Consider the following 72,089-nt stretch of genomic DNA (forward strand, 5'->3'; position numbering starts at 1 on the left):
TTTCTCAGAGGGAATGCCACAGCTGTTGCCTATTGATAATTCATAATCTTGTTCAAGAGACAGACATGCGGTACATGGGTACATTTTTTTATGGAGCTGCTTTTATAAATATAATTTCTGCATTAATCCTACTGATTTATCCGTGCGTAGCCTGCTCCCAGTGAAACACCTGCAGTGAAAGAATTATATATGTGTATGTTGTTTATATATGTTGGACTGTGGGGATGAGGCCATGAATGCATGAAATAATGTTGCCTGAGAGCTCACCACAGTGCAGTCTTTGAGCTCATCACACACACAGTCCGTTCACACATTTCTTCATTCCATTCCAACATACATATTTTTTATTATACATTATATCAGAGGGCATGCAGACACCTTTGCAGAAGCTCGTCATTCTTCAAGACCTTTTGCGGTGTGCGAAATAAAATTTGCCTCATCTATTTTCGCTCGCCATTGAGTGCGAGTGCTTATCTCTCATCTCCACAAAGACGCCGTTATCTCCCTTCACTGCAGGAAGCTTCAGATATTATTACATCCATTTAGTGTAGAACACAGAGTTTCATTAACCTCGGGACTGTTACATTGCTATTGATTTTTTTTTTCCTTTTTCACCTCTCTATTTTCATAACGTCTCACTGGAGCTGTATTGCTCTGGAGAAAGGGAGAGAGAAAGAGAGAGAGAGAGAAGGAGGTAGAGACAGCAAAAATTCATTCGCTCTTGACCGAGCATTAGAAATAAATGACGCCTCAGCCACTTGATACAGCCATCTCTTTGAAGGAGAGGAACAAAGACCCATCTCTCCTCTTTATCTTTTCCCACTCCATTCACGTCACTGATGATGAAAGTGTGGTCTGATCAGGAGATCAGCTGATCGTGATCACCGGAGTGGTTCCCTCTCTATCCAGAATTGACGATTTCAATATGAAATTAAATAATAAAATGCTTTTAGATGTTCTACTGGCTACAGCTATTTGAAAATTGCCAGGAAATATGTTTTTGCGTTGACTCTTCCCTTTAACTGCTGTGTTTCTGTCATCTGGAGGCACTTTACTTCTCTTTTAATTACATATGTTTTTCCCTTTATTGACTTATTCTAAAGCTGAAGATGTTAACATAAAGGGAAAATTAATCCATAAAGTGTATGTCTTTATTTTCAAAGGCAACACTTGTCAATGGCTCTATCTCCGTTTTTCAAGATATGGAATGGATGCCATAGAAAGCTTCTATTCTTACATACATTTGCTCATGTTGGCTTTGCTCATTTAAAATAACACAGAACCTCGTTAATGCTAGCATTTTTACATTTTACTTTTCCAGATATTCTAAAGTGCATGGTTAGGTATAAAGTTTACACTTGTTATAGTAAATGAATGGCAATAGATAAACAACTGCCAAGAATGTAAATAAAGGTAACACAGGCGGAGTATAATTTTTTAAATAAATTTTCTTACTGATCTTAACCTGACTCTACTTTTCTGTGGATCACAGCCTCAATTAACAAGCAGCAGTCAGGTGGTTGACTGACGTGTCAATCAGAGCTCCTTCACATGGACATTTGATGTAACCTTAGGAAAACAAAGCATTGAAATCCATTCATCTGATGTGGCTTAAGTGTTTGTCACCATCTGACTAATTACAAAAAAGACCTCTCGGAGTACTCACGTGATCTCCTCTTGCATTGTACAAAGCTTTTGGCATATAATGGAGAACTTCTCTGTGTACTGTGGAAATAGCAGGGTTTTTTTACACCACCCTTTCAAAGAAGCACAGGTGCGCATCTGTTTGGTTTGTGTTACTGTGCTGCTTGTGTAATAGGGGCCCATGAGTCTTGGATGGGAAATTCCCACTTGAAAACATTGAAAACGTGTTCCAATTGTACAGTGGAACTTGGGTTAAAATACACTTTGTCATTGCACCATTTTACATTAGGGCCACAATCCAGCCAATATAACAAGTCATATACTTTGTTTGTATATGCTAACACACAGTTGCAAGGACCTGACCATGCACAACAGCTCTCAGCATCCACTGTGTTTTCATACTCCCACTAAATTCACTGTAGTGGGATGAAAGGAAAGGAAAGAACTATTTCTAGGTGTGGGCGAACACACTGTACGGATGCCCAACTTCTTTAAGTAATGGTGAATCTCTGTTACATTGTTGGTCTAAATGGCTCACCCCATCCAAATATAAACATTTGACCGAGAACTACCCAGAATGCCCTACGTATACACTTGAACTTGGTTACCAGGCAACCAACACACTCTACAGTATTAGTCTACAAATCGTAAGTCAACCAAAGCAAAAACAAATCTGGAAACAGCAAATGTTTAGTGCCTCGTTCTGAAGGGATGGCATCTATATTTGTAACACATTACGTAAAAATACATTTCAAATGACCCCCCCCCCCCCCCCCCCCCCCCCGTATCAATTAGCAATACAGCCACACATACAACCAACATAAATGATGACAGCCATTGCAGCTCGTGGAAAATCTCATCCCATCTGATTTCATTAATATTAAATGGGAGTGGTGTCATTCACTCCTGTAGAGGTTGCCTTTCCTTGCCATTCCTGCAATGTTGCCTCTCTCAGAGATTGAAACATTGTATCATGCACAATATGAAAAAATAGTACGAATTAGAGTGAAAGAACAAGGTACTGTATGAGGGGGAGACCAGCATGTTGATATGAACAAGAAAGAGCCACAAAGTTTATAGCCTCACTACTCCCTTAGGCTAACTTAATCTGTTAATAAATACTCCATGGTGAAACCAATGTTTCAGATCCCCTGTGCCATTGTCAGTATGCAAATTTCCATGGTGTACCTTTTCTAAACAAAGTAATGATGTAGGTGTTCAGTCTAGGAGGAAAAAAAAAAAAAAAAAAACTGTCAATTCACAGTTTACATGCAAACACATACCCTGATGTTATGTATACAGTATGCTTCATATTATGCAGATGCAAATTAGGCATGTCTGTTCATTGGAAAACCATGGAAAATTGTGAATTTCAGCTCAGTGGAGTGCACAGAGCGCATGGCGACAGTGTGAGTTAATGCATGCCCCAGGGCCATTTCTCACTGCAGAGCGCAGCCAGGAGGAACACGCCTACAGTTCACATAGTGCACCCGCCACTGTTTGGTAAATAGCTTCCACACAGCACAATACCCCACATAACACCCGGGCCAGCACCCCAGCACCCCACATATTGCCATCCAGCGTCTGCATAAATTTAAACAAGAACAAAGAAAAGAGGAGGTTATGGAAGTGCAAAGTAAATCATAGAGCCAGTCAGTCAAGGAGTGGTCAAGTGGGAAATGGGGCTTTGCTTGCTGTTATCTGTGTTATTTCAATAATAAATTATGGATGAGAACTAAAACCGCTGTGGCAAATGACACCATTAACATAACATTGGAAATCCATAGATCTGCGCAGTTATTCAAGCATATCCTCTGTAAATTTCCCCATTACTACATAATGCATTTCTGCAGCCTACTGGTTCCCTCACACTGCAGATGCTCAGACAAATTGGTCTAATAGCAACTCTGATCTATCAAACGCGATAACCCTGCAAAGGCATTGGATGGGTTTGCACACAGCACATTAGTGTTTGGGGATTGAAAGGCTTAATAGAGAGGCCCACTTCAAATGACCATGCATTTTATATAACAAATACATATTCAAATTGATACCAATGCTCCTGCATTAAGGGTGTAATTTAACAAAGGAAGCTAAAATGTATGCTTTCATAAAGCGAAGTCCACCTACTGAGTAAATGACAAAACGGCTTGCATGTGCTCATGTGTGTGGATAGTTGGCGGACAAACATGACATGGGCACGCTACATCAGGATTGATGGAAAATGGTGAAAACCCTAGAGTGTCCTTCAATTCAGTCCCTCTGCCCACTGAAATGCACTGATTAGTCAACAAAAACAGAAAGACAAACAGAGACTGATTGCCAACGTAAGCTAAGCTGCAGACCTCAAACCGGCAGCCAAAACAAGGCCTAAAAAATCTGAAATTGAAGGCTGACTTTCACCCATCTTTGTGGGTCAGTACAAACCCTCTCTATTCTCTGTTTGCTTTCTAGGGTTTAAACAGTGGCAATCAGCAAACATCCGCTCATGAAAGAGCGTAGAAGAACTCTGTATTTCTTTGTTTCAGGCTTTGTTTTCTTTCCCTGTTATGAGTTAACTCCTTAAGATTAACAAGGGGTAGTTTAGCTCCCTTCCATGTTATACACAATTAAGTAATTTGGAGTGGGTATTAAAAATAAATGCATGAAAGGATCATTTAATCCTTAATGGATAATCCCATAGCTGTAATGAAGCATACAAACAGTCTTGACCCCATTCTATTTTTAGTGAAGACCCTTTATTCATATCTTTGTTTACACTGTTCTCCTAATGTTTCTTGTTTCCATTCCAGGGGCATACATTATTGTTCTCCAATCAATCATTTTAATTTCTTGCACTTTTAATTCTCAGTTTCTACAATTACTTTCTTCAAATTCCATATTCATAACCAGGAGGAATGTCCACAGCATCCATCAATAACTATTACTCACAGGAAAAGAAATCTTTTACGCTTAAGATGTCCTAGAAGGACCTATAGTATTGTAGTTAAAAGGAATTGATTTAATGTGAAACTGCTTGGCAGCAAACCATCATATTTACCCCTGTGATATGACATAGCATGTCAGACTTCAAGTACTAATAGTGTCATATTTTGGTAAGCTTTGTCAAAGTTATCCTTCCTCAGCTCCCTCCCATTTTGCACAAAATCATTGCCTAAATAATATATAGTGTATAAAATGATTGAATTATAGTTATGGCTGTAATAATGATACTAATACTGCTATGAAAAAGTGCAGTTATGGAATAAAAATATATAACTAAAAGAGTAATGTTAATACTATATATCCTCAGGCACCACATGCAGAAGTGATGTCACAAGCTTGTAAGCTCTTGACTTTGCTAAAGAGTCTGGATCCTTTACCCTCATACCTTCTCGTGATATGAAGTTCTAGTTATTGCTTTCATAATATCATCTTCATACACTAATAAACAATGTCACCCTTAAAAAGAAGGACTCCCTCTTGTATCATCACCTACAACATCCAAAATGTGCAGCTACAGCTACAATGTAATTACATGGGTATTACATTATAATGACAAATATGTACAGTTTTATTTCTTTATGTCACTTCAAAGCCAGTACATACAATGGAACACAATGGAAATTAATTTGGTTTGTGATCACAGCTATATATAGTCTGTCTTTATGTATATAAAAACCCCTCCCAGTCTTTGAAATGGGAGATAAATTTTTGTGTCCCTCTCGGCAAAAAAGTAGCAATTTTATTGAACTCATTACAGGGCAAACCTCTTATCTGTCTAATCCAGAAATAAAGCATTCAGTTGAATTACTGCTTGGAGTGACAATAAGACAGTATTGGTCAATCAACATTAAAAATCATTCTGGCAACCATTCACTGTTTCTATGGATCTAAAAAGTTGTCAGTCAGTATTTTCAATAATCCCTTGTTGCAATTTAAAGCACTCATCCTGCTGGTCTCTTGCTTTTCTGAGCAAAGTTTAACAGGATTAAATGCAAAGTCTAACAGGATTAAATACTAAATTCATTGCATCAAGCCAGCATTTTAGAGAATTTGACCTCTGTATTCATTCAACATTTGTCCTTAACTTTAACTAACAAATTACTAACAAATGCAAATGTTAATTTGTTACAAGCACAGTCTGGCATGTTAAGTGATCACCAAAATTAATAATAATAAAAAATAAACATTGAACAAATTACACAGCAGTATTCAAAGGCTACATAAACACAAATTTTCCTAATTTTTTTCCATGCTCTGTCTTTTTTTTATTATCTATTTTCCCATTGGAAGGTGGGGGTGGCAGGGATAGGGAGAGGAAGAAGAAGAAACAGAAAACGATAAGGAAGGAAGAGTAAAATGGTTCAAGTTAGGGCATTCAATCTATGGGCATACCGTATTACATTGTATCCAAGTTCGGTGTTTAAATGTGCTGAGATGAAAACAATGAAAAGGGCCTCTAGATGCTGTGTAGGGCTATGTAATTTGTCAGATGGCGTACCTTCCCTCCAAATTTCAGCATATCAGAACAATCCTCAGCTGTACTGTAGAGGGAATGTTTATGGAGTCTTGCCTCACAAAATCATATAAATGTCTTTATATTGTATTTACTGACAGTGCTTATTGGAATAGGAGTAACCTGAATAATGTATATGTCTACAGCGGTTACATTTCTTTCCATGTCTACTTGATGCAGTACATTGTTGTTGGCAAATAATTTACAGATGACAAAGAATTTAAACCAGTATCCATAACATTGCCTGGTTTTACTAACATACTAATCTAAGATCCATTGCTGGACAGACTTCTGGGTTTTTATTTTTCATTTCTCTGGCACAAGTCAGCCATCATGGACCAAGAAAACACTTGGAATTTCATGTCAAATGAATTTTTAGATAAGAGCCCTTCTGGCTTGTACATGCCAGATAATACTTATGACCTTGTTTGAGGTAGTGATTGATATTTTGGTTAAAAAAAAAACAGACCATCTAAAAAAATCACTTTTAGAGACATATGGCTATCCTGACTCATTTTGGGCCCCACATGTACACCAGCAAGTCTGCCTTGATCCCCTGCCCCACAGGGATAAGCCAAAATAGGATTTCATTAGAACATTTCAAACACCACACATTCACCTTAGTGAGCAAGATTCACCCACGGAGCAAAGCGGTAATCCTGGATTATCACATGTATACTGGTGTCTAATACCACAATTCAAATTCATTTACAAATACTGTAACCTTAATCTGTGCTTTTGAAAAATTTTTTGGTGCTAATTATTCTTAACTGGTCCTTGATAATTTTCTTTAAGCCCCGGGTTTATTTATAATAATGCTACCATTTTTGTTGTTTGTGTGCAATGTAGTGATAAAAATATAATTTGAACAGTGTTGTACAATTCAACTGAGAAATGTTTCTCAGATGTTGTTGGAAGCAAAATTGTATTTTGTTTTTTTGCCTGTTGAAAAATAATTCATATTAGGAATTCAATTTCTTGCTGTATCTGTAGCAGCAAGGGTCTTTGTCCTGAAATATTTGCTATAATATTCAGAAAATGCACAACATATTACTAAAGATGTCTGTTATGTCATACCACTTATGTCTCACAGTGTTCCATCCAGACAGTAATAGTAGCCATTAACAATTAGTTTGGCACATCAATACATTGTTGTCCATTTTAAAATCACGGAACTGCAGGGTAGGTACAAAACACTTAAGTAAAGAATAATAGTTAGTTCGGTTTGCTTCATCAAAGGTAAAAAAAAAAGTGCAAGGACATAAAATGCTTCAAGGGCTATCAGTGAAAAATGTACAAAATGGTTCTGACAAAATATTAAATGATTTGACCTAAACTGTTCATTGTATGTTATTGCCCGGGGTGACATGTTTTGTGGTTCCTGTACTCACTGCTTTAAAATGAACAACTAGACAGAAATGGCATTTTTATTTCCATAAAAACTCTTCACCTTTGCCCAGGACCTGTAACTATAGGAAACATATGACAGTGGTCATAATTTACTGGTGGTCCACCAGTAAAGCTACAGGATGTAGTAACACCTGGAAAGGGGATATTCTTTGGGAAACTCTGCTCGTAACACCAGATATTCTTTTATTTATATAGTATTTCCTTATTAATGATAGTAGAAGCGCTGCTCTCAGCCATCATAAAAAATAAAGGTGTTTATTAATTCATTAAAACTGATGCAGGGCACAAAGAGATATTGCCAATATCTCAGCCATTCTCTCCCTCCCTCTGCTCAAGGAAGTTTCTGTGGGTGTATGCTTACCTCCTTTTCAAATGTAGCGAGGCTCTGAAACAATAACAGAAGACAATCAAATGGAACTAAACACAAATGAAGCATTTGTACTCCTCTTATGATCAAAGTGAATGTTTGAAGGTAATTGCCTGCTTTTGATAATCCACCGCACAAAATTATATTGCCTAATACAGTACAACCTCCTGTTGAGAATGAGCTAATGTAACTTGGAAAGCTGACAAGAAAGCTGAATCGCAAGGATTGCAAACTCTTCCACAAACTGAAATAATTAAAAATTACGCTATAACTAAACAGTTGTAGATTGCTTGATGACATTTCAGTTATAAATGAGACAACTTTAGGGGCATTTATTAACTGAACAAGAAATAATATACTCCCATTTGTAAGTGATCATTAATCATGGCATTACATGTATTTATCCTTGTGTTAAGAAAATATATTGTTACACTGCATTATTGTCATTTAGCAGATAATCTTACCCAGAACACCTTATAAAGTGTGAGTGCAAAGTCTATCTAGTGACATTGCCTGAAAAGCTGTACAAACAGAACACCACTGCTCACATACAAACATGTGTCAGGACCACACACAGTGCTGGTATGACTACACCATTCCGAAATGAAAGCTACCACATACTTTGTAGCAAAACTATTACATGCAAGGGGAATGAAAGATCACACTTTGGTAGGGGGCTAACGTGCTGTCTGAAGAGCTGAACATGTTAACATGTCCTCGAAAATCTTTTCAGATTCATAAAAATGTATAAAATCTTAGACGCCGACACACAGATTCAAGTGTGCACGATACCTTCTTTGCTGCATATACACTTGAATGGTCCCTTGAGTGGGTGTCAAGGAGTGCCAATTGTTGCAGTTTTTATTCAATAGTAAGAATATATTCATACATGTATTGAATTATGTCACATTTTGTAGTACAATCAAATGAATATTACTGATTTTTAACCCCTGCATGATCAAGTACCACGGTTCTCTGATTTTGTTTTAAAAGGCCATGGCATAGCAGTGGTTGGTGTGGCAGGAAACAGCACATTTGACTTTAGGATCAAAATGGCAGGGGCTTAAGTTTCCTAGTAAGATTGATCACATTTATTCAGCTTTATGTAACACAATTTTAAATGCTCTGTGGGGATAAGTTAAGTATTTACACTCAGAAACAGCATATATGCTATATGAATCATTTATCATTGAACATATTTGAGAGCCAGTGCTAAGTGTGCATGACATGTATATTTTATGTACTTTAACTTCTGTTGTTCAGTTTGTCTTTGCATTCATGTTAGCTTTTTAGTCATCTGCTGACACCAGCAATATGATGAAATGTATCTAATGGTACTGTTCTAAAACCTCAGCTGGTGTGTTGTTTGGGTAGCATATACTGATGAATGAATGGAGGTAGTCATAAATAAAAGTAGTACAGTAGTTTGCTCGGTGTGTACGTGCAATTCAGACCTTGAAAGTAGGTTAAAATTTGGTATTAAAAATGAAGTACCTAAAATAAAATAGTGTCTCCCTTTGGTTCAAACTACATGGTGGGTTAACTTCTTCTGTTCCTATTCTTAACCAACTTTTATTCAAAGAATAATGGGCAATTTATTAAGGGGGTCATCAAAAGCCACAACAAGTGAAAACAACCGCAATCTATTAATTTAAATGCCACTAGTGACTATAAGTGGCTTACTTTGTGGTGAGGGTATCTGGATCTGTTGGTGTAAGTGGTTGGGATGGTTAGCTTTAACAAAATGAGCAATGTATGTAGAGGTAAGTTAAACATGGTTCACTGTTACAGCAGCAAGAACACACCTTTTTAAAGTGAAATCGTACATGGATTGACCTCTGTAATGACTTCTTGTCAAACAGCAAGGCTTCCTAGACCTTGTTGCTTATTTTTGCAAGTTAGCAGCAGTTCCTGAAGATGTGAGAAATGTGTACGGATCCTGGCTACTTCGAACATAATGTTTCTTTTGACTGTCTTGGATTCAATCTTCGCATTCTTAAAACATGCTTTCGATCTCTGCACATGTTTGTTGAATGATGGGGGATCAATAGAACACGTGTAGGGTAAATTTCATGGAGTACAGCAATCATGGAAGCTAGTAATCATGTAAAACCCATGTTTTAGCTTGTACAGTGCTTCACTGGTATTGATGTGGATGTGTCAGTGTAGTAAGCAGCCCTGATTGCTCTACACAAGCCCAAGTTTATAGCTGCTTCCATCAGACGTGGACAGTAACCTCTCCTGCAATTGCTGCCAAACTCAATAAATGCCATTTGGCATTTCTTCCAAAATTATTAAGACACATTTTTTTTTTTTGTATGTAAGTTTGATTGAAACCTGTACAGTAACAAATTTTCCTTAAGTCTTGGACTTCATTCAATGCTATGCAGTTGATAAATTAATGGGTTGGAAAACACGGGGCAGCACAGGAGTGGTAGGGGTTACGTTGCTGGGCTTGTGACCTAGAAGCTGCAGTTGCATTCCTGGGAGTGAGCTGCCATTTCAAATAACTTAATCTAACATTTCAGTAAATGTCCAGATGTATGGATGTGTCAGCTAAAATAAATTGCATGCTAAAGAGTTTTCATTGTATGCAGAATCAAGATTTATGCAGCAATATGATAAATTATTTTGATAACCTTTTGAAATTGGTAGATGCTCTTATGTAGAGTGACACACAGGGTGTGAGTGCTGAAAAAGTGTCATAAAAATTTGTAAATACACACACACACACACACACACACACACACACACACACACACACACACACACACAAGCAAGGTTCATTGAGTTAGTTGGTGCATACTCATTGAGAGTAAAGGCCTGAAGTAGGCTCTATTGCAGAGGCAGCCATTATCACTACCTTTGATGCTTTGTTTTTCTATAGCAATTATGCAGCATCTGCTTAATCTCAATGACCATGTGGTAACTAACTCTAGCACCCTAAGAAATGTTTGCTAGTATATACTGCTGTTCCTCTACTTTTTTAATTGTATGTTTTCATGGCCCCTTTGAGTGCCCTTTTCTCTGCTGTGTGTTTTCTCTTTCCCATTAAAAGCATATCCCAGACAATCCAACTACACTGAGAGAATGTGCAGAAATATTGTTGCATGTACAGCATATTTCCATGCAGTACCATACTGTATTAACAAGCCTCTAAGGAAATCTAACATCTGCTTGGCACTGAATGTAAATAATACTTCTGGTTATTTAAATTATGAATTACCTTGTGCTTGGAACACAATGTGGCGGACTGAGATATCTACTTAATAAAACATTGCAAAAAATCCCAATGCTAAATAAATGATGGGTGAAAAGATCTGTTGTTTCCTATTGAAATTGTGACTGGACTGATAACCATGAATGCTATCTAATTCCTATCTTCATTAATTCTTTCCAAACTTTTTAAAATAATATTCTAAAAATCCATCTTTGTAAATATAACAGTCACAATTATTGGAAAGTCTGCACAGTGTTCAGTGGCTAAATCAAATTCTTAAACTATCTACACCAATTTTTTTTTAATCCACTCATTGAGATAATGTGTCCAAAAACCACAAGAGAAAACAGATTAGTGGTTAAAAGCTGATAGGCGTCTCATTCCACCTCTCACCAAGGTATTGCTGATGTTGCTGTTGTATGGGTTTTCAAAGGGTGTTTAAGCCTCTTAACACAGAGCCTTGTCCATACAATACTTAGCGATGCCGTCTGGAAGTAAATCAAGTAGCAGCTGAAATCTTTGCCCACTCAGAAGAGGCCCTTTTGTCTGAATCTATTTCCCTGGTATCACGGCAAAGATGAACTCAAACGGCATGATTTATTTGCGAGATCAGATCAAGAAGACACTGACCAAAAACCCCCAACAGATACACCAGTCTCATGAGAGATGTTGAATGAATTACTAATGGCATCTGAAAGTACCCTTCAACTGGGGTTAGATCTGGCCTGAGAGTTCCTGCATCTTGAGATAGTGAAGCAAGTGCAGACTTCCGTGAAGGAGAAGTTCTCAGGACATCCTGATCCCAGTTCAGCATAGCACAATGACAGCACACGAGGCTTTAAAGCTCATAGCTTTGTCATCGCTAGAATTCCAATCTGAAATGTAAGCTCCACATCACTGGTTAAGGCAGTGATGTAACTTTCATTTCAGACATGTTCTTACAAAGCAATTTAAAAGCTAATGAAATCACTCAACTGTCTTGCTAACTTTGTATGTAAGTAAACAGACCTCCGCGTAGATACATAAAGCAGGGTTATTGATTTGAAATTGTGGACAGTGTATTGCTTCTCAGTTAGATTTTGAAAATAAACTGCAAAGCACAGGTTCAGTTCCATTGCTATTCTGTTAAGCCTTTATTGCCTATTGTGTACACACACACACACACATATATATATATATATATATATATATATATATATACACACATATATATCACATCTGTTTCAATGAAATCAATTTAAACACACAATTTGATTGTTTTATATTAATAGATGATACACAGCTATCTACATATACAGTAATATATTAGGGGAGCATTCATCATAATAGTACCATAGTACTGTATCTACAGCACACAATTGTAGCACCTGCAGATACCTCCCGTTTTTCAGTTTCGATACAATCCTTCTGCTTGCAAAGTCAGACAACTGAATTTACATCAGAACAACTGCAATATAATATTATCTCCATATTTCAAAATGAATGTGTGTGTGTGCGCGTGTGTATGTGTGTATGCATGGTGAGGTCAGGAATTGACTGAATTATGACTTCATAATGATAATGATTTGTGGCACAATAAAACCATTGGTGAGGATGACAGAAAAAGCAGTAGAAGAGCTGTGCAATTAAGGGCCACAGCCAACAATGGTTGGGTGCATATATCCTCCATAGATCCTCTCTTTTCTTTATTGCTCACAGACGGGTCATTGCTCCATGGACCAGGTCATAGTAACCCTTACTCACAATAGTGAGGGTTGTAACTAAATCTGACTCTGTATCATTTCTGCAGCTGAAATACAGTGGCTCTGCGAGAATGCGAGGAGGCACAAAAACTACTGTTATTATACCCAGTTGATATACACTATAGTCAGTGTCTTAATGCAATACCAAGGCCTTAGTAGGTCACCCCAATATTTAATATCAGGTTGATGTTTCGCTCTGAGAGACAATGCCCTGAGCAACAACGGATAGCTCCAAATTCTATTTATGCCCCAGGGAGCTCTACACAGCCAACAAAGGTCAAACAACACATACAATACAGCTCCATGAGTGCGCACTGCTCTTGGGCCTTAGTGATTCTTTCCTGACCTTCTGTTTCTAAAACAGCGGAGTATCAGGTCACTTGTGGCCAAAATATAAAATTAAACCCATGGAGACTTGTGGTGATTTCATGTATCCTCCCATTCAAAGTTAAGCAAACTAATCAAACACTGCTCTGTGCCAGTAATCCTTTCACATGTAATTACCGTGTTGCACACTGTGTTAATAAAGCAACCAATTTATAAACCAGCATGTTCTGTATCTAAGTCTAGCAGTGGGAATTCTGTTGATGTTTTAGGGTCTCTATGTTGAAAACAGAAAATGATGTATAAGTTATTTTAGTAACAACTTAAAAAGCATTTGACTTATTTGGAGATATTAGAACACCACTGGTAATGCTGTAAATTTGTTAATACAAAATCAAAGCAAGGCAACTTTAAGAGCAGACAGTTCCAGAATTTTAGAAAATCATGAGTTTTTTTTTTTTTTTTTTTTGCAATTTTAAGAATAAAATAGATTAGTGGGGTTTCACTACATTACATGAAAGAAATTCATACACAGGCATCAACTTCATGATTTATATTTGTCTCAGAAACAAATTTCAAGAATTTAAGCATAAGTCCTTGGATCAAAATGTCTTTGAATGCATGTTTCCCAGTATCTTAATCATGTGTGTCCAAAGTTTTGACTGGTACTGTACTCTGTCTGATATGAGTATGTGACTTCTGTGTAGATCAGAGCTTGAGTGAAATGTAACTCTACTCGTTCTAATTCTGCTTTCATAGCTGTCAAAATCTGAGAACTGTGTTTTTTTCTGACTAAAATAAGTGGAAGAGACAGCTCATTTTACCATACTGTTATTACAAGCTGTGTGTTAATGTCCACACCTAGGTGCTGCTAAAAAGCAGTTTTTAATAGTTCTGAGTAATCCAAAACCAAGAAACTCATGCAAAGGAACTCAAAAGCATTAAGATCTTCAAAATGTTTGAGAGTGGATGATAATTGGGATCAGAACGGGCACACTGCAAGACAGCAATAATACGTAACCTTTGTCCAAATAAATGGCCTACATCTTTTATCACCAGTGCATTTAATGTGGTTAAGTGGGTGACATCTGTGTGTGGATAATGGATCTCAAGTCTTCTTGTATGATGACCTTCAAATACTGTATATTAAAATCTCATACCAATTGCCAGTATGGACAAAGGCATAATAACATATCTTTCCCTGATTGAAAGTTGGAGCATAGAGTTAAATAAATTGGAGATAAATAAGTAGAATATTGCATAAGTCTTTCTTATGAAGTTTGCTTGGAGGACTTTTTTGTTTGTTAGGCGTAAGGTTCTAACATGGTTCTAATCATACTTATCAACCATTGTTTGCCGCAGTGTTACGCTATTATACTGATTTGTAATGCAGAGTGTCTCTCTTTTACTGCACTCTTTGTCCTGAACAATTTATTGTTTTTTTTCCCCAGTGGTAATAACAAATTGAAAAAAAAAAAACTTTTTTCCATTTAAATGCATTAACTGTTTCAGAATTTGCACCTCTTGCTTTAGGACATCAATATTGTCTTGTAGGCCAACTCATAACTTTATTATATTTTCAAGTATGAGAGGACTAACGAGTCGACTCAAAGCAGTACTTCCTGAAATTGAAATCATTCTTTGCCAGAAGTAACAGCAATTACGTGATCTAATGCATAAAGTGAGAAAAACATCAGTTCTGTATTAATAAACAAATTCATAAAAAATAGTTCTGCATGGTATATCTAATACATGTAAATTTTGCATATGTGTTGCATAGTAATATGGCGTATAATGTTGAACTAGAAACATGCATGTAGTGTTGGAGTTAAATTTGTTGATTATGCTTGTGTCATTTATTTTAATGAGAAAAAAATGGATCTCTCATTTATGAATCAAACAAATGTGAATTCTTTCTCTTAAAATCCATATTGGTGCAATACAGAAATAAACAACTGAGAAAACAAAATGAGATGCTGGGGAAACAAATTACATGTGGCACATGTGAGGTGTGTGAGAAAACCAAGACTGATATTAGGAAAACAAAATGAGTTGTCTGTGAAACACATAACAATGATATAAGGAAACCAAAATTAGATCTCTGTGACAAAAATAAGACTTATAACTACAAAAAACACAAATAGTTTACTTACAAGAATCATGACAAGCATTTTACAGGATGGATCTACTGGCACTGTAAAGAAGTTCTTTGCCAGTTTAAAAGTATCACTTTCAGAGATTGTCATTGCAAAAATGGAATGCTCTGCACCAACATATCATCACACACTATTGTCCTGATGTATATTTTTTTCTTTGTTTATTATTTTTTCTTCTACACTGGATGTGTGTCTTTGAAAAATGAAATAGCAAAACTTAAATGAACAAATCAGTCAACTTCTAGCAATAAATCCACTCCAGGTCAACACTGTTTTTTTTTCTGTGGTAGTTATCCAGTCATAGCAATAATAATTTCTCTTGCAAGCATGCAAGCATTCACACACCTTGTCTGCAAACCAAAAAGCATGCATTCTGTAAATATTTTCCAGAAAAGACACTGGGAAAATGATTTGTTTCTGAAACGGAAACATCCACCGTCAGATCTCACTTCATCAGATGAGCAGACCTCCCTCAAGACCAAGTAAAATCAAGGACTTTCCTGTACAATGTGGGAAACCAGGCAGTCGCTAGACACGTGGCACACACTTGCCGTCCCTGCAGAATTCTGTGATGATGCCCTTAGCAATTTCAGCCACTTTGGGGAAAAATACAGCAAGAAGTAATTTGCAAACTCATAAAAGCAGCCGCTCCACTGAGTCCTGTTTGCTGGGAGACATATTTAGATGGCAGTAAAAGAGAAAGCAGCCAAATCAATTAAGACATTATCTAGTTCACGTTTATGCAAGGGTCCTCACTACTGACATACTGTATATAAAGTTGAAGCTCCCATTACCTTTTATTCATACAGATATGTGTCTATAAAATGGGTACGCACTTCTCTTAGTCTGTTACTGCTCTGTACACCTCATTACAAAACCTTTCAATTTACTTGACTCTTACATCTTTCTAATGCCCCAAGTCATTTCACCTCAGACAACCTGTGATTTTTTGTCCTATGCATTTCTTGTTACCAGGCTTCTCTTTCAATCTGATCTCACTGAAAATAGGATATGACTTACATATTACTTCTGTTTCATTTTATCATTTGTTACATATTCTTGAAATTTCTGTAAAAGTATTTTGCTTTTGTAGTTTTGCTTTTTATGTTGTATTTTTGTGGAACTATTCTGCACTTGCATTTTAAGTTTCCATTCAAGGTAAATCAATCAATCAAGTCTATTACTACTAATAATCATGATACTAATTATATTGTTTTCAATAATCAGTACATCATGCAAAAATGTGATGGATTGTTCAGTAAGTGCCTTTGAAGGTGTTGGATATAGCATGCTTTAAGCCTGAGGGCTGCTGATTTGAATCCAGGCTTTGTCTCAGGCTCATGACTGAACTCCCACAGGGTAGCACAAAACTGTCCTCGCTTTGCCAGGGTGGTGTGAGGAGGCTTGCTGGGATTGGGCAGAACTCAGCAGCCTTTGCCCCCGGCTGGCCTGCACCGGGAGCTTGGTGTGAATTTCACCTGGCACCTGTGCCCTGGGTTCAGAGAGCCAGAAAGCTGCGGATAGCACAACAGAGTACAATTGAAAGCATCACAAAAGCCTGGTTTGCCTTCATCTCTCCAGGGGACCGTGGCTGCATGCTTTAGAAGAGAGAGGGGAAAAAAAATAAATGCTGATTGAAGAGGAAAGCCTTAAATAGATATGCTGAACACAAGGATTTGAAAAAAAAAAGGTAGATCCTGTTCATGAGGTGATCAGTATTGTGAGGGTGCATTGCAAAGCCCACCTGGTCAAAGGCTTAGCAAGTGTCCTCTTTGTAAAAGGGGGTGTGATGTCACGGAAAAATTTCTCAGTGAAAAAAATAGAGGAACTTAGTTTTATTTATAGTTTAAGGAAAGTAAGCATGGAATACTGGGACAGCAGTGTGGTGTAATGGTAAGGTGCAGAGCTCATAACCAAAAAAGGCTGCTGGTTTGATTCCCTGCTAGGGCACTGCTGTTGTACCCTTGGGCAAGGTGCTTAACCCCAAACTGACTCAGTAAATATCTATCTGGATAAATGGAAAGATTTGTAACCCACTGTATGTCAATCTGGATAAGAGCATTTGATAAATGACATAAATGTAATGTAAATACTGTCCTGTTTTTTGGCAAATGGGGCTCGGGAAGGTGATAAGGATGGATCACATGGAGAATCGTGGAGACAGACAATGTACATATTTAAATCAGAGTCATTCATTCAGTGGACACTAACTAACTTCTCACCATGAGGGGCAGGACCAAAGAAGCTGTGAGAACTCTGTGGAAAAAAGGCAGATCCTGAGAATTGGGCTGTGTGGCAATGGGCAGGTGACTGACATCTCTGCAGATGTGATTGTCCAACTGATTGGCTTTCACATCATACTGGCTGCATGGCCAAGTACTCTACTCTCCCTTTTTCTCAGTGATATTAAAGTTAAGAAACACCATTACAAAATGTTCCAATGAGAAAGCATTTATTTTTCCATTGCATCCAAGGGTGGGAAATGATCTGTCTTGTGGTCGACGTGTACAGTAAGGCATCGATCCTAAGTGGGTGTGAGGTGCTGTGCTATAAGAACCCTATCAGATATCCTGTACATCACCCCCACGCCAAATGACTCAGAGCCATTTTACTGTTCCGTCCATTTGGGAGGGGGAGAAAAAAAAATCAATGCCCATTAAAAGCCATTACACTTATCTGTCACAGCCTATTTCAATCTGTCATCAATTTCTGTTTCCTCAGCCTATAACAATAATGTTAATATTGATGCCCATACCTGTGAGATGTGATAATGTTCAGTGCAAGTGAATATCTAGCGTTTCCCCACATATTGGTGAAGTTCAAATATTATAGAGCCTGAATTATTGCCTGTGCATGCTGCTCAATTATTTTTCTCTTTATGACTGCAAATTTGAGCATGCTTTTTTGCTTAACCTGCTACTTACTATCTTTAGTCCAGGGCTATTGTAAGCAACTGTAGGATGAGAAAGCAGGGAGGAAGGGCAGGTAGACAGGGCTGGGGGATTACTCACCTTAATGTGATGCACCTGCTGCTAGTTACACAGCGGGGAGGGTGATGAAGGAATTCCCTGTATTTAAACAGACTGCAGCCAAAAGAAAGATGGGAAGGAACACAGGGTGGTGAGAGGTGGCTGGCTTGCTTCAGTTGTGTATTGACTTTCTTTCTTCAGCCGGTTGTACATGTTGTAGAATGTGTCTGCGTGTTTGCGCGTGGTGTTTATTGAACGATTGAGCGGGGAAGCCGGCTGATGGATGGACACTGGCATGGGGTGTCTTCCCTACCAAGCCTGGCAGAGCAGTGCTGGACACTGGATGTGGAGGACAGCTAAAGTGCATATTACAAGCTAAAATGTAATTCTGTTATCCATCCAGATAAGGGGCAAGCTATTACCTGTGCTGGTTCGGTGTGTGTGCGTGTGTGTGTGTGTGTGTGTGTGTGTGTGTGTGTGTGTGTGTGTGATGACTGGGGTTGTCAGTGTGGCGGCTCAATGTCCTCGCATGTTCACGGGGCCGTGGTGTTGGGGGGCGAGGAGGAGGAGGAGGAGGAAAAGAGGAGGAGTGATGGGGAGGCAGTGATGGTGGCTGTGGGATCATTTATTTTATTTTGATGGTGTTCTCATCCTGATTGGAAGTTTCCCAGTGCAAGATGCCATCCTGAGCTTTTACTTTGTGTTCACTGTGTTGTGTCTGTGTGGCTGGTGATGCTCTGTCTCTCCAAAGGTATGTTTGCGCTAGCTATGTTTCATTTGTTAACAAAATTATATCTAAAATGCAAAAGACTCACACTTTTGGCTCATAAGGAACAGACAAATTTCTCATCTTAAAAACACTGCCACAATTAGGGTATTTATCTTCTATAAAAGACAGCAAAAAACGAGTGCATGGTTTTGTTGCATTGGATTGCAATGCAATTGTTGCATTGACTGATGCATTGCCTCTCTATCAGGCTGCTTCAACACTGGCCTAAAATCTCTGACACTTGTACAGCAGGGAAACCCTCCCTTATTTGGTATGATATATTCTTGTTTGTCTCAGTTGGTAGGGAAATCTACTACTGCACACAATTTCGCCTTGGAATATAAAAAAGGTAGAATATGTCTCTTACATGCCTACATAGATGCTTCGGATTGCAAGGTATCAAGCAAATCTGCATAGGCAGGGGTATAGCTAGAGCTTCTCTCAGGCAGTTGTCCAGGTGCAAGTTTGTCAAGGTACTCCTGTGTTTGGATTTTATTATTTACCTGTCCGAAGCGGCTTACATGTACAGATAAGTAAAGCCAAAGAATGTATTTATGTGCATTGTACATTTCCTTGTGCTACGGTACTTACTCTGATCCAGCAGAGTCCAGAACTGTACTTCCACAGCCCTGGCTGTGAGTTGAAGGTCAGACTGCAGATTTTGTTTTCCACAACTGATGTGTCCATATGAAAGAGTCTGGCCATTTTACTAGTAGCATTCCCATCCAAGTCCTTGGCCAATGGAAATGGAGTTTGTGGCACTATAGTTGACAGAAAAGCATTTGTAGATTTTGTTTGAAACCATTGAAGCTGAATCTCAGTGTTCAGCTCATTCAGGTTTGCAGTGATATCTGATAAACAAGCTAAAACCAAAAGCCATGTAGAATCCTCCGGGTGCCTGTATTGTGTATCTCTCACAGCTTTAAAAGTCTTGGTTTCATGTGTTAAATCCTTGAATCTGTAGGAATTTACCCCTACTTAGTCACCTCATGTTATGGTGTAAAAGTAGCTCCATGTGTTCAGGATAATTTCACTCAAACTGGGAGCTTACCAGATGCCTTTAGAAACCTCCTGCATGAACTGAAGTACCTGCTGATGCATACTGCAGTGATAACTGAAGAAATCTGCAAATTCCGTGTCTTGATGGCAGAGCTCAACAAAGCTCTTTATATGGGGGTGGTAAGGAGCAGGGCTCGTAACCAAAAGGTTGCCGGTTTGATCTCCCCACTGGGGCCCTGCTGCTGAACCCTTGGGCAAGGTACTTCACCCAGAATTGCCTCAGTAAATATCTAGCTGTATAAATGGATAACATGTAAAAATTGTAACCTAAGTTTCTCTGGATAAAAGTGTCTGCTAAATGACAATGCAATGATTGGCCTGTCAGGTGCATATTCTGCATTCTGCACAATCTTAAAAGATGGGCAGATTGGAGCAAATAAAGTCTTTGAAAACTCAGCAAATACATGTACACTTGCCTGCACATTTTGCCTTTTGTGGGACTGATTTTAAGTAACTGCTCTTTTGTTCTTTTGTTTAAACTGCTCAAATGAAAATACATATTTGGAATTTATCAATTGCATCTGTGGATTTGTCAAACTGAGGCAAAAATATGCACTAATCAATGTCTGTTTTAACGTCAAGTCCACAGACTGTCTCCCATCCTTTCAGAACACCTTGTGAATGTGTTACTTGATAACTGGATGTCTTCAATTGCAGCAGTTATTCCTCTTTGTTTTTGAAATTGTTAAAGATCAAGTGCGAATGCTCCAGGGAAAGCCTTTTTCACTAACTCCCCACCTTCGTGTGGGTTTTTGTGCTTTGCAAGTATATTGCTCACCTTGAAAGATGCAATGGTAGCTGCCTTTGACTGGCCTTGTAAAGATCCCCTGTTGACCAGCAAGTTGTGATTTAAGACCCTTATTCCTTTTCTTCCTCAGTACATGTTTTGTTGGGAAATCTGTCATACGTCTTGTGGATGGTTTTGAAGTATCTCTCAACTTTGTTTGCTATTGATATGTTTGCCTGGCATATAATAAGACACAACGCTTTTGAATGAATTAATATATAAAAAGACCTCATTTTCCCACTGACTTTGAAAACGATACATTTTTGACCCTGTAAAGCCCGGCCTGCACTCATTTTAGCTGAAAAATAACATGAATAAAAAAGCAAAACTTAATTTACTGGTAGCTCGCATTCTTCTCTCACTCGCCTGTGAATTTGCAATGATGCAAGAAGAGGGAAGTATGGGCACTGTTAAGGCAATGTGATACGAACGCTGTACCTGTCGGGTTGCACGGAATGCACTGGGAGGCGCTAATAAACTTAGAAAATGAAGAGTTTCAGCTGTAACTGCAGAGTAACTGAAATGATTATTAAGATGTATATGAAGAAAAAAATAAATAAATTGCAGTATGTGAAGACTGTCAGTCAATCACAGTCAAAAACATTGGCACTCCTGTACAACATGCTGCTGAAGCAAAAGCACAAAAAAAAATCACTTCTATGGTTAACAATAAACTAATAAGTTGCTTTCAGTTGCTTTCAGTTGGCAGCTCTTGAACTTGTAAGGCTTTAAATGGGATTGCACCTGCTTGTTTATGAGATCTTCTAATGCCCTATAACCCCAACAGATTGCATCATTTACAAGAGGCTGGCAATTTGGAGGTTTCAAAAATAGAAAAATCTATATCTGGTAGAGCCTTCTCAGAAAAAGCCTGTCTATTATGGAATAACCTATCACATTTTGTCTCAGAATCAAATTATTTCAGCCTTCAGGTTTTGGCTTAAATATGTAACTATTCCACATGTGCTATATTCAGACTTGGTGCTGAGGAGGAGAGTAGATTGTGGCTACAAGAGATTCAGATTTTATGAACTGTCTCCTCACTGTTAGTAGATCTGCCACCTGTTTCAGTAGTATCCTATACCTTCTCTTAATATAACAGGGCTGTCTCTGATCACCTTCATGGCCACAGCTCCTAGCCTTCCTCCTCCCCTTGTTTGTGCGCTGCCATAATGCAGCTCTGTTGGGGGTACAGAGTGCTGCACTCGATTACCTTGGTCTCTTATTCCAACCGCTCCCTTCTTTCATCTCTCTTATCTCTACTTCCCATTCCATCAACAAGTGCAGCAGCAGTCCAGCCTCAGCGGTCCAGGGCCACCAAGAGTCAACATAAACAGTAATCTTTGTGTCATCATATATAACTCTGCATCACTCGATAGGAGACCTGGGCTGTCATTGGACAGGAAGTTCCCAACATTGGAGAGGAGACTCTAACCTGTGATGTGCCACAATCAACCAATGGCCATCACTCCATGGACCAATACCTTCTGAATTTACAGTATGTGGTGAATGGTGATACTTGCTTTTACAAGCCTTCACTTCTGTTTTCTTTCCACTTTTTTTTCCTGAAATGTTGGTCCACCTCCTGGGGTCAGGGTATTATTTTCCAGTTTGTATCCAACTGGCCTAGGTTTTCCATTTATTTTTAGCTCTCACTGGAAATGCTCACAGTGCCTTGTGGCAATATGCTATTAAAGATACACTATAACAAATAAATTTGATTGATTTGATTGAACACTTAACAGTAAGCAGTAAAAACATGGAAAAGACATACATTCACATCAAGTTTCATAGCAACACGAATTACATTGTCTAGTTGGGAAGCCATTACAACATAGTGTTTTTCTTATTTAACAAGCTCACCTGATAATACACAGTGTTACTCTGTGTCCTATTAATTCGGTCTGCTTTAGACAAGGGAAAAGGCCCTTCTAATAACGTCCTGCAGGACTACTGAAATTCCAAGAACAAACTGAACTGAAACCCACAGTACATTTGTCTGTCCTATAGGGCATCATTGTATGGAGTACTCTACATTAATGTTTCACAGTTTGTCTTTCCTGTGGGTGTATCTGCTTGCATCTCTGTCAGGAGGATGTGATAGAATTTCCAAGCCACTATTCCATGCTCTGTGTACACAACGTTATGTACCATGACACTGCTCTCTTGGGTTTGACCTCTAATGTATCTCTATGAATAAACCCTCAGTGGTTACTGGGATAATGCATGAGGGGAGCGAGAAGGAAGAAACACAGACAGATAAAGAAATATAATGCAGGAAAAAAAATGCAAAAGCAACACAAATATTCATAATCCAGTCATCCCATCCTGCAAACCCTCCACCTGGCCTCAGTCTCCAGTGCAATTGTGTGCACTCCACAACTGCAACAACCCCTTTGATAAGTGGACTTATTTTCAAAATGTGGCGAAACAAAAGTTTGAACAGCAAATTATTAATCAGTCAACCAGCTGTATGCACACTGGGTTGGGCTGTAATCACTCAGATGGCAGCTGAAAAATGCGCTCAGGGACAAGAAGCGTATTGGTATTCGTAGTGTGTAACAGTAAAGCTAAGCCTAAGAGATTGAATTACCCTGTAATGTGGGAGTTCTATAGCTAACATCATTCCAAAAACAAGAGGAGGAAAGGAAAACAAAAAGAATATCAATGAGTAATGGATTTCTCTTGGATTCCCCGCTCTCTTCCGCTACAGCAATAAATCACAGCCATAGACCTTCAATCCAAGAACTCAGTGAGTGAGAAGTCTCTCACCTGGTGGTTTAGTATTGGGATTAGGCAACTTGACATGGTAAAACACACAGGGAATTTCCTAACACAGTCAATTCATACAGAACACGTTGTCTCAGAACTTAAAAACTCTAAATAACGTAACCAAGAAAACAAAACACAATATCTCCTTCGAGGTCAGCACCATTAACACTGGAACAGAATGGCAAAATAGAAAGAGCCTACCTTATTTGAACTTCTTTGGTGAACAATGCTTCGCCACACAAACAAGTAATTGCCCAAAGAAGTGCCATTTATATTCATTATACACTTATGAATGTGGATATGATTTGCCAATATAAGTATGTAAGTATTTTATTGGGATGTAAGGCAGAATCAATGTGATGTCTGTGCACAAAATGAAATGGAAAAGTGAGTGTGCTTTCTGTTTAAATCATCTGACTCTTTTGCTTCAAGCCCTCCTTTCTCAGTAGACGCAAGACACAAAAAGGACAATTGTGTAGTTTCTTCAGACCTGTGCTTATTGTTAGAGATACCATGCTACAAGTAATCAAATGACATCAATTCATCCATTGCAAAGTTACAATATTATTGCAGCCTTGAGTCTTTCAAATGGAGGAAACAAGAGAAAGCATAATAAATGTCTTTATGGAGCACAATATCTCTATTTTTTGTTTTAAATTAGAGCAGCATAAAATGCAAATTGCTATAATCAAAGAGCAACAAAAACAAACATTTATTTATATATTGGATATATACATTTTGCCTTTTCCTGACAGACAAATGGAGGACATCTCTCCAGAAATGGCCCTCTCTCTCATTTCAAATAATTCTCCGTTGCTATGGCTACCTACAGCCTCTCACTGGTTAGCTCACATGTACAAGCTTTTCAATGCTTAAAAATTATTGCATTGAACTGATTTAAAAAGAAAACACAAAAGGTTAATCTTTACAAGACAATTTCAGTAACTCTGCTCTAAAAACGTGGGCAGGCAAAGGTTTATCCTGAGACCTCATATCTTACAAAAAATAATATAAAATGTGAATAAATAAAAATGCAAAATTGCAAAAAAAAAAAAAAAAAAGTTCTGAACTTAAAGTCTAACAGGCCTCCCACATGTAACATTCCCTTGGACTTGCAACATTTCATTGTAAGGTTATTTACTTTGATATCATTAGTGACATATGTTATTCAGTCAGAACAGTGAAAAAAATTATTATTTCATGTCCTATACTTCTCATGTTAGAATTTAAAGTGTACTCTTATTAGAGTAAGTGCGTGCATAATTAGGGGTGTTTCAGATGCTTTGCCATCAAATAGCATTGAAACCTCTTACAATGTTTAAACATCTTAAAAACAAAATATATCTGCTACTCATTAAATCCACATGCTGTTCCTTAGCTTAAATGGACTGTTAAGCAACCCACCTCAGACAGCTTTTGAAAAAACTTTATTGTCCCCCACCTGCTTCCATGACAGTTTCATCTGGATCCCAGGAAGCATTTTGCAAGGTTGGACTCTTCTTAAGACTGAAGTCTCACTCTAGAGGATTTACTGGGCGTGGTCAAGGAGAAGTGAGTTGGTTAAATATGATATTAAAAGATTGTGAAAGATTGGCTTTAACCCAAACTGCTTCCCACACCTTCATTGGCTAACTCCCCCCCACTGGAGAGCGTGCCACCTCCTATAATGAATGTTGCCGGAGTTACTAGGTGAGCAGAAGGGGCTTGTCATGCCCTCTGCTGCCCCCTGTAGAAAAGTACCAGCTTTGCAGCAAGGGGGCAAAGTTGACAAGCCATAACTCTTTGCATAATAGGCAGAGGCAGCTCAAACCATGAACTGTGGTCAGTAATAATAATTGTTAATATTTTCTGTCACTGTTATAAATTTGAATGTATGACACATAATATATACTAATACATTTTCTATATATGTCATGGAAATAAAGTAGCTACTAGGCTGGACTAGCTTGCTAGCTACAGAAGCACATAAATACCAACTATTATAGTAAGTTTACTGGTAATTTATTCAGCTGCCTTGCTGTATATTAGTTATTTGGACAAAATTACTTGCTAGCTACAATACACAGCAAACTAATGCTAGATATCTGACTATTTATCTAGCTGCTGTGCAATATAATAGTCACCTATCTGCCAATAATCACCAGGTAATTAACTTACAAAAAGGAACTAGCTATATTAGCTAGTTAACTAACCAGATCACTATGCCTGTGGAACATTGCGCTCTAGCAATAGATTGTAACTACCTGTTGGCTTGTAATCTAATGATTGCCTGTTATTGATTGCTTAGTTGAATATTTACCTCTAAAAAAAGTTTTGTCATGTAAAACCATTCTTTCTGCATTGAATGGAATCCTGCTGCAATGAATGAAACCAGCAAACAGTCTGCCCAGAACATTCTCTGAAGTTTGCTAGCTACATTTAATGCTACCTGCAAAATAATGTACACAATCATTCAGTTCTCAAGTGTTATCCTTGCCAGAACATCCTCTGCAAGAGTCCATTTGTAGAAAGCCTACATAAATTTACAGCATAAATTTTCTGTGGACATAAATTGACAGTTGCCACACAAACACATTACTGCTTGTTCATGGTTGCACAGCTTGCCTTGGTTCGCTGCTCTTGGTTTCACTTGAGGAAGCTAAGTGAAATTTTCTCTGCCTCTCCTTTTCACTTGTTTGTTCCTCCGAATATGCTAGAGTGAACATGCAGGGTTGGATTTCATCCTCCAGTAAATCTTGTTTGAAAAGATTGTCAATGACCTGTGACATGAAACTCATAGGAGCAACTGCCATGTTGAATACCTGGAGTGTCAGGCACCTGGAAAACTGAAAACCTCCCCTTATTTGAATTTTTGTGGGTAAGGACAGATATGAGACCTATCTTACTGTGATGGGGACTCAAGGAGAAGAAGCAAAATTTAACGAATCACTGTCATCTGATTCTACCTGTACAACCTTTGAAGGCTCAGATTTTGACTGTAATAATAATTGCTTGTTTCAATGCATCCAAAGTATTTGATAAAATCTCACTCTCTGGAGTGGGTAAATGTTGCATGCCAGCACTTTGTGAGTAGATCTAAAAAGATCCAATTTTGGTGTTCTTAACAAAAATTATAACATATTATTGTGCTTCCTAAAACTGGTCAAACACATGCCGTAGGGTAGAAATTTCAGATTTGTCTGCCTTGAACTGTCAACCATTGAATCAAGAGCACTCGTATGTTTTTACCACAGGCATTGATTTCAATTAAATAGTTTGATCTTCTTTCAGTTGCCTGGCTCCTATGACATGGCTTTAGGATTTGTAAAAGATTGTTGGACCATGCAGGGCATGAGGGAAAAAAATCCATTATAAAATGGATTAACACTATCATTAAATATTTTATTTTCTGGTCCTGTCAAATACATAAAATGCTATTACTGCATAGACATGAGGGTGCTCTTGAGCAAGAAGTGTCCTCGTTTTCACTGTCATGACACCAGAAGCATAAAACCACTGGAACAGAAAAATAACCTTCCTCTCTCCTCTCCCTCAACTGAAATGTACAGCAAAACATATTTTACATGCAAATGAATACATAGATGGATAATAATAATAATAAACAAAAACATTTGACAGATCTCAGGAAAATAAATAATGAATCTATTTTTTTTTCTACTGAGGCCCTGACAATAACAGTGATGAATCCTGGCTCCTTCTCTAGGTCAGGTCAGCTCCTCCTGTTAGATCGCCATTAGGAGAGATGCTTTGAGAAGGGAGATATCATCTCTTCGCAGACAAGGGCTGTGTCCCAAAGTAGAGCTGTGGACACCTACAAAATAAAGGCATGCCAAAACTCACTGTACAAACGATAAAAGAAAAAGGAAAGCAAATCTAGAATTAATGTGACACTGTAGGATTTGGGGAAAAAAATGACATTTTACAGTAATCTTCATTTGTGTTTTCATTGTACATTGTGACTCAGTTGACTATATTTCTTTGACTTGAAAACAAAAATACTGTCAGGAAAGGTCAGAGTCAAATATCATGAATCTCAGTGCAGGACTCATTCTGCATGGTGAATATCCTCAAACAGCATAACAGTCATAGCATTCAAGGTTCATTGCTAATTCATGCTTTGCTTTTTGTAGACAATAAATGATGTAAAAAAAAAGCAAACATCCAGACACGATGCTGTCGTGGAACTGTGACAACAGAGAATCCTCCACGATTGTAAATTTCCTGTTTGAAGAGTGTTCCCAGTAGTGAATCATGTGATGGAGGCTCGGGGCGTCTCTGCACGACCGAAGACAGATCATGAATAAGGAAACAAGCTATCTGACAGATACGCCTTTGCTCTCTTTTGCTTTACGAATGCCAAGCAAAAAAAAAAAGTTCTAACAGGAAACCCCTCCATGGCATCACGTCAATGGTGATGTAACATTAGCTGGATCATTATCCAATGGAGGAAAACGTGCATAAAATGTACAGTGATTACATCCTTTTCCACTTACCCTACTGTGCCACTTTGGTTCTGTGTTGTCAGATCTGCTGATACTCTTTAATAGAGGTGGGAAGCTGTCTTCTAGAACTGTTAGGATGTGCTACAGCAGCCTCTTCTACTTGCCTCCGCAATCACTGTTCAGCTCTACAGAGCTGCTATGAGATCATTGCTGTTGTTTACTAGCGCATGGAGTTAACCCAAGTGCCAGGGTTTCTTCTCTCCACTGTTGATGCTGTGTTTTCAGAGCACAAATCATTTTTTAAAAATTGGTTTCATAGTGGGGTTTCATAATGAAACAGCTGAAATATACCAAAACTCCTGAGAAGTTAAAAATAATGTAAGCAGTAAAGTCCTTATCTTTATGGACCTAGATAATAGCTTGTCAAATAGGTTGTTTATGGAATTACTAAGCTTTGAGCTCAGTGTGAAATTGTCAGCATCTCTGTCATCTTGTGTTGTTAATGTGAAAATAACTATGAATAAAGATTGGTTGTTGAGCCATACCCACATACCCCTACAGCACCGAAACCCTTTTTGGATGTTCCACAGAAGTAACCACAATGACCCTTATGTCTCTTTAAAAACATTTACCTCTGTACCATCCAGTCTTATTTGAACAGTGAGAAGTGATATACAGCTTCATATAGCCTGTAACCAGGCCAATGAGGAATCAGTTCTTGAATACTCTTGGATTGATTTTAAACATGTTAAATTCAGTGCAACATAAATTATTCTGTAGTGAAAATGGTTATTAAAAATGGAACATTTCTTACTGTTTTTAAAATGTTTTGCTAAAATGAAAATCCTGCTCAACACTAGTCTGTCCTTTGGATAGCCTAAATTCCATTGCCATTTGTTATTCCAACTTCTACTGTACACTGAAAAAATTCTGTTTCAGATATCAAAACTTTGAAAGACAGACCTATATTTACACACCTGTATGTGTTGATTTCACCTTGGGAGCAACCTGGGCTTTTTGTAGGCATTTTTTATTACATCTCTATATATACAAACATACATACATTCATTGTAAAGAGAATATGTTGATATAACTATTTAAAAAACAGCGTGTTTCTCATTTTTATAAAATCAACATACTATGTAAACACAGTATTGCAACAATATATTTTTATACTTAAATTAAGTTGCAACACAATGTAATTTCACCATATTTAGCATTTAAGTGTGCAGACTATTGCCAGCATGCAAAATTCCAATATTGTCCCAAATAAAATTTTGATAGGCCTAAACAATGATTGGCCTCAATTTGACAGAAAAAATACACTCTTGTAACATGTTGCAGAGTCCCATAATAACAGGTGGAGCAGGGTATTGTGAAAATGTACTTGTATCTGTAGCTAAGCCTACCGCTGAGGTGGAAGTTTCAAAGCTGCTAATGTTATATCCATTGCTCAAGGTCAATAGTTCTTACTGGAATGAAATGATATATTTCATTCCTGGGAATATGGGTCCTCTCACAATTTTTCTTTCTAGTGATGCCCTTGTAGAATAAAAAGTGTGAAGCGTGCTCTGTATATCTACAATCCATATCAATTTAATTTTAGGGCTCAAACATGCAGAGTAACCTGTTCGAGGTGCCTACAGGGGTTTGACAGACAATTAACTGAGAAATGTACTTTGACTATGTCCTCTCTGGCTATCTCGTCTTGGGTGGCAAAACTAATTGCCTGTGAAGTTGTTTTTGTATCTGGTGCTCCCAGTGGAGATAGTGCTGCTCTGATCCACGCCTGTGTTGTCTTTTTATTAGACCGTTATGTGATTATTCAATATACAAATAGCAAATCCTACGGGCACTGGTTTAACTTTTTTGCCAAATTGGATGAGGCTTGCCGGTCGGATAACGGGCTCCTAACTGCCAAGCAGACAATCGAAAAAACGGGGTGACATTAAAATAAAGGTTAATTGATGTAAATGGCTTGTCAGACAGAACAGAACAAGCTATCTGGACGCACAGGACGGAGATAACAAGGGTTTTTGTCCTGCACCACATGGAGCCCTTTTTCACAGATCCTTTGCTAATCAGATATCAGTGTCTTTTGCTATTCTCCCACCCTCAGCAGTTAATAGGTAAATTATGGATTTCAGAGGCCTCATATAAAATTTGCATATGAATCTTGAAAAAAAAAAAAAAAACAAGGACAAGGACAAGCACAAAATGAAAACATTAAAACTGCAAAATGACTCAAAATTGCCAGTTTAAGTCAAGGCCCACTCATTTTTTCTCAAGTTAAATACTCGTTAAATGTATTACGTTACTGTATTATTAAACGTGATAAATAACTGTGATGAATAAATATACATTAATTAAAAGCCTTTGATTAAATCTAGTTTAGGCCTAGTTTCAGTTGAGTCACATTGAGCTTTGTCCTTAACTTTGAAAAAGAGAATTATGAAATTCCTACATTTTTTTCTTTACACAATATTTTTTTCCTGGTTTCAGAGGCTGAAACTACAACATGTGTAAGCATTGAAATAAATGCTTAATTTACTATTAAAAGTGTTCAATCAAAGTTAATTAAATAGCTTTTAGAAACAATTATTGTTGGATGAACTTGGCTAATGAAGGTTAGCTACATAACTAGCTGCATGAATTAAGAGGAGACACCAGACTAAACAACTTTTATTGTTTACATGAGACTTCACTTGTATAGTGCCTGAAAACCTCCATAGCCATGCTAATATTCATGATATTCGTCGACTACCTACTTGCTAATGTTAGCAAGCTAACAAATCGAAAGTATTGATCCATTTTATAAAAGTGTTATGGCACTCAGATCCATAGTATATCATGAATATTAGCACAGCTAGGGGGTTACTGGCACTCTGCTGTGCATGGTGTCTAACAGCACTCTTTAGCGATGCTAATGCTCATGATATACCATTGGTTCTCATGCCATAACACTTATAAACTCTCAAGCTGAAAGCATGATTAGATTTATTTATTTAGAAATGTATTTATTATTGTTTATAACGGACCTGGTGATCACAGCCTAAATCCAGCCCTCTGCCAGTGATGGTCTCTGATTTCCCATGTTTGCTGAATCCAAGTGAAAGAAATGTCATGGGCTCTTCTCAAAACCCGCTGAGGACTGAAACCTAGCCGGGATGGCTCACGTTCCTCTGCTTGTCCCCGGTGCTGATTTCATTAACATTTCAGGTCATTAATGCGTCAAAACTTAATTAGGGAAATTGAGCGACCTGCTGAGCCTCTTGTCAGAATACATTACGGAAACAAGCATGGATTGTAAATGGCTGAGACGTTTCATGCAAGACGCTCAGTCAGAGGGTCAGAGTTCAGATGTAGTTTTCTTCTGCCATGGACCGTGATTTAGACTATGCCCCCCCCTAAAGAGAATGTGAAACTGTTATGCTGCTAAAACTAATGAAGGTACTATACACATTATCATTTTTTTCACCATTTTGTTGAAAAATGGTAGACATTACAATGTATGCTCAACACAAAGCAATATCATTGTACTGCGCTATCAGTGGGAGAGTCAGAGGGAATAATTTATTTTGAATACAGCAGAACTCTCTTGCTCACTGCAATATTTAAGGGCAAAGAAAGGGCCTGGGATAATTTAAGATGCCTTTTGAACTCGAGGACACTGTAATATTGTGGTCACAGTAATAATTTGGCACAGAGAGGAAAAACCCATGTTCTCCAAGGTACATTTGAGGATGAGGGAATGAGTTTGGAAATAATAAACTGTTCAAGGTCATCACAGCTACCACTTTCCATTAAAGAAGTCATGTCATCCTATTCAACAGTTGAATTTTTAAAGATCTTTTGAATTGACAAGCTTTTCAATCAATCATCCCAGTAAGACAGTTGCCTTCCTCCAATGTTCTTTTTCTAAATCCCAATTTATTGTCCCTCAACACCAAACAAAAGGCAGCATTTAAGGGACCCAGCAGACGATGATTTTATAGCTCAGACAATCATCTTGGCTTTGGAGCAGAGAATGTCTGTCCCCTACAGCAATTGCACATAAGAGAATGAACTGTGTGCTAAAAAATGCAACATAAAACATTCATTTTAAATGTTCATTCTGTCTAATATTTTAAAATACATAGTCACTTCCAAAATAATTGGCAACCTTGATAAAGATAAGCAGAAAGGCTGTGTAAAATAAACAATGCAGTGAATGAACTATGTTTTATTCTCAAAAATACGGGTAGGCTATATTCTTTTACTGCAATACAATTGCTCAGGGGAAATTATTTATTTTTTTGTAATTTTTTTTTTCTTTTTCAAAATGGTGGGTGCCAAAATAAGCGGCACCCCTAAAGATAAATATAAATAAAATCAGACAAATCTACCTTAAATCTACATTATGGTTATACTTTCTAACGTTCATCTCAGTTGTAAGGAATTGGACTGTGACCTTGCATGGCTTCCTGTTTCACTGGAGTATAAAAATGAGGTGACATGCATGTAAAATCCATTTGTGATCACCTTGTGGAAGGACAGAGGAAAGAGACAAGTGGTTTTTGGCCTTCATAAATCAGGCAGTGGGTACAAAATAAATAAATAAATGACTTAATATACCACTGATCACAAGCAAGGCACTAACTAAGCAGTTTTAACCACTGTAACAGTGGTAAACTTGCCTTGTAGACAATGCAAGTGTATCCTGCCAACATGCACAGTGAGATGTTGGTGAAAAAGAAACAAAAGTTTTTTTGGCTGAAAAGGGTTTTTGACTGCTCGGCTTTTGATCACCAGCCAGGTAGATTAATCAGTATAGCTTATTGTCAAGATTAATGGCTTGTACCCTCAAGATTTCAGCAATTATCTGCCAATGTTTTATTTTATCATTGCAATTACTAATTGCAGTTTTGTGGAACTTCTAATGAACACTATTGTGGTATAATTTCCAGTTGTCACTTTTAAATGGGTGCATACTTTTAAATTTCATGATCATGTGAAACAATTACGGTCAATGCAGACATTCCATGCTTGTTGTTAATTCAGATAGGAGGGTTTAACTAATTCAAAGTAATGCAACTTCCTCAGTGACTGTTGCAAGATTTAATTTTGTGCTGAAAGAAAAGCAACCTCATTCAGATCCGAATGATAATGATGTTATCTAGAATGCATTTTCCTCCTTTTTGCATTTGAAACTTCGTAGTGCAAAGCTAACACATGCAATCGGTATCCTTTCAAGTTTTTTATTTGTTCATCAACATGTCATTATGATTTTATTTTTAAAACACAAATTTTTCTAACAGGCTTAACAAAATAGATGAACCTTTTGATTTGTCTAGTAAATTTCACATCCGCTTCCAGATCTATTAGCAAAATTAAATGCTGTCATTGAAACCTGTTAACATAAAATGGGCATGAAAAGTAAATTTGTGCTGTTTCTGTAAAAACATCTTATGTAATCAGAATACTTGGACTGCAACTTGGGAGTGAATATAGTTGCAGTGAGGACTTTTAACGGGCTCTCAAAATAAGCAAGCAGGTGCTGACGTTTCCCTGACACAATCTTAGTCTTCCAGTCTGTGATAGCTGCCAATATTTACACTCAATGCTGCATTTCCACTGTGGCATCCAAATTAGAGTACGTCTCCTCCGTTCCGACAGCTTACTCCTTTCAGATAAAAAGTCAAGGGAACGCGGAGAGCACGGTAATTTGAGGAGGTGAGGGAGAGTGAGGTAAAACAAATTCAGGAAATAAACCTTCTCAGATCGCCCGCGGGCAGATGACAGAGCCCGGGAAACTGGAACCAATTGGCTTTACTACAAAAACACACAGTCGCAGCCGCGTTCGCCCCAGTACAAATAACTAATTTCAGGAGAATTTCCGCATGCCGTTGTGGAAGATATCACATTAAACCCTTTTCTCCAGAATGGTCACAGTTTACTTTGTGTGGTGTGTGTGTCTTTCAAGAAGCGTTTCCTTTTTGGAGAGACTACAATTAACTGCCATTGATGGCCAGACAATTGTTGACGTGCAGGAAGAATGTATAATTGTGGCACAGCCGCTGAACAGAAAAGTTTGAGGTGCTTCCAACATGACTGCAGAGAGCTCTCTTCCTCGGCTGGATGACTATTACTATTGTGGCGCTTATCTTCAAGATGACCAGATAGAAACTTTTTATTAAATGATGCTCCAGGCTGATTCAGAAATGGCAATCCTCTCAATTCCTGGTTTGGTGTTTTTTGTGCAGGCACAAACAGCACTGTGGAGAGGGGTGAAGTAGAGTGCAGGTTACACTGGTAACAAAAAAACAAAGAGACCTTTGGAAATACTTTTACTGGCTACATTTTTCCCTGGTGAACAGGATTGCCCCAAATTCCAGTCATAAGCGGTTTACTTCCTAAACTGTCCTACTCATTATTTGGAAAATATCAAGCTCATTTCATGCTGTATATGCATTTGGTCACCCTCAAATCCTGTTTATTTAGGGCTACCACCTCACTTCCATGCACACCATAAAAAGCCTGAACACCACCTTGATCAGGAGCCAACACAATGGCAAGCAGGTTTAGTTAGGTGCTGCTTGCACTTACTGGTTTATTATTTTCCTGCAATAGCCAGTATGACCTCTAGTACAGCAGTACCTATATGGTTCACTGGGTGGAACTCAGAAACAACACAATGATTATATTTATATGCAAAAACAATGCAGGCCTTCATGGTCCTGGAAGGAGACCAGCAATGCAAATGTGAGTGCTGTCAGGTGAGAAGTGAGTTTTATACACAGCAGAGCAGGGGCAAGGCGTCATGTCCCATCTATGCGGAACTCAAGCAGAACAAGATGACCTTCTCCTCGGGTTCTAATTAGGTTACGCGTTGGTTGTTTTAGGGGGAAAAAATGCCTCAACCACCCCCGGGAATTCCAATGATTAGATATTCAGTTTAGGTAATGTTTCGGAGATGGGTGGCAGTAATGCTTTATAACACAATTAGCTGTGCTGCTCAGGTTTACGGCGCCATCTGTTCCTTCCATTTTTTCACACGTTTTTTTCCTCACTTAATACGTTCTGCGTATAACAGGGACTCTCCATCAAGGGGCCAAAATGACAACTTGAAACCTGCTTTTCTTGTGCCAATTTGGTCCCTCCTGACACAACAGATACAGATATACCCTAATTCCCTTCTCGTGGTTTGTCCCAATATTCTTTCCACAGTTTTGTTGAGTATCATTGCTACTACCGTGTTGCAAGACAGCAATGATACTGCACTTATACTTACATTGTTACAGACCAGGAAACATAACATGTACACAGAAGCCAAGGTCAATAACCTCAATTTTATTCTTTGCAAGCTTGTTGATTTTCTTTATTCCTTTGCAGTGCTGGTCTAATTCTATATATAGAGGGTCAAAGTGTCATTCAGGCCTAGTATGTATACTTGCATAATTATTTCTGTGAGATTCTGACAAATAGATGCTTCTCAGTCTTATAGCGTACGGACCATTCTTGGAATGCAACTCTGTGGTACTTCAGCCAGTTCTTCCAGCCCCAAAGTCAATCTGTTCCATCTCTGAAGTCTGGTATTTTCAAGGGCAACCGGATTGTTCCCCGAATAATCATCAATACTCTTCCTTACTTCAGCTATTTAACATGTATGCCTAACTGTAGCTATGAATTAAAAATGCTGAGTACATCCAACTGCACAGCCTCTGCGGATTTAATGTTTTTTTGAAAGAATAATGCTGGAATATAATTTATGACAATCGTGGAACAAAAAAAGATGATTGGGAGTAGCATTTTTTAAAGATTGGATCGTTAACCCCTCTGTCTGGCATGCCGATGCCGCACAGGAGCAGAAAATCGTTACTTTCGCTCTCACGTAAGATTAATCACAAACACGGCGGCACGGATAGTTTACATCTCATTAAGGCCTCCCCTCAAGTTCACACGCCCCATCCCCTTGTGTTTACTAATGAAGACCTGCTGTCAGTGGAGTGAGTGCGTTTCCCCAGCACCTTCACCTTTCCGTCATCGCCGAGCACATTGTGTGCAGAGGGAGAGGGTGCCAGCTGGTGCCGCGCTCCGCCAGTAGGCCGCTGCCAGGACACAATCCTTGTTAAACATATACAATCATCAGCTAGATCCGTCATTAAACTGGCGCAGGCTGGCTCTGTACCAGTGCTGTGTGGATTTGCAAAGCTGCATGGTACTGTGGAATTAGATGCACTATCTATCTGTGCTTGCTTTTTGGCATATAACTGGGTTTCCACATCAATGGGGGCCTTTAGTTTGGTCCTTTAAAAAAAAAAGCACACTGTAATCAATGGTGTCTACCAGACCAGCCCACTATTGCCTACTAAGTGATCTCTAAGCTTTGGTTGATTTATATCGAATGGCCTACCCTTAAAGACGAAATATCCATCAGTACTTACAGACCATATAGACTAACCCACAGACCTACACCAAATTTGCATGCCTTATTATCATATTGACATACATTGTGAAAGTCACATCTGTCATTATTTAACTGTTACAGGTTTGGAAGCTCCACAATCAATTAAACAGCTCTCAGCTTGTGGAGTTCAAATGCTGACTAAAAATGTTGAAAGCCGGACTAGCAGACAATCAACAATTTCAGGCAAATCATCACTTGAGAGAATTTATTTTTGATGGAAATATGAACCAGATTAACCATTATCAACAAAAAACAAGGAGTTATATTTGTTAGTTTAGTATTTCTAAATTTAAATACAATCAAAGCATAAAGGTTACTACTGATGTGGGTTTAACAATACTTATATTTGTCTTGGATTCTGGTGAAGGGATTGCACCTGTGTCACCCGCCTCCAGCCAACTCCTTGTTCAGCCACACCCACGCTCTGAGTCACCTGAGTTTTAACCACACCTGCAGCAAATTCAGTTAATCACCACTGGGGATTTAAGGACTGCAATTCAGGCACCTCTTTGTGAGGTATTGCACTTGCATGCTGAACTGGTTTCTTGGTGTTTGCGCTTTGCTCTTTGCTCTGTTCCTGTTTTGACCTGTTTGCCTGTCTTTTGACCCTGCTTATTGTCTGGCGGTTTGGATTGGTTGTTTGGTACTACTGTTTGCCCTCCAAGTTCTTTGACCCTGGCTTGTGTTTGGACCATTCTAGGAGATTCTGTTTTGGATTTGTGGACTCTATTAAAAGTACTGGAGCTCTGCACGTGGGTCTTCTGACTCTTTCGTTACAACCTGGCCATGGCTAAGTCTATATTGGACATTATAAACAAGCTAGAAGGTGAAAATGATGTGGAGAATTGATACAAAAACAAAGCAGTAATTTGAATGTTTATACTTTTGGATAGGACCAGTCTGATAATTGCATAGGGAAAATTGTCTTCCTGAATCTTTGTTTGGAACTTCTATTTAGCATTGACAGAACACTTTAGTTGTTTTATAGTGAAACAAAATCAACACAGTACAAGCTCTCTAAGCATGCACAGTGCAGAATATTATAAGATATACTTAAGGAATGTGAAATAGAGCAATAAATAATTAAATTAAATACATTGTGAATGGAACACAATGTGAACTGAACCCAAATGGCATGCTTGAATTCCACATGGTGGCACAGAAAATCCAATTGCATTAAACATTTACTGGAGAGAAACAACAGCTAAAACACAAACACCAGCGAAAAACAAAAGCGCTAATTAATTTGATAGACTATAGTTGTGAAGTTCTATGAATAAGTCTTTCCTCCAAAAAAAAAAAAAAACTCTTGGGAAGTGCAAGCTTTCATTAGCAATTCTCTTTGGTCGAAAAGCACATTCTTTTAAATAGAAATCAACTCAGAAAACAGGAGATAACACTAAAGGTAAACAAAGTAAAGGATACAGTTACATTGCTATGAACGCAGTTCATATTTACGGTAATCCCCTGTAATAGTTGTATTTCATATCTGAATACTACATGGGTGTGTGATACACAGATGGTGTGGAAATGAACTGGCATACCACATGTGAACTGATGCATTGCTTGAGAAATGCTGCAGCTCCATGAGAAAGCCCCATTCATTTGACTTCTAGAAGTGCAAATTAAATGATAGAAGCAATAAAGCCACAGACACAGATATACTTGCACTCGTAAAAATAACAAATTATTGTAAAGCTGCAATCTGAATAGCCAGAGGTGTGCTACTCTTATGGTCTGGAATAAAAGTAATCAAGAGAGAAACCTGGAGGCTAAACACAATGTTTCCTCACCCACACGAGCCACTGCAGACCACAGAATCAGCACATTTGTCACGGACACTGGCCATATCAAAGTTTACGAAAAAGCGCTTACCACCACTTCCTGAGAGGACAGAATAAGTGCTCCTTTGAACACAGGCTCATAGCAGTGTTGGCCTGGCTCGGTGACATCACTTACATGCACTATGCAAGTTCCCAGCCTGTGACTGAATGTGCCCGGAAATATAATCTTGCAAAGAACAACATTTTTTTTTTTTTTTGTACAGGAATTGCCCATCGCAAATGTTGCTTTTAACATTCTTACTGTAAGTTGCTGGTAATTTCATTAATTAAGAAGCCATTACCAATTATGTTTAAAAAAAATGAAATGATTTTAAGACATTGTGACCCATGCATTTTCTAGTCATGATTCATTTACAATGTTGTTCATATCTGTTATTCTTACTTGCAGTCATACTGAAAAGAAAAAAAAAACATCACATTGTGGAATGAAAAATCTAACAAAATGCTTACTGGCTGTGGCAGTGACATCATAATATAACAAGGCTGCATTTGAATGAAGTGCAAAACTAGCTTATGTAGCCAGTGTAAACTTAACCACACAACAACCAAGTGCCCTTGCATCTTCACATCTTTGTGCTATGATTTCATGCATTCTGTGAGTGTCACATACTGTTGTCAGATGTTTTATTGGTGTGTAGCTAAGGTAAAACCTGCTTATAATGGTTTGAAATATTATTTTTTTTATTATGCTTTCATAACATAACTATTGAGGGGAGGGGATGTTAGCTAAATAATGTGTCATGCCTGCTTTGTGCTTAGCATATATATTTTTATATGTTTTTAATAATAGATAATTGTGTTTTGTATATTGCAGTGTAGCATTCGATACTTCAATACAATATGTTAGATGCATCTCCATGAAAACAATTTTTGGCCTTGAAACATTTACTAGTAACTAGGCATGTTGGATGAGATTTTATAGGTTTCTGTAAACATACCCACACAGAAATGAAATATTGTAATGTATTGAGAAATGTGTTGTTCAGTCCAAGAATATGTTGCAAACACAATCAAAATGTATTAATGCTAATCAGAAATGTATTGCAATATATCAAGGTAGCAATAACAAACATACTTGATATTAGCTGAGCTAAAAATATATTGCAAAAATATATTCTCAATATGTAATGTTTTGGTATGGGTAGTTGTCATTGGTTGACTGTCTGCTTGCAGACAACTGGAACAACAAAACACAAACACCATATACATTTTCAATAAACCCATAAATCACCCATATAAAGTACTTATAAAAATGTCCATTAATAATAGTGCTGCAGAAGAAAGTATTCTGAAAGAATACTTTCTTATATGTTGATTACAGTGAGGAGGGTGTGGACAAGAGTACAGTACCATTTCTTTCTGTCTCACTGAGAAATCCCACCTTTCTGGATTTATTTTTCTTTTATGCTGAATCCTTTCAGGTCCAGTGTTATGGTAATCATAATTGAAATCTACTGATTCAAGCAAGCACATTTTCATAGGTGAAAATCGCTATCAGCTCCATCTCCAGGCACCCGGATTCTGGTTTCCTGCTGCGTGTGTTTACGAGAGAGTCTTAAGAGCAGCAGCCTCATGCATTTTCTGTTTCCATGTGTCATTATTCCACATACTGCCAGGTTCAGCCATTAGAGGGTAGATTACACGTCTTCACAATGTTCACCAGAGGGGACGTTAGCTGATCAGGAAATTACAAGTACACGTATTAGCGTTGTTCAATAAAGAATACAAAGCAGCATAATAATCACAAAGGCATAATAACCATCAAGGAAAATGACACATTTTCAATAACAGAACAATAATGAACTAACCCGTCTATAGCTGCGATCCAGTCAATTGACTACAAGTACATAATGACTGGTGCATAGTACATTTCCTGAGGATCTGGCTATGCAAGGCATTACTGAAGATACTAAACTGGAGAAGCTGAAAAAGACAAAATCTGTTGTTTTATTTTAAGGCAGGATACTTCCGGAAGATAAGAGCACTGATCCACTTGTTAAACTGAGGAGTGTCAAATGCAAAGTGGCATTAAAATCCACAGACTGCTCTACAATTACACTGCCTACAATTTTCAAAAAAAGGAAAGAAAAAAAAATATGTCTGAGAGACTCTTCAAGGGTAAAAGTAAAAGCTATTAGCGACTGAAAGTCTCACCGTTTAAACTAAAATCATTAACTTTAGTAACAGACTTTTATTTCAGTTTTTTAACAATGTATATTAACACTAAAGCTGTCCATTAAGTTTGAAATCATTTACTTTTCTGAGGGTGAAAGAACACTCATATAATTGTTCAGTTGCTCAGCAACACTGAAAAGCCCTTTCAGTTTTTTTTCCTTCATCTTTGGAAACTGGGTTCCTTTGTACCATCTTGGTAAGCTCAGAGTTAATTTCATGTCAAGAATTCATTATACCTATTCCACTGTTACATCCTGCGAGCGGCATTTCCAGGGGTAGCTACGGTAATTAACTTTTTTAAGCCTTTATCTTTCTTGCCCTCGCTTTGTCTCTGAACTCGCCTCAGCAATGCGGCAGCACCATTTCCCCATTTCATCTTTCAAGGCTAGGCTCCAATCTCTGGAGGAAAGCAAGTACATATTTTTGTTGTTCAGAATGTTTTAAAAATTAAATGGTCGACTGTGAAATCTCAAAGGGAAAACTTGGATTGAACCGGCATTCTCAGGAATAAGGGATGGACCATCTGGGCCTCAGTTCTCTCGCACTGTAAATAATCATTTTACAAGCACAGGGAGGTGTTGTGGTTCTCCCACTGCTCCGCTGTCTGCTGTAAATCAGGGCACTCTGCTTTGGGGTCACATTGGTAATGCTGTGCAGCAGGGCAAAGGCCATGCAATGTTGCCTTATAGCAACAATAATTAAGGCAGCATTTTCCACATAATTTTGACCATTTTACAGTCTTTTACAGTCTACACATTTCACCACGTCCGAGGTCAGGGTATCACTATCAGTGGCACCCTTAATGATCGTGTGAGATCACCAGATTCGTCACTTGTTGGTGAAGTGGACCATGATTGGTTGGCACATCAGACATGTCTCTACGGGGTGATTTTGGCAGCAGCCCGAGAAACAGTCGGGATCCTCAGTCTCACCCCACAACTCACTGAGGGAGTGGCTCCTGAGGCTGTAACAGCAGAAATGTTCTTTTGTCACTGGAGGGCAAAAAGGCCAGTTAAGTGCTCAGCAGAAGCCGTTGAACATGCTGGCCCAGTGCTTGCTTTCTATAGTGATCTCTGATACAGCTGTAGATGAAGGCTCCATTTCTTGTCTGTTTTAGAATGGATTAATTACAAAAATAATCAGAGACTCATTTCATCCTTTTCAGAAGACAGACAAATACATTCACAACAAATATATTTGTACCCTTCAAATATGCAATGCAGTGAAACTCCACAAATCCTGCACTAATTAATTGTTTATCTTAGTAATTTGAACTATAAGAATCATCATTTTTGTTCCAACTTCGAAGCATGTCATTTAAGAAGTACCCAGTCTTGTTTAAGAAAAATAATTTAGTCTAATATCTTTTTAAAATGGATGATTCATTTTCACCCACAGCATGCAACATACTGAAAATTAAAATAATAACAATAACAAAACAGTATTTAAACAATTTAGGTCTCTTGCCAAACAGTGATGCTACACAGCTGTGAGACATTATCTGGCAAAACATATGCTGGCAACATGTACTTGCACAGATCATTCTACACAGTCACAAACATATGCAAAGGGTTCTGGCCTGATGACGAGGTGGCTTACCTCCCTAATTTTGTGAACTGGCTCTTTAACTTGGCCCTGTTACAAAGTACAAAGGGGATCTGCAGACTTCCACTCTGATGACATGCCGTGTCATCATTTGTCACCATTTTAGGTCACTGTCACTGTTCTCTCTGATGAGCTCGGGTCACCAAGGCAGTTATGAGATTTGTTTTCATCTGTGAATGATCAATGAGATGAAAGACTCTGCCCCTGCGATCAAGTCCTCGGTAGGAGAACGGCTCGCAAGAGGCTTTGGATCAATACCATGCACCGCAAGTCGAGAGAATGATCTAACTGAAACGGATGCAATGTTAATGCGCTTTGTACAATGCTAAATTGCCTACTGAGGCAATGTTGAATGTTTCCCGAGTAGACAGCACAAGATGCAAATCATCATGTTTACCTTATGACACATAATGGGAATCAACTGCCAGCAGCAAAACAGGGACAGCTATAAATTTGCTATTTCACAATTCATGAGCCTATTGCCACCCATGCATAATATAATATCACACCTCGTCTCTGCTGCTATACAATACCATTAAATACTGATTCTATTGGTATTCACAGCTCTCAACAGGGATACAGCAATCCGACACAAGTCAAACAGCCCAAAAAGAATTATTTTTGCCTCTTATGGGGTTATGGGAGAGATCAGGCAAAAGTTTATTATAATGTTATCACATTCTAGGCGGGGTGCTTATTCACTTGGTAGGTCTCAAAAGTACTGTAAGGTAAAACAAGTGTTGGCATTCAGAAGAAGCCAAAAACAAAAAAAAAATATATATATATATATAATAAAACATTTTATATCAACATTGCTGTGCTAATGATTTTGATGTATACACTTAGGATAATAAAAAATAATTTCATTTTTTGAGCAATGTATCTATGTTCAGATTAGATTGTTCAGTTGAACACCACACAGGTGTATACATATAGAAAAAAAAATATGGTGATACTCAGAATACCCCAGTGTTGTAGATGGATAAATCCCATGATGGTAATACCATCGAATTTTTATGGGACAGCACTTTTGGCACAATTCCAAATTTTCCCTTGAGAGATGCATACAGCACTGTTGCATTGTACCTGCACACTTCTGGGACTTTGGGCAGTGACAAAACTCCTCCAGTCTGTATGCAGAGTTAGCAGCCAGCCCCTGCTGCCTACCATGATACCATGTCTTCATCCGTACAGCTGGTATGGCAGGTGTAGTGTCAGTGTGGGACAACAAGCAAGGAGCAGGACTAAGACATCTTAGATACTGTCTGTCAGCGATGCATTCTGTCCTTCTCTACTGTACGAAAGAGTTCAATGAAACATTTCTTTCAGCAAACTCAATGTCGTGCAAGAACCTGAAAAAAATGCACATTCTTGAAATTGCTATGCAACTGCTGTTCTGACTTCGGAATGGTTATTATGTTTTGCTTCAGTAAAAATCAATCTGTATAATTCATGTTGCAAAAATGATTCCAGGCCAGAGTTTTCAAATAATTGTGCATGAAGAAAAGTATTTTCATGGTATTTTAACAGTTTAAAAAGCATGGGAAAGTCAAATAATTAAAAGGAATGGTTGAAAAATTAGGCAATGATGGTACTCAGGGTCTCACTCTGGCAGCTAATTGCCTATTGAATACAAGATTCCTATCAGGAAAAACTAATCTTTTAAAAAAGTAATGCTCCCTTAATAATTAATGATGCATCTATTACTTGTTTGATAATACTGTAAACAGGCTTGTAAAACAAAGTGTAGATGGATGGATGCTAAATATTAGATAATAAAATAGTATGTATTCATATTTATTGACACTGTAGCCTCTAATATCCCTGCTTCAGACATATAAGCTGGCACATACAGTTTTCAGTAAGTACAATCAAAGGCCTGTTCTTCAAGTACTTTGGAATTGTACTAACTCTGTTTGCTGATTTGCTCACCATGGCTGTAATAACATGTTCTGTCCAATACTGTATGTACAGGAAGTATCTGAGTGAATGTAATCTTTTTAATTAATCAGGAAACCGTATTGCACAGTGTGCATCTGTAGCATAAAAATTGTAATATAACCTGCTGCCATTTGGAAAAAAAATAATGAAGATAAAAATAAAATATATGAAAATTCCTTGTCAAACATATGGCAGTCTGGTAGAAGACTTTGCAAGGAAATGTCTTGTCCTCACCCCAATCCCCCCACTGGTACATTGTTGACCAAAGCATTTAACCTCATTTCTTGAACTTTGGCTCTCACAATAACTCCACACAGAGGGGGCGAAAATGGCTTTCTGCTAATCTAGTATACAATCTCAGCAGTAAAATTCTTCCAGGAATCGATAGCTGAATGTCCAAAGGGCTTTTGTGATGACCAATTGTCCAGAACAATCCTAGAGAATGTTGGTACATCATCACAGAACACAATTGCTATCCCACAGTTCGCATGATCAGTCTTAAAAGTGCGAGAAAAAGAAATGATATTTATGTGCTTTGAATAACTCATTGGCAGAAAGATGATGTTTTTACAGATGTTTTTTGGCCGCAGTGCAAGCAGAGAGACTGTGGGTGCCTAGGTCCCTGATCTGAAACAGCCAAATTAGTTCAAACCCTCCTTGTTGTCTGTCGTAGGTCTGTGAAATAGGACAGACTTGGCAGAGGAACCTGGGACAGAATGAAGATTAAAAGAAAAAAGGTAGAGCGTGAGATGGAGAAACAAGGGACAGCGGCCACTGCTGTCACTTTGGCATCTAACGTGGCATGAATAAATTGTGTGTGTGAACACAAAGAGACTCACAGCCAAGTATATAAACTGGCCCGACACCTGAACAGACAAACCACAGGGTTTCTTAAATTAATCGGTGAATGAAATACTGCATTGTGGAATACAATGCATATACTAACAGGTATAATTACTCAAGTGAAGTAAGTGATCAGACCAGCGAATTAAATTTTAGCATGTTAAGTAATGAATTCAGTTATCAGCAGCAGAAGAATTGGAAATGACCTGGGAGGGTGAACGAGGACAGGCGACGTGGGCCTTTCTCTGTGAGGAATCTCATGTCTTTGTCATGCCCTAATGGAATCTGAGATTATCAAATTAGCCACTTCCCCTCTGCAATGCATCTCTGCTCACATGCAATGCTTCTCTGAGTCCCTGAGTTACAAGTGGGGAGAAAGAGCCACAAAAACCACACACTGCTATTTGGAAATAAATAAATAAGCAATGCTCATTTGGAATACAAACTTTTACATTTGATATTTCAATAAGCTGAGTGCTTTGAAAATTGCATTGCCAACCGGAATAAATAACTCATTATTAATACCTATTCTTCCAGAATTCAGAACCAGGATAGTTCCCCCAAATCACACAACATGACAAAGTACTTTCCAGATTTCATTATTTGTTCGAATGAGCAGTCAGTCATGTCAGAACAGGCACCCGTTTAATTAAAAATCATTGTGGTATCTTCTCACCAGAACGGAAGTGATGTACTAAGGTGTTGCACAGAACTGCGATCTATGTCTGTTCATAATTAATGATTAGCGTGGCTCCTTATTTGATTTCCTATCTTGCGTGTGAAAGAGTACTCAATTACGCACAGAGTGGAAACTGTTCAATAGCACTACAGCTGTCTGGAGTGGATGATTAGGAAATACTTTATAGTCGGGTGAAGTGAAACTGGGCCTGTGCATTGAACAACTCATGTTAAATACTGTTTGCCTCTCATTCTGGGGCCACAGACATTGATTAATTTATTTCATGCAACCCAGCCTTTTGCCACTTGGAGTCTTCTTCATGGCAACAATGGATACAAATTCGTCCCAAGTCTGACTCTTTTTAAGAAGTTGCAAAACCTCTCAGCTTTTGACTTTAAAACACAAGTTACCAGTAGGTTTGTATGTTTCATGGGTACTTTACCTCAGTGTTCTGGCTGCCCTAATTCCTGAGCACCACTACCGAAGAGACAGTAGACACCCGGTATTTAAAATGCTAATCAGAATGGCATCTCTCAGAGCTACAAATATGAGTCAGTTCTCTCCTACCCCAATTCAAGTGTTTCTACTGCTGGCTAGACTCCTCTAGGTGAATAGTACACACAACTGTGGGTGGAATTTTCCCTCATTGTTGTAAGTGAATGCACAAATGATAATCAAGCCAATAATTACATTTGCGTCACAGCTCAATCCCTTATGTGTTATAATTGTGGAAGCCCTGGCACAACAGATTATGAGGCTGAGAGTGACTAGAAACTGTCACTTATGTCTCACTACTCTGTTTAATCACCCAGATGACCTCCCCTTTCCTGCTCTGATTTTGGGATCCAGAGTATATTTAACTATGTATATTTAACAATTAACATCCATAACCATGGACCTATTTATGTCTCTACTCCTAAGCTTAAATCCAATGCTGAACTTAACCTCAAAAAAGGAAAGGGAGGGGAAATGTATTGTTTAATAGTGTTTTGTTTTGGTGAATAATGGAAAAAAGAATAATGGTGTTTTGTAAGTATCTGTTTTTGCTGGACATGTTGGTCTGAGAAAATCTGCAAAACAGTCTTTTTGATGATTGTGTATTTTGTTCATTCTATATGGTGGCCATTTTGGAAACCGTTGTGAGGTGAAGTGATGAATGGCTGAAGCATGTAAGTTAGACGGTTGTGGTGATGCTTGAAGGTTTGAAGGACGAAGCTCATTTTAATGTAAAGATTGAAAATTCATCCCCTTTCCTGTGGGGAAGGCAGAGGGGTCTTTTCACCAGGGGTCACTGTAACACTGCCTGGCAGAAGCCTGAGTGACAGTGGCAATCTCTTCCCATTAGGTACTTATGAGTGCCTATTTTTCCCTTAGTTAAATTTCATATTGTGCTCACAAAAACAAATTATTCTGGCACTAGACAACCCACCACAGACATTTTGACAAAGTTGTTCTGTGTGGGTCAAAATAAGGAGCAAAGATGAATTAAATTAACTATTTCCAGACTGGAGAAAGTATTAACTTGATTAACTTGTTTGTTAATTCCTTGTAACCAAAATATGAAATACTGGAACGCATGTGTGTTCCAAAGGTTAAAGGAAGTTGAAATATTTCTGGCAATGATATGATTTATCACTGGTTATGCTGAACAGATATGTTCCCCAGAGGAATGCAATCTAATTTCTCAGCAAAGGTTTTCAATACGCAGTGGAGTCAAAGAAGGACTATTATTACATCAGTTCTCCTTTCCATGTTGTTCCATTTTCCAGGATAAACTGACAGTCAACCTTTTAGCAGCAATAACTGGCAATATCTGTCCTCTTAAGGAAAGTACCAACTGCAGTTAGTATGGGAAGATGAATATCACACAGGATGTCCTTCAGTCTCATAAGAAGATATGTCTTTAATTTTCATTTTCTTTCATTTTCTTTTTCAGACACTCAGGTAGTATAATAATTTTGCTGTTGTCATCCTAATAAGCCATGGTGTGGTCAGTGTTCTGTCAGTCAAATGCTATGATGACTTATAGAATGGAACATCATGTCTGCATGTATAAACAGCGGTAGGGAATTTGTTTGATTTGTGCTAATCTAATATTACTTTCCTAAATCATCTTAAAAGTAATTAAACATAATGTAAAAGAAATATACTTGTGAGAACTGACATGAATATCATGCATTTTACATTTTTAGAGAACACAACAATACCATTCCTGAGTTATATTCTACACTTGTATGAGCATTTCAGCCAGGTAAGCAAGTTCACAAAACTGGAACCATAAAAGGGCACTTTGATTTTGGAAATGCACAAAAATGAGTGTTTACCAAGTTCACCAGAAGGGCTGCATGGAATGCAAATTGAATTTGTGTTCCTTTTTCAAAGTACAAAACTAGGAGAACTAACAACTCAGCTCATTAACATTGAAGGCCGTGTACACCATAATAAATGCACTTCTGTGAGTTTTTGTTTGCCTCTCCAGCTTGACTTCATGTGTTCTGTCAGATGGATTACTAGAAACCCAGCTGCGGCTCAGTGCTTTTCTGTTTTTCCGATGGTTGATATGTCAGTCGAACTAATAAGACAACAGAAAGAATCTCAATAAACTCAGATTTGGTCAGAGAGCTTTCAGAGTCTAACAGATGGCTCGCTGTCTCCATCACAGAAAATCCAGGTCATGTTTTTCACCTTGAGAGTGTTTTTTTCCAAGACATCTTAGAGGGGTAAAAGGACTGGTGATTGTCGGGGTAATTCTGTTTGAGTGAAAGTGCAAACTTTTACAGTTTAGTAGCGAGAAAGAAAAACTGAAAAGTGGTACACGCATTTTTAAAAAGTGAGCTTTTCAGTGTTAACTTCACCTGTCACAACATACAAAATCACATTTGTGATCTATGCTCCATTCTCTTCAAACCAAACTTCATTTCTTCTAAATGCATACTGTACATCATGCATGCATTTCAGATGCCTACCATGCAAACTTTCATCTTTGATAATTATTTTTTGTTGTTTGTACGCAGTTTATCTATAATATAAGATAATCAAGAAAAAATGCAAATTAGGATATTTGTAAGGAAGGAACGTAAGGCATTTCAACTTTTAAGCTGTGACTTCAGCAAATGATCAGACCAGGTCATAGGTAGCTGACAAAAGAAGATGAAAGAAAATTTGTTACAATTTTTTCTCCTTAAACTGGAGAGTACTTCATCTGTTTGTCAACAATTATTCCCGGATATGGGAATTAATATGCGATTAATGCTTTATAAATCACGTGGATGTAAACAACGTCATACTGTTTTCTATGGAACGGTAAGAATTTGCTTATTAGGGCATTATGCATAGATGTTTCCCATTTACATCATCAGTCACACCTTTAAATTGGGCTGTGCGAGCCAGAATCCCTAACAGCTCATTGGGATAATAGTAGGTACACTTCTCAAAGCCAATTTCCTTCTTTCTCATCCTGGAAAATACCTGTTGTGTTAAAGATTGCACCACCAGGGGTACCAACGGTTCTGAAAATAAATCTTCAGTCCCAACAACAAAAGACTGGAAAGGAATAGAACATAGTCTATCAAGCATCAAATTGATAGGTGATCCCTGTTAAAACTGTGCAGTTTGCTAATCACAAAAATCTACACTATACAATATTTATATATTTCACATAATGATAATATTACACAATTCACAATGTTTTAGAATATAATGATGTATACAGGTAGCTTCATAAAATTAGACAAAAACCATAGTATGACCTAACCTGCTAGCTGTCAAACTGGAGTGCTTTTCATGAGGGAGACTGTAGGTTGTGTCAAAGTGTCAGCTATGTCTGAAGCCATTTATATTAGTGGTTGCCCTTAGTGACTCTATTAAGTATCTACCTTTACTTTTAGTCATTTGGCAGGTGCTCTTATCCATCAAAAACTTGCAAAGCAAAAGTATGACCACTATGGGAAGAACAGATGACCACCACATCTGATCAGATGGCATGGGGGGCGTGACCTGAGGGCAACCCCATTTCTTAGAGATAGGCACGTGTTCTGAGGTTGCAGTGCAAAGTAATATGTACAGTATATGGTATGATTACACTATTTTGCCATAAATATATGTAGTATTCTTGCTTCCTGCATTTCAATAGTGTTCAAAGTGTATTGTTGATAGATTGTAACTACATGCAGGAAGCAAGAATACTACATATATTTATGGTATATATAAGTCAGTGTTTAAACAGTCACACACTAAATATTAAAAAAATTAAACATTCAACCATCTCTTCCTTATTATCTAATTAACAAGACATTTTATATGAAGAGAAACACTGTATTTTGTGGCAAACGTCCTCAAACTTCACATTTACCAGACCAGAAAGAGTGCACCAGGCCTGTACGTTTAGTGTGTTTTTTGTCTTTTCACAGCTCTTGCTTGTTGTGAAAATGCTGCAGGGGTGAATGCACAGGACTGCAAACATAGCAGCCAGCGACTGACAGCAGGGGAAGCCGCGCTCCTCTAACTGAACCCAAAGGTGGTGTTAGCCGACCTCGCTGCAGTGCGCCACCGGTGACATCACTGCACATTCCATCATTTCGCGCTGAGACGTTTCCTCATTGACCGGCCATAGATTGTGACCTACGACTCTGCTATGGGGCAATGTCACTGTGCTCCTAATATATATACTCATTGAGTCATTATATGCATGCTGTTTGAGTGATAGGATACTAATGCTATAAAACTACAGGGTTTTTATGGGGAAGCTGATGTAAGGAGAGACATGAGGGAATGTGCATAGATCTCATCAGTATAATTTTGTGACTTTTTGACCTTTCAATTGGGTGAGACCCTTAAGATTCCCTCGGGTAAAATTTTCATTTTGAGGGATAGCTCGTAAAGGTTTTATTAACCCCACCGGTGATACAAGGTCCTTCTTTATGTTGACTTTGCTAAATAATTTACCAGCCTTCACAGACCAGGCTACACGTTTCTGTCTGATGTACCTATTTTTAAGAATTGTGGAGTATCATCATTGTATAATCTCTCAACTGCAAACCCTCCATGTCATAAACATACAATTATTGCAGGTAACCATATCAAACAACAGCAGTGCATTTTTTGCCAACAATGTCTGAATATTTTGCACATATGTAGTAATTATCCAGTTGACCCATTAATGAAGACTATGGTAGTTATTCAATCTACTTACATCTATTAAACTATCAACCTCTGACAACTATACCTATGTATAAATGTGATGTCTCTGCATGAATACAGTTCAGTGCCTCCGAGCTGCTCTGAAAGTATATCTTTTCTGATTGTTTTTTCAGAACTTACCCTTAATTTGTAGCTGCTAAAGGCACTATCTTTGCCTTCAATATATGGGTAGGGGAAGATCAATATTTAAATCTGCCATTACTTTGACAAGGACCAGTGCTATTCTCTGTTTCAGAAACTATTGAGCATGTTGCTTCACGGGAGATCCCGTTTATGAAAAATACTATTCTCATGGCTACTCTCATCAAGCATAGCTGACCTTCTCTGCCACTTTCATAACCACCAAGTCCTCTGAGAAATTAGCTAAAGTTTAATCTAGTCAAATAAGACTCGTGGCACAGAAAAGAAACCCATCTGCCTGTCCACATTAACACTGTATCCTCTCCTCTGCTACAGGGCATGCCTATATTTGTGTGGCGAGGTGCTTTGATGCAGCAACACTTGCACACTGTTCAATTAAATACGGTCACCAGGAGATCTTGTTAGTTTGTGTGCAGTGCTGTGTGTAACGTACACCGAGATCCCAATGTGCAATGGGAAAAAGAAATCGTGGGTAATAATTGTTTAACACCTCAACACTTTCATATGCCTCAGGACATGTTTAGAATAATTTATGTACGTTTTAAATAAGGATGATGTTCCCTTAAAAGATAATGAGCCCTCGGCATCCACTGCAAGCATTTTACTGCAGTTTACTTTGGAATCTTCACTGAACAGAACCCTTTAAAAAATAAACAATCTTTGGGTGCTTTTCACAGATGCTCAAAGGGGAAAACACCCCATTATCATATTTGCTAATATTATTAGGGTACTTAATACTGATAGCAGGTTGAATGAAAGGAAGGAGTGACTTTACACTAACAACATATAGGGAGCTCTGTGAAGCAAACAACCTAGGTAAAATAATTCTGTGCATGTTTGCTTGCATATATGCATTCTCTTTAAGGGAATGTGCTTGAAACCATAAGGTTGCAGGCATGATTCCAGCTGTATGAATGGAAAATATGATAAATCCAATCAATGTAAGTCATCCTGGATAAAGGTGTGTGCCAAGCAAATAAATAATACAGTGTGTGTGTGCGTGTGTGTGTATGTGTGTGTGGGTGGGCGGTGGATTGGTGGGGGGAGATTTTCATCTTTCATGCTTGATTTCCAATGTTTCACGTAAATCCCTTCTCCGAGAACCTCAAACATAACTGCTGTCGCTGTGAATAACGACCTCTGTGATTCCACTGCTTTTGCACTATTCACCCTCATAATTGCAGGTTTTGCGTATGATCATGAAATGAACTTTAAAATAATAGAATCCGCAGAGCTGAACCTCTATACCAACAGATTTTATGAGATTGTGTCCAGACATACAGAGCAATCTAACAAGGTTAGAAACTTGAAATAAATTGTCTTATAATAGGAAGCCACCCTCAGATTCATAGAAGCCATCACAATGTATGGAAAGACCAGAGTATTTGAAAGAGATGAACTTGTGGTTTGAATCAAAGTATTATGGAACTTTTCAGAAGATCAGTAGAGATAAAACAGCATATTAAAGTCGCCAACACAGTACAATTTTTGAAAATCACAAGCAAGTTTACTGTGAATGTACCTGTCAAGCTATGCTTGCTTCTTTTTCATTAACCGTTAGAGATAGAGCTGACACAAGCTTTGAAATCCAAGAGTTGTTGTACATGCCATCACTTCAGGATGTTGATGGGTGATTATTACCATGAGAATTATCACACTTGTTATTTTATTTCTGAGAGGTTTTAAAATACAGAACGAAACTGGGAGACACAAAATCAGATATTCTTCCATTTCTATCCTATATTTGCCATGGTAGGTCTCTGAAAAATAGATCAAATAAGTTACTGCCTAATAAGCTCATGTAGCAATAAACTCTCATCTCTTTCCAACATGTGTTTTTGCTTGTGTCCGGTTGGGATCATGTTGGTGTTCCTTGACTCCAGGAAACAGTTTGCTGTAATATTAATAACAAAATATTGTGAAATTATCATTTTCATTAGCTGTTGGTAGCCCTTATTGTGAAAGCCCTCTGAATGTGATTCTGTCAAGATATTTCTGCCATATATTAAAAAAGAGTTTGTAGGGACTTTGTAGGGAAATTGCCATAGCTTTTAAGCACCTAACACACTACAAGGTTTATACCATTGAGTTGATCTGTGATGACAGTATGCATGCTCCCAATTTCAACCATAATCACAGCAAACTTGTGTGAAAATCTTATCAGTGATTGCCAGGATTAAACTTGTACTTACTTCCAATTTTAATACTTGCATAACCTTCTAGTAATCTTAATACTTAATGTGCACAACATATGTGAGTTATATTCATCACTGCCATACTTGGGATCCTGAGACTACATCACTGCACTGCAGCTTTTGAATTGGTAATGTGGCTTATTGAAAAGAGGGGTGAGCCAAAGATATTCACAACAGGGGCGTGTGAAAGCGACCTACAAAATGTCTGTTTTTTTCTGTATTGTTTTTCAATCTGGTGTACAGAAATTTGACCGTGCTTAATTCAATTATTTATGCTTGTGGACAGAATTTTCATGATATCTGCTAAGTTATGTGACCAGAATTGAGACACAGATGCTGAAATTCATAATTCAACAGGGCAACAGTAAAATTTGTTTTATATGATGTGAAAAATATGAGGTGCTATATGCCTGTTTCAGAATAACAATATCAAGAACTGACCTTGAGCAGTAGAAGTGCAATATGCATAAGTTCTTTCTCTTGAGAAACAAAGTGCATTAACATTCAGTAGATCTCATTAATAACAATAAAACCACAAACACATATGTCTTGCCCTGCCAAGCTGGAGCTCAGTTCCGTATCATCTGTCAGGTAGTATATTGTCACTCACCTCTCACTATCTTGCACTCACAAATTTGAAGCCAGTGAAATGAGCTGTGGTGTTAATCAGCCTGTGTCTGTTTTTTTTTTTTACCTTAATACCTAACACATAAAAATCTATTCACCATACAACTGCATTCAGAAGAAACTGAGAACACTGTGTAATTCCTAACAGCAATCCTAAAGGGCAACCAGTCGTTTTTTTTCTTACTCTGCGAGCATCAACAGTGAAAACTTTCATGACTTAGATACTTGTTGATAGAAATATACTTCCTCAGTGGGTATTTCAAAGTGAAAGTCTCAGAGGTCGCCACTCAGGACCCATATCTTCTCCTCAAAGTAAAGTCATTGCAACCAAATGTGTTTTTCCACTTGTTAAGTCTCAAATAGAAAATGCAGTCGACGCCTATAGAATTCTCCATAACCCTCAAAAGCTAAATAAACTCAAGATCTCTGTCATCACTCAGCAAAGCAAACCTTGTAAATGGAAAAGATGCCTGAATAATTCCAGAATATACAGACTGTCAAAAAATGGCTCAACGTGGCACATATCTCCCGGAATGATCTTAACATACACCAGATAACAATGTGGATAGCAGAAATATGTCTGTTTGCTGTTTATGCTGAATTGCTCTCTTGCTAACTGCACACGTGTGTACATTTATTTTCAGTGAGAGAAAGCCATACACTCAGAGCATGGCTTCCATTGGCTGTAACCTTTTCAGATTTAGTCATGCCATGACATGGGGTGAACCCAGAGATGCCTGACCCCCAGCAGTTCCTCTGAGTTAGAGGTCATCTCATCAAGGTCCGCACTGGCCGCTGTTGTCAGCGCCTGAAATATGAGAGGGCCTGACTCGATTTGTACTCCGTGAACCACAGTGTTCTCTCTCATATCCCTGCTAGCGCAATCAATAGGCCGGCCACTGAACAAATTAGACGGGAGAAACAATCTTTTCCATGCCGCGCTCTGCTCCTGGGAAGTGGGCGGAGACATATTCGGTTTCGGGACTGACCTTTGGCTATGATATATTTTTGTCATTCGATCCTCCAGACGGCTTGAGGAGCCCTGACATATTTCAGGAAGCCTGTGTTTTTTGGACCACGGCGTCTGGCCCCGAAGCGTTGCTGCTGCTCCTGGATGTCTGCCTGGGAGCTGCAGATTTGACGATGGGGCATCGGCAGCCCTCGACCAATCCACTCCATCAGTCCTGAGACAGACTGGCAGGAAACAGCTGTCCAAGCTCTGATCGACTGAGAAGGCAGGACGCGTCTTCATTAGCTTAAGTGATGGGTAATGTTTTAATTGGCTTACTTTTAATGATGATGAATCTGCGCTGGAACAGAGTCTGTTATCAGCACATTACTGAAGAAAAAGGAACAATGAAAAAAGGGAGGAGAGGGTGGAAGCACGAAGCATGCTTTAGAATACAGCCTCAGAGGAATGTGATTTCAGGCTGATATGAAGAACTGTAGCCGTGCGGCACCAGCAAAACACGCAAAGCACAACTGGGTTAAGCATTATTCTGTTTGCATTCTCATGTTCAGGAGCACCTTCTACAAAAATTCCTTTCAGTTCAGAAGGAAATACAATGTAACTGACAAAGGGATAAATACAGGGGTTTCAGGATGTACTGGCATCTTTTCACCTGGGTCATTATTACAAAGTGTTACAAGCCTGGTTGTAGTGTTGTAGAGTGTCACCAGCGCAGGTCTATTTGCCCCCCCTTTCTTGTCATGTAGCTCAGCTGTGTACTTATTTAAGTTGCACACTGCACTGTCTAGTGACCGTTTCTCCCTCTAGCTTAGGCACTTTTTGTCATAGCTTACAGTGGAACACACCTGAACAAACTCAAAACGTCAAAGCTACTGTATAAAATTGCCTCTTAAACCCAACCACGAGGACCTGTCCTGCCAGTCACAGTGTCAGGGTGTTCCTAGGGCGGCTACCTGCCTAACAGGAATAAAACTACTGCTGTCACCGGGGCAGCTTCATTATCCAACCCTCAGCTCCCATCCTAACATGGCCTCTACACCAAAGTTAGCCGGCAACTGTACGTTCATGACAGCCACAATTTTCATGATGTGTACAGGTCAGAGTTGTGTATCAGCAAGAATTATCAGGGTGTGTCTGAGGGATGATCTAGGAGTACTAAGCAGCACGACTATGTAACAGGGAGACGGCACCATGGTGACAGTGGGGAGTTTATTGGAAAACAATGACTATAATGGGATGCCACTCTTTTTAACCCAGTGAAAATAGCCCTTTGGTGTTCAAATCCCTGTAATCTGATCATTGTGTAACACAAATCACTCCCTAAATCTACCTTTACCTTTGACTAAGCACCATGCCAGGCTTCATAGGAAAAATGCCTGGGGCTTGAGCGCTTGAACGTAATGTTGTGAGAGGTAGCTGGGGACGTTACAGTATTGGTGAATGTAAGATATTTTTATTGATTCAGTTCTGAGAGCGGTATTCCACCAGGACACCTCTATGTCTATTTCTCAGTGTTCAATCATGCTTTGTTGTTTGTCTGTGTCTTTCATTTCTGATGTCTTTCAGTCAGTAAACCAAGCACGTCGCTTTATTTATATCATGACTTGGGTAAATAATGGATTCCAGTTGAACAGGTGTGGTTTATTATCAAGCGGCTCCTGAAATAAGCTCTTAAAATGAGCCTTATCACTTCAAAAATAACTTCCATATCAATTCCCAAAAGCATAAATAAACCAAGATTGACATCATAAGCTCTCTAGGACTATCAGTACATCAAACCCATATGTTATTAATGAAGACTTCCATTGCTTAAATTGCATTGTTTCAAAAACAGAGGTGCAAAGACATCTGATGTTTCTTGTTACATTTGATTTGACTGTTGCCTTGACAGTCCTGACATTAATAATAGTGTTTTGACCCAGGCTGTGTGGGACCACAACACTACAATACAGTCTGTGTCTTGCTAACATAACGTAATGAAATCAGTGTAATTTTCCTACTAATCTAGTTTTCACAGTACATTGACTGCCATTTTTAGGTTACTGGCACAGTAACAGAGCCAAGGAATTAAATAATACGGTGCATGTGCACATACTAAATTGTATAATGTTACTTGAACTTAGTAAAATCCATACTGAAATATTTTTAAACTACCTATTTTTTGTGGAAGGTAGCACTACTAAAAGAAGTATTAACCACTCTGAGGAATATGCAAACACACACTGCCTCAGACATCACATGACATATATACTCAGAACCATGCAGCCCGTGGAGATTTATGTTTTTGCATCACAGAGAAATGACTGGCAACCTAGAGACAAATTGCACAAATCTACACAATGCCCAGGAGTGTCAACTAACTATCAACTGCTGTGAACAGGCAGACTTAGTGTGATAAACCATGAGGGTTTAGGACAGTATGAATACGCTATTTAAAAAGGGGAGTTGTTTCGGGATGTACTGTAGAGACCTGATAAATTCTTTGTATCCTATCTGGAACATCAGCTTTCTGTGCCGAGACGCTGCAGAAAGTTTGGCCTCTGTGAGTAAGCACAAGCTGATGAGCGAGGGGGTTGGGGTGGGGGGGGGGGGTTGCAGCGTAAACATTCCTGTCCTGATTGCTTCTTCCTCATTTACACCCCCAGTTGGACCTGACTAATTGAATACTCCTCCTCTGCTCACGCCAAGGGGACGGAGAGAGACAAGCTGTTTATCCTCTGTCTGTCAGCACGCCGAGCACAAATGAACCTGCTGGGACTGCGCGAGCTCCCTTTATGCTCTGTACTGAGGGAGCCCGTTCCCCAAACCGCACTCTCGCGCCTCAGCCCTGCTGTCACGGCCAATACATCACGTCCCCACGAAGCCAAATCAAATCAGCGCTATCACCCAGCCCAGTCAACCGAAATGCCTGGCGGGGCCTAGCCGACACACTGGTTATACTGGCACGGCGTTCGGACCGCCAGCCCCCCGAGATAAGGTGCCAGGGGACACCTCGACACAGTCAAAGAGTAATGCAAGCTGGGAAAACCCACTGCTTCAAAGCTACCGTTTTCCCCGTGTCCTGGGAAAAGGAGCAGCGCACATCCCCATGCTGGGTGAGTGCTTTTCCTGACCCTGGCACGAAGGATGACAAGCTGCTGTAAACTGCTGTGATCTTTTCTTGTGGGGATCCGTGTGCTGTTGTGACATCACATTTGCAGTTTCCCCGTTGTGCTATCACTGCACATTCAGACCATGTTACACTCTTCCGAAATGTGGGCAAAAAAGCTGATATTTCATTGAAGAAAATCTATTGCTACCCGCGAAACAGAAAAAGAAAATTATTCTTCAAAACATTCAAAACAAAAGTATTCTTTTGTTTTGTTTTGAATCACATATCTTAAAACTAATTCACACTATTTTGTAGTAATCTCGTAGATAAAAAGAACATAGTATGATGACTACACTCATTATTAGCATAGAATATAATTAGCATAAAATCACATGGGTAGGAAACATACAGTATTCTATTCAATTGCACTTGAATAGAAAGTCTCCCTCCAAAACAGAAAACACTGATACTGAACTGCCCTTGCGTGTATAAATTACCTTGTAAATCTGTAATCTACACAAGTACAGTTTTGAACCACATTTCAAAATCCAAGTATAGTCCTTTCTAAGTAATTAATGTGTTACAGTAGCACAAACAATGCAATAATCAACAGGCTGAGACACAGCAGGAATGATATCCGTAATATTTTTTTTTTCCTTGTTAGAGAAATTTCTAATGGAAAGGATTTTTTGTCTGCTGCTCATCAGTAATATTTATGTCACTGTTTTCATAATTTCATTACTGTCTATAATCATGTCTTTCCTCATTAAAAAAACACAATCATGACAACTTCGTTTTCTCGCGCCACATTAACAGTGGCTGCTGATGTGCCCGACTGATGATCGCATTAGAACAACATCAAACGCACCCGCCGCTGGCTTGGTTGATGAAAATGACACTCACTGCCATTCACAGAGCTGAGAAACGCGAAACGGTTGTGATGCGTGTTTTCAGCACTTTCGCAAAGTTAAAAATTGTTTCGTGAATAACGGCTGTGACGCTCGCAGAGCATGTGAACGGAGCAGCTGCCAGGGAGAATGTGAACAAGCGGCAGCTGAAGATGTTATGAATACAATCTGCGGCCCATTATCCAAACGGTTCGGCTTTTCTGATCTGCCTTCCAAATGGAGTGTAAATCATGAACTGAAAGAGCCACTGTAAAGTGTAGCTTCACGATAAATGCTTTCCCAGGGCTGTAAAGGCATTGTTCAAGACTTTGTAAGTTGCTAAAAACTTGGCAAAATGTCTTGTTGAACTCAGTAATAAGATCATGAATTCTAAAAAGATAAAAGGCCCCTAACTTGTGCATATGAATCAGTATCCAGATTACCTATTTGCCGTTTCTGGGAAGCTGCATAACTGCAAAACTGGTCTGGGTGCATCACTGAACTAATTATTCATCTTTAAAAGCTTTTTACCTGTACATGTGTTAGCCCACAACAAGCGCTTGCATACAATTCTGGCAAAGGAGAACATTAAAAACATCTATGGGATGATGAAGTTCAGAGTAACAGAGAAAGGAACAGATAAAAAAATGATTGGCATGCCCTCCTAGTTGAGGATTATTGTTGCCTAAATCCTGCGTCTTTCACCACACACCAGATTGTCTCTTCAACTGCTATACCAACAAGAATCCTAATTCATAAGAGCTTTGCAAGAGCCCAAAACAGATGGGCTCAAAACAGGCCTTGTTTACCAATTACAAGCTTCTCTGTGAGGTTCGTAAGGCCTTTAAGTTAAACATTCTAAAAGCAAATCCTGATACGCTGCCAGGGATAATGACAACGGATCTAATTTTAAACTTTTAATTACAGTTTCCCTTCACATCCCCGTTTCACCTTGAGTTTCGCTTTACACTGACGGCTATTAAGCTTTTACTGCAGAGCACAAGGTTAAGTGAGCAGTTTTCCACAAAGTTCACAGATAATCTAGGCAAACAAAAAAAGAAAACAGCTGTGGCATTTGGATGAAATTTGCTCTCATCGGTGCTAGCAATGTAGTTAGTTGGCATGTAAGGGGCGGGAAAAAAATGCTGTCAGAGCTATTTGGTTTAATCCATTCATGTGATCTTCTTTTCACTCTCTGGGTACCACCGGCACAACAGCAGCAATCATGCTTAATTTAAAATGTAATTATTGAAGCATTTGATCATTCGTAATCCTCAGAAACAACGGGGGGAAGTTATTTCTGACCAGGCCAGTGTTCCCTTGATTCTGAGTTTTATGACTCACTGTTCCATCATGTGACATTTTGCTCTGCTTGACTGAAGCTGCCATTCAAAATGGCAATATATTGCTGGAGACTTTTTTTTTATTTATTCAGTGTATTGTGTACACTTGGATTCAAACAACATGGAATTGAGGGGTATATGAAGGCTAGTCATCCCATAGCGACTCCATGTGTTTTACACACATTCTAAGCACTCTCAGCACAGATGGTTTGGACGTAAAGCCTTTCAAAGGCACAGTCAAATACTGTCCTCACGAATTGTTTTTTGTCTGCCATACATACCCACTTAGTCATCATCTCCTGTCTTTGTAAAATCTCTGGTTCTTTATTTATTTATTTATTTTCCCCCTGGTGTATAAAAGGTAAAATCAATACCCTCTGCAAATGACTTCATGCAGTAGAGAAAACTAAATGGACAATCTGTGGAAGCACAGCAGGGGGTGAAAATAAATGACCGTCAAAAGATGGCAAATATAGGAAAAACAGAGGCGAACAAAAAGCCTCATGAATACTCTCTTGTCCCTCACTTGTAAGGGACAAGCACACAGCTGATTCCTGCAAAACCCATAATTTCACAGTCAAACCAGCATATGCTATAGGAACCATACAAATGCTGAGCAAAGGCAGAGGATAAATTTAGAGGGTTCATTTTCATCTGCACATCATCACCGATGCACAAATGCACACTAATTCCTCAGCAGACATACGATTATGTGCAATTTACTCGTAACATCGCCACCTAATGTTTTTTAAGCAGGGAAGTTGATATTGTTGATTCAGAATACTGGATATTGCAGTCAGTCAGTCGGAACAGAAGAACCAGAACGGGGACTGTTAATTTCAAGGTGAGTCTTCAGTCTGAAGCATAGCGCTGGCTGCTAGTGCACAGGGGACACCCAGGTAATATCGCTGTGTCCCGCATCGCCGTTTGCAGGGATGTATCCTGTGAAAATGTATTCTGAACAAATCTCCAGCAGGGATCTTGTCTGCATTGTTATTTTTCTACTTCATTTAATTGAACTCCTCACCTACCATTGTTAACAATTTCAGATGGTAAGCAAAAAAGCAAAAGAATTTCGAAACAGAGGAAGAATGTTGAATCTCACCGACTTCAAAGGTTGCCAACTTTGCCTGAATGCATAACAAACTCAAACTGTAAATGGATTTTTGTTTATGCTCATGTTCTTTTTGAAATGATCCCCCCTTTCTCCTTTTGCCCGTTGGTCATGTAATGGCTTCAGTGCAGTGTAACCTGGAAGACAATGGATTTCAAGCGCTTACGTTAAACACGGGGAACGTCATTAAAATTCAGCGCATACTGAGTGTTGGTGGAAAGGATTTGCTGAGGTCAGTGAGTCCCATCCAATGTGACAAGTGCAGATATGCCAGTTTGCATATAATAGCTGACAGGGCACCTACAAAAAGAGACTGATGTGAGCAATGCTGCTGAAAGGATGCTGCAAATGACGTTTCAGGGGGGATGTTCTCGCCTGGGGCTTCGGCGTGATATGGAAAACAGGATTGTTTGTGACCCTCTGGGATGACTTTGGCTGTTCTTAGTCAAAAATGGAGCGGTTTGCATTGAAAGCAGGTGATCAGACACGGTCCCCGCCATCAGCTGTGAGCCCATGCTGGTAATCCATGAGGTGAGGGGGGACGCACACCCCCCTTCCCCTGTGTAATACCCCTCTCCAGCCCACACTGCCCGCTTGATCCGCGAGCTGGCCCTCTGAATACTTCAGAATCGTGCCTGGCCGCCCTTGGGAGATGGTCCTTAAGTGGGATTGTGTGAGATTAGCCATGTCTTGGGGTTGAGGGATCTACCAGAGAACAAAGGCTGATGACTGCATTTTTTTCATCAGCCCCATTCAATTTCCTCACCTGTTGCATAATCACACCATTAACTCTGGCAGTGGGCCCCCCACCTACGGCTTCCATCTCTCTGTGCTTTGGACCTGAAGTAAAATAGGATTATTGCCACCGGAACTGCACTGCAGTTAGCAGTGGGAATATCTTTGGGAATGCCAGTGTGTGAGCATGCAGTTGTATAAGGCTGTGAAGCCACAGACTCATGCATAATGAGGGAGTGTTGGATGCATTATACTGAGGTGGGAGGGGTCACCTGATTGGGCACCAGCGGACCTTTAAGGACAGCAACTCCTGACTGCATACAGTGTTTCCTCCAATTTGGGCTCCAATTTGGACACTGCTACATGACTCTCTTAGCGGGTGACACTGGAATGTCTCGCACATCGCTCTGTGTGTCCTGCGGCCAGTTGAGGGAGACCATGTTGCACGCGCTCTCCTCATACTCCCTCTCAGGTCCGTGGAATGGTGACAGAGTGATATTGAGCAGAAGCTTTGACAGCTTGCCCTAATCCACTTTTGCCACCTCAGGACCAAAGCCAGGGATGAAAGGAGCTCAGCCTGAATTTAACAACCAGACAAGTTCCCTGTCTTTTTCTCCCGTCTCTCAAAAATTACCATTCAAAGGCGTTCCTCACGGCTTCCGCCAGAGGTCCCTCAACTGTCTTCACGCACGTGTCTGGACTGCCAACCGGCAGGTGTGTCTGTTCAGACAGAAAGCGACAATCCCCTTTTTAGGTTCCTTCAGATGTGCCCCCGCAGCTTAACCGTTCAATTGTCGAAAAAAGTATGCGGGTCCACAGGGAGGTGTTAGTGTTCTTTATTCATTAGTAGTAAACACTTTAAAAGGGAATGACAAATCACCGTAGGAAATGGTGACGTGAAAAGTGGAAATCCATAGGGGTGAGGCGGCTGAGATTTCACAAGATGAGTTTCAGCTCCAGCTTTCAGCAGCACTGGCAAATCGATGCCACCTAAAGACTGGGTACCTTGCGGCTGTGTTTAATAGATATGCAATGGCAGGAATGACCCACCCAGTAAGAAAGCCTTAATAACTGGAGATCAGGTGGGGGAAAGGCTTTCCTTGGAACATGACTTACGTGCCCAGGTAACTCACCTCTGCTTCAGTACAGCCTTACTATATACAGAAGTTGCGTTCCATGTTGCCATCCATTTCTGAGCAGAGACCATCTGAAAACCCCCGTCCATCTCTCGTTGAGTGCAATTTATTTTGCCTTTCATGCTACAGAACAACCGCTTTGTTTAGTCTGAGCATATCCAAGGAAGATTAAGCTTCTAAATGAGGCTTGTGCTGACTCAAAAAACTACATGGTCGATGTGTCATTAAATGAGTGTTGTAAATGCTAAATTAAAATGATGATAATACCACTGATGTTACACCATAATGACCGGTAGGAAAGGTTCATACTGTTTCACCTTGCTAGCTCCAGCGGTAGTCTCATCTCGCATGCTGTTCTGTAAAAAGACAATATTAAAGTATGTATGAGGAACATCGTCAGCTCCACTTTTTTTTTTAACAAGAAATTTAAATTTATTTGCATCAACTGTCTAACAACTAGAGAATGCATAGAAAACAACTACAATTCCTTTGCATTTTTTCTAGGTGTCCGGATGTTTTTTTTTTTTGGATGCATATTGACATCCTTAGCCCCCCTCTCCCAACCCTCTCAGGACCCCCTCTTGGAAGGGATTGTGTTGTCTGCCGAAATAATATTGACATAACCTCAGCAATTTGCTGGCCTGATCAGTGTATTTGATTTAATAATAAAAAAAAAAATTCCCAGGAGAACAAGGTAGCTTCTTCTGATTATACAGTTTTCGATCATGCTGTATGTACTGTTATCTACCTAGTCAATATTTTTTCTAATCTTCGAAGCTGACGATGATTTAAATATGTGTAGCTCAATGATAGACATGCAGAGATTTACCTGTATTTGTATCCATGTATGTACAAAAATCCAGCTCTTCCTAAGGGTATGATTACAGCCACACACCTTAAAGGTTTAGGCTTTCATGGGCTATGAAAGAGTCATGGTCATAGATGTTTCATTGTTGACGTGGTCTGTAAAGCACCATGCACACAGGGCCACTGTCATTCAACAGGCCCCATTTCCCCCGCTGCGACTCTGACTGACTTCAAAACAGCTCGAAATACAGCCCCTCGGTGGCCGACGACACATCTCTGCTTCCCTGGACGTCTTCCCGCGTGGTGTGAAATGCAGATGGACAGCGTGAATCAGAACTGTCCAATCTGTCACCATTCCCCACGCTCATTCCGCCTGATATCAAGGTGTTGAAATGACAACTCTGTGTCCTTTGACACCCATCAAGGCGCATCACGCAGAGGACAAATCGTGCGCAGATGTATTCACTGAGACATAAAATTTGCAGGTTATTTCTCCTTGACTCTTTACTGTAGTATGATTTTTGATGGCTTCCTTTGTGATTTAAGAATAGAATAATAATATTCAATATTCTATCAATTGTGCTCTTGGGGTTTGGGCTATCTAAAAAACAAAATACTGGTGAAGAATATGTCATTGTTTTAATGCACCATTAACTGACCCTGGCTTTGATTTTTATCATTGATGCAAGGACTAATCAAAAGACTTTTTGGTGCTTTATTCATCTCCAAAATTGTTGTTCACCTCATCGAGCCAAAAACTTCATTGCTACGCCTCCCCTCAGACAGTCAAACACAAATCAGGTGGATGCTTTCAAAGTGAAAAGGTGAGGCATTCGATATGCGCTCAGTACAACACTACGGGCGGCTGTCCACAGGGTGGTGTTGGACCTGCTAGCTGTTAGGCATGAAGACAGCAGTGATCCCAGGGTAAACATGTGAATAGGATTCTTACTGCTACAAAAAGCCTGCGACTCCAGCAGGGAGGAAAATTATACCCCAGCCACCATGACACATAATGGTAATTCTATTGATCTTCACATATACCAGACAACAGCACAATAAGGAGAATGCAGATTTTGCATTCTAATCTTGCATTTTCATGAAAGCCAGTTTATTTTTACATAGGACTGTATTCTCTTTAAATGCCTTTGAAGTTAAAAAGAGAAAAAGCAGTTAAGTCTTTAGGTAATAAAGTTAGTAGAGTCTCTATGATGTCAGGGGTAATGGGAAATGTCGCTATATTCGCCAAGGAAACAATATTTCTTTCAAATCAAAATACTGAGCTGCTTGAAATGATATCTTGCACAAGATGCAAGGGATCTAATAAACAGCCAAAGTAAAACATACAATCAAAAAGGTATAAAATCACAGGGTCTCTGTGTAGAGATATAAAACATGTTTGATTTTCAATGAGTTTGCTCATTTGATTTTTTAGGACAAGTGTTGAAAAAGGTCTGTGAAATCACTTTGAAGCAGTATTCATGTTGAACAAAATTACCTTGGGTCATCTGAGCTTCTCTTTTTTTCCAACTGACCTACATAATTGTGTAGTATGAAGGTGACATCTCTGTAATTTTCACTGACACCCTCAACAGTTTCTCTTGGCCAGTAAACCAACTGTGTTTTTCCATTTCTAGCCTCCACAGTAATTTAAGTCCATGGTGGTTTGTGAATCGAGATCTTGTCATTTTCAAAACTGCTGCTGCTGCTGGTGGTGGTGGTGGTGGTGGTGGTGGTGGTGGGGGGGGGGGGGGTTGTCTGCATCACATGTACATGAAACATTGGCTGAGTCATGCATTACATGATGCATGTTCTTTATGCAATGGCCAAAGAAAGAATCATATTAGAGTTGCAAAGTGAATGCCCATATTATATATAAAAATTAAATTATCAGTGCTGTGACAAATTTGTATCCTAACTGGTAATATAGAAATTCTACCTTTGGAGGATGATTGCTAACATCTGCAGTAACCTTGTAATTTCTTGAAGTGCCCCATGTATTAGCAGTGTAATTGAGTGATATATTTTAAATCCAGTTAAAATAGTAAACACACCACAGAGCATGTCTCAACTTTTAAATATTTTTGTGGTGCAGATTTTAAGATCTGCAAGATTCTCACTACCATGTTGTAATTTGCTGTCAGCATTTATGTTTTTCAAAATGAGAAGCAGTACAAAATACTCAATCAGAAGGATACACTATTTAAAATTTCCCCCTAACAACTAATCCTTTAAGAACATTAATGTCATACAGAATGTCATGTACTAATAAAACAATAGAGGACTCACCTCCCCTTGGAAGCACCCCAGACATCTGATTGGTCCAGTGAAGTGTGGCTTTGGGAGGCACTTGACAGGATTAGGTTTTAGTCGGTCTATTTCCCAATGTACATACACAAGAGAGGAAGCAAACAGTACTCCAGAAAAATTCTGATTCTGTATTCACCTGACACTTTTAGTAGCGTCTTTACCCCCACCCCCACCAAAAAAAAAAAAAAAATGTCAGTTTTTAAAATGAATGACCGCATAACTGTTCCTATGAGTTACCAGTTGAGATCCTATGAGTTACCTCTTGTTTAAAGCTTAAAGCTCACATGCTTTAGGCTCCATTAAAGATCCATTCACTTCAATGTTAGAAGTCATCCATCTGATTTTTCTCTGTGGAATTGTCCACTCAAATCCACCTTATTTTGCATGTTATATTTTTGGACATACTCTTGATTTTTACAACTGATCCCCCTCCACCTTTTTTAGGGGCTACCAGCAGAGTGGCCTTCTATTCCCCAGAGTGCCATTGACAATGCTAACAACATTCCTGTGACTGCTGCCTCTCACTACTGTCTTTCCCACCATGCACGTCTCTTCAGAGCGGAGACAAAAGATTTCTTTTTTGGCAAAATTGCTAGGCAATTACGACCGACAGCATGGGGTTGAATTCAATTAATTTTGTTGCGGCAAACATTTCATTATGCTTTGAGCAGGTTGATAAACAGATGTGAGATGATGCTACTATTGTTAAGAAGTGATTGAAGATGCCTGTGTTGCATCATTTGAGTCACTTTTATTAGGGTTTTTTTATTTTTTAATTTGTTTGCAGAGGGCGGGGTGGCTTCACCAGTCTTCCCTACTATAGTCAAATGAGTTAATCCCACTCCCCTGCCAGATTCCATTAGATGTTCAGAATTTTGTCTCAGTGTGCACAATACCTTTTTCTGCACAAGGTCTCATAACTCTCAAAGCGTGACTGCTGATTGGTGATTTACAGATATTTTACACATTGGTGGATATGTGGATATCTATGTTAGCTGCTAGATACAAGACTTCATGCGGGCACAGTGTTAGGAATTAGTAATGTCTTAGCACTGTACTACTTTTATTGCAAGGTGGCTTAGTTTAATATTGGAGACCACTGAGTGGTGCATGCCACTGCACCACTTTAACATATTAAAGACACTAACATATCAATATGAGTGAGCCTTACTGGAACAGTTTAATCTTAACCTGGTCAAGAACAGATAGACTGCACCAGCATGAACAATTCATACGTATTTGCTTTGCTATAGAGTAAGATCCCCAAACTATAGAGATGTTCTTTGAAAAGCAAACAAACACACCCAAGACAGCTAGAAAGATGAAAATATGCAGTATGCGTTCTCATAATCATACAGATTGACAAATCCCTGAGCATTTTAGAATAAATTTTCTTTCTATTTTAGTTATGTGGACATAATAAGTCAATTTCACTTCCTCAATTACTAAATGCCTTTCCTCCAGAGTGGCTGCTGAATTATTAGAATTGCACTGACAATAAGCATGTAGATGGTGGTTATGTTGGAAAGAGGTCCTATGGGAAAGCACAGAAGACTTCAGAATTTTTTAAAAATTTAAATCTGACATCAAATTAGAAACACTAATCATTTACTTGTGAACCATAATGCTGTGACTTCTTCACATTCCCTCAACGTGAGGTTGAACAAGCTCTTCTTTTCCTGGCTTTCCACTAAAATTGTACAGATGGATGTGTAACAGCAAAGAGTAATTATGTCTGTTTTTCAGTCTGCTGCTGAAAGTCTGAATTTCTCCCAATCTTTTACAAAGGGGGTTCTCGATGTCTTGACTGTGGTATTTTAAATCTGTCTCAACGAGGACTAACTAGAGTGTTCTGAGGCAGCTTCGAAATGAATAGGGCAAGGAGAAAACCTACGGAGCTCAGGCAGTTGCCATGAACATAGGTACATAAGAACATATTATGACAAGAACAGGCCATTCAGCCCAACTAAGCTCGCCATTTCTTAATTAAAGAAACTGCATCAAGTCTAGACTTGAACACAGCAAGGGTCTCTGCCTCAACTACATGGCTTGGAAACCTATTCCATGTATTGATAACTCTTTGTGTAAAATAATATTTCCTTATATCAGTGCGGAACTTACTCTTAACTAGTTTCCATTTATGTCCTCTTGTTTTACAGACTGAACTCACCATAAAAAATCTATTATAGTTAACCTTTTATAAATTTAAAAACCTCAATTAAATCACCCCTAAGCCTTCTCTCGCTTAGTCTGAATAGGTTAAGTAACTTGAGTCTTTCCTCGTAGCTTTTATATTTCGTTCCAGGAACTAATTTAGTTGCCCTTCTTTGAACCTTTTCAAGAACTTCGATATCGTTCTTATAGTGCGGTGCCCAGAACTGCAGACAGTATTCCAAGTGAGGTCTGACTAAGGCATTGTATAATTTCAATATAACCTCCTTAGATTTATACTCAATACTTTTGGCTATATATCCCAGCATCCTGTTGGCCTTTTTTACTGTTACAGCACACTGCCTAAATCCTGTTAAGCTTGGGTCAACTATTACTCCCAAGTCTTTTTCAAATTGAGCACATTCTAGTTTTTTTTTCACCAATGAAGTAGTCTTGTCTAAGGTTCTTATTTCCCACATGCAAGACTACCTTTATCTAAATTGAATGTCATCTGTCAGGTATCTGCCCACTTTTGGATGCTGTTTAGGTCTTCCTGTATTACCTTAGTTGATTCTATACTGTTGGCTAGACCCCCTAGTTTTGTATCATCTGCAAATTTTACTATTTTACTACTAACCTCTGCATCAAGATCATTTATGTATATAAGAAACAGCAAAGGCCCCAACACCGATCCCTGCTGGACTCCACTTCGTACTGGACCCTGCTCTGATACAATTCCTCCCACAAGGAATGAATTGCTGGATTTACCCTTCTGTGCTACATTAACAGATATGGGTGTACACACCTTCCACTCGGGGGTGTGTGGGGGGGGGGGGTGGATGATGGGTCCAATATCTGCCCTGCTTCACTAGCACTGCAATCAGCCAACTGCAATCAGCCCCTAGCCTAAGGCTCAGATTCACATGCTTCAGTCTGTTACTTGAAGTTAAGCAGAAAGTACTTTTCAGTTAGACTGAATTCTTCCATCCCAGGTTTGAGTATTTTAGGTAATGAATTGAAAAAAATTCTTTTTTGTCAATTCTCAGACAAAGTCATCAGTTTTGTGGGTTGCTGAAATTAATGGCAAAAGCATCAGAAACCGAAAGTAAATAAAACTTGCTTTTGTTCAACTCAGTTAAGGACAATGGGCATTACAGTTACAATAAACAGTGGTCTAAACTAGCTGCTGCCCAGTGGGAATAGGTAAACAACTAATGCCTTTATGAGAAGGCCAGCTCACAAGCATCCTCTGACGTTTCTCCTAATTCGGCACAGACGGATTGCAGACCCTCTCTAATGTCCCTGTTGAAGAGTCCAAATGTCTGCTGGACTGGTAATTGTTTTATCAGGGCACTGTCATCTGGAAATGTAATTATCCTGCAATCTGCTCAGAATCACAGAGACGCCAGGTCATTAATACTGTGAGAGAGGGAAGGGGGCCTTTAATGAATTTGTCTATGTAGACGCACAAGGCCTCCGTTATAGACCCAGCATATCAGCAGCAACTATAGGCTAAGTGCCTTCATTGTAAGGATCTGCAAAGTTCTACTTTGGCCTATCATTGATCCTTTTTTCTTTTGGTATAAGAAAATGCACTGCTCATACCTGGCCAGCTACTGTATTGCTGTGAGATGAAATGGAATTCATAAGAATTCATAATTCACACCAACATAGCCATCAATACACATGGCACAGGGGAATGACCTTAATCTATCCTTCAGAGCACTGGGTCTATCGGCACTTCATTTTACAATTCCAGGATTCACACCAGAACAGTTCACCCTGCCCAGTGAGATCTCAGTGTGTCAAGCTTCTTCCTGGGTACAATTCCAGCGCAGTAAAGCCTTATTTTTTTTTTGCTTTGATCTCCCAGAAAAAAAGAGCTACCAGAATCCCTGGCTGAGGTGAAATCATCTCTCACATCGATGATCCGTTTGTGCAATAGCACCCCTGGGCTCACTGTGGTTGCCATTGTAAAGTTTCTCAAGTGTGACGCAAATAAAATCAATTTACTTTTTTAAAGACATTTCTACTTTGTCAACATCCTTTAATTACTGAGGTAACGTTTGTTCCGTTTGTGGGAGGGGTTTGGGTGAGATTTATGGTTTCTGTTGGAACAAACAGAACTGACAATTTTCCTTGTTCAATAAACAAAACAGTGCCAATTACCTCAGGGAAAACATAGTTAAAAAACAACAACAAAATAAGCAGCACACAAACTGTATGAGCTGAAAGTATTCAGGGCCTCTCTCTGTTGTAAGGTAGGGGGTTCAAATTAGATTTTTATATAGATATATACACTTCCAAGAAGGATGGATTCTCCTGAGTGCTGTGTAATGGCACTCCTGATAATTCAACACTGATATTCAAAACCACAGGGTCCTCCTGAGAGGCTGAAGAAACGCAACCACAATAACAGGAAAAACAAAGAACTAGAAAAAATCAATACATCAAGACTGGGCCATACTTTTTGAATTTACATCCACTGTCAACCATTTTTCTCAGAGAAACGTCAGCTTACTGACTGGTCTGTTCAAATCATAGCTTTCCTCTAAATTTACAGGAGTTAGTAGCTTGCACCTACATTATCTTCAAACTGAAGATTGAAGCACTCCTTTCTACATTCTAGCTTTTGACAATCTACCATGGATTAGTGTGGACCAGAGCTGTAATCCTTATTCATACATGTGTAGGAATGTGTGCTGCCTGGAAATTTGTAAGATAGCTGCAAATTGGTTATGAGAACAGATGATTTGGCCTTGAATTCAGCAACCTTTTTCTTCTCAAGATACAAAGCAACTCTCTACTCAGTTTTCAGTGTCAGAGGCAGTTGGATAATACTGAGCATACTGCCACCTGCAAAACCCAGTAAACTTGAGAAAGCAAATGCAAAAAAGCCAGCATTTTGAACCCCCATTTTGATGTTCATACCAGCATGCAAGACATTTCAGGCACTGCGTAACTGCAGATAAATCACAAAGGTACAGCCAGAAGCATCTTTCAATCATCAAAAATGTGTCGTGCTGAGTTCTCACACAGTCCAATCAACCAGTGATTCCATACTCACCAAAGCATGAAAACGACTTGGGACAACAGTCACTAGGCCATTTTCCATCTACATGAACACTGGTCATTTCTGCTGGGTTATAATGGCTGCCTGTATCTTGCAATCAAATTAAATGCTTGGATGGAACTCATTGTGTAAGTCCTGGAAAAGGGCAGACTCACAGTAAACTTTGTATTAATAAAGTCTATTTGGGGAGCTTAATAGCAAACTGTGAAAGAAATGAAAGGAAAGGCTGCTGTTATCTTTTATTGAAATCAATGGTGTAAGAATGCATGGCGGCAATTTCCCATAAGTCAGCACGTTTTTGTATTGTGTTCCTCCCATATATTCATCAGAAGATGGGAATTGTCAGTAAACTGTACCAGCTGAATAAAAAGTCCTCTTATGACCTGAAAGATATCAAGAGAAATCATAAGAGAAGATGTCCATTTGCTTAATAAATTTCCTTTTACTTTTACAGAGTCAATGCAGGCCTAGTTGGAGGACAAATATTTCTGGGGGAAAAAAAAGAAAAAAAAATCATTTAAGGCCACGGTCTCTTTGAGGATACAGTGCAGCCAGCATGTTGGCAACACTCAAAAAAGAATGAACCAAGTTACTGTATTTTTATCCTGTGTATATCTG

This window comes from Megalops cyprinoides, chromosome 4, assembly GCF_013368585.1.
Source record: "Megalops cyprinoides isolate fMegCyp1 chromosome 4, fMegCyp1.pri, whole genome shotgun sequence".
NCBI classification, from domain to species: domain Eukaryota; kingdom Metazoa; phylum Chordata; class Actinopteri; order Elopiformes; family Megalopidae; genus Megalops; species Megalops cyprinoides.